The 72,089-nt window shown below is 41.8% G+C and overlaps 1 protein-coding gene across 1 annotated transcript; it reads right to left on the bottom strand.

Annotated features, from left to right (window-relative positions):
• Positions 1 to 36,043: 36,043 nt before the first annotated feature.
• KCNE4 (potassium voltage-gated channel subfamily E regulatory subunit 4) lies at positions 36,044 to 39,311 on the bottom strand. Its single transcript, XM_070385933.1, has 2 exons — positions 39,157 to 39,311; positions 36,044 to 38,620 (listed from the first exon to the last, which is right to left on the bottom strand). The coding sequence occupies exon 2, from the start codon at positions 38,592 to 38,594 to the stop codon at positions 38,088 to 38,090; it is 507 nt and encodes a 168-aa protein (XP_070242034.1). The 5' UTR covers positions 38,595 to 38,620; positions 39,157 to 39,311; the 3' UTR covers positions 36,044 to 38,087.
• Positions 39,312 to 72,089: the final 32,778 nt, after the last annotated feature.

Below are 72,089 nucleotides of genomic sequence, written 5' to 3' on the forward strand. Positions count from 1 at the left end.
AAGGAACAATGTCATGCTTCAGTTCAGTTCAGTCACTCAGTCATGTCCAGTTCTTTGCGACCTCAAGGACTGAAGCACACCAGGCTTCCCTGTCCATCACCAACTCCTGGAGCTTGCTCAAACTCATGTCCAGAGAGTCAGTGAGGCCATCCAACCATCTCATCCTTTGTCGTCCCCTTCTCCCCCTGCCTTCAATCTTTCCCAGCATCAGGGTCTTTTCAAATAAGTCAGTTTTTTCATCAGGTGGCCAAAGTATTAGAGTTTCAGCTTCAGCATCACTCCTTCCAAAGAATATTCAGGACTGATTTCCTTTAGGATTGACTGGTTTGATTTCCTTGCAGTCCAAGGGACTCTCAAGAGCTCCCTCCAACACCACAGTTCAAAAGCATCAATTCTTTTGATACTTTCTTTAAAGTCCAACTCTCACATCCATATATGACTCCTGGAAAAACCATAGCTTTGACTAGATGGACATTTGTTGGCAAAGTAATATCTCTGCTTTTTAATATGCTGCCTAGGTTGGGCATAGCTTTTCTTCAAAGGAGCAAGCGTCCTTAAATTTCATGGCTGCAGTCACCATCTGCAGTGATTTTGAAGCCCCCAAAAATAAAGTCCCTCATTATTTCCATTGTTTTCCCTTCTATTTTCCATTAAGTGATGGAGCCAGATGCCATGATCTTAGTTTTTCCGAATGTTGAATTTTAAGCCAGGTTTTTCACTCTCCTCTTTCACTTTCATCAAGAGGCTCTTTAGTTCTTCTTTGCTTTCTGCCATAAGGGTGGTGTCATCTGCATATCTGAAGTTATTGCTATTTCTCCTGGCAATCTTGATTCCAGCTTGTGCTTCATCCAGCCCTGCATTTTGCATGATGTAGTCCAGATATAAGTTAAATAAGCAGGGTGACAATATACAGCCTTGACATACTCCTTTCCCGATTTGGAACCAGCCTGCTCTTCCATGTCCAGTTCTAACTGTTGCTTCCTGACCTGCACACAGATTTCTTAAGAGGCAGGTAAGGTGGTCTGGTATTCCCATCTCTTGAAGAATTTTCCACAGTTTGCTGTGATCCACACAGTCAAAGTCTTTGGCATAGTCAATAAAGCAGAAGTAGATGTTTTTCTGAAATTCTCTTGCTTTTTCTATGAATGATCCAACAGATGTTGGCAATTCGATCTCTGGTTCTTCTGCCTTTTCTAAATCCAGCTTGAACATCTGGAAGTTCACGGTTCACATACTGTTGCAGCCTGGCTTGGAGAATTTTCATCATTCCTTTGCTAGCACATGAGATGAGTGCAATTGTGCGGTAGTTTGAGCATTCTTTGGCATTGCCTTTCTTTGGGATTGGAAAGAAAACTGACCTTTTCCAGTCCTGTGGCCACTGCTGAGTTTTCCAAATTTGCTGGCATATTGAGTGCAGCACTTTCACAGCATCATCTTTTAGGATTTGAAATAGCTCAACTAGAATTCCATCACCTCCACTAGCTTTGTTCAAAATGATGCTTCCTAAGGCCCACTTGACTTGGCATTCCAGGATGTCTGGCTCTAGGTGACTGATCACTCCATCATGGTTATCTGGGTCGTGAAGATCTTTTTTGTACAGTTCTTCTGTGTATTTTTGCTACTTCTTTTTAATATCTTCTGCTTCTGTTACGTCCATACCATTTCTGCCCTTTATTGAGCCTATCTTTGCATGAAATGTTCCCTTGGAATCTCTAATTTTCCTGAAGAAATCTCTAGTCTTTCCATTCTATCATTTCCTTTATTTCTTTGCACTGATCACTGAGGAAGGCTTTTTTATCTCTCCTTGCTATTCTTTGGAACTCTGCATTCAAATAGGTATATTTTTCCATTCCTCCTTTGCCTTTAGCCCCCACCCTTGTGCCCCCACCATCTAAAACTGATTCTGTGTATGAAATCGTGGTGATAGCAATATGAACTTTGTATGGATCCTCTAAGGATTAAATGAGATAATGTCTAACAAGCACATGCCATTCAATAAATATAAAGAAAGGATGTGGGGAAGAAGAAAAGGAAGGATATCAGTGGAATAAGGAGAAGGGGTTTATAGAGTGAACGTGATTATCTGGGTTTCTGCTCCATCAGTGGTCCTCTGGGAATACACATTGCTCTGTAGTGTGGTTGGGCTTCCCAGGTGACTCAGTGGTAAAGCATCCGTCTGCCAATGTAGAAGACACAAGAGACACAGATTCGATCCCTGGGTTGGGAAGATCCCCTGGAGAAAGAAATGGCAATCCACTCCAGTATTCTTGCCTGGAAAAGCCCATGGACAGAGGAGCCTGGCGGGCTACAGTCCATGGGGTCGCAAAGAGTCAGATGTGACTGAGAACAAGCACAAGAAGTATGGTTAATGATTTGGATGTTGAGCTCATCTGCTAAAGACCACAGAAATCACAGTCTCCTCAAAGGATGGCTGGGCATAGTAGCAGCTCAGAGGATATTACTGGACAGGTGGCAAATGACAGTCCAGACACGCTCAGCGATCCCGGCAGGCCACAGCATCCAACCAGCCATGCTGGACGGTCTCATTTCCTGGGTCCTGGCTGCTGCACACGTTCCTTCTTTCAACCAAGGAGATGGGCTCTGATGAGACTCTCCTACAAATATCAGCTCTGCCTCTTTAAACTTTCCTGGCCTTTTAAAGTCTCTGGATAACTGCCACTTTATCCATGAGAGAACCCAAGTGAAATGTATCCTCCAATAATTTTAGAAGAGGTTGTGAGAGCTTTCTGGATAATTGTAGTGCTCAGTAACTTCTGCTAACGGTGCCTTTCCCGTCAGACCTGCTGTGAGTAGTGGGACATGTCAGGCCTCATTTCATTACCCAGGATGAGGACACCCAAGAGCAGTGCCAAGAGACTGCTTAGTCTCCAGCCAGTTGCCCTTCCCTTCCCAATATCCACTATGCAGGCACAGAGGCAAGGCCTCCAGCTCCTCTAAGCTTGATCTCTCCTGCATGGCAGCTGGGAGAAAATCATGGTCATATAGAGCAGTGGTTAGGGGCATGCGGATGCAGCCTAGAATCAAACAATTAATGTCTGCATTGCTTATGAGTGGAGGGTCTTTGGGCAGTGTTATAGACTGAACTGTGCCCCCTCAAAAATTCTCATACTGAAGCCCTGGTGCTCCAATGTGACTGTATTTGGAAACACGGCTTTCAAAGTGGCAGTTAGGGTTAAATGAGGGCATAAGAACGGGGCACTGATTCAATGTGACTGATGGCCTTACAAGAAGAAGGCAAGACATCAGAGATGAGGGAGCACAGAGAAAAGGCTGAATAAGGACACAGAAGGTGGCTGTCTGCAAACCCAGGAGAAAGGACTCAGCAGAAACCAAACCTGCTACACCTTGATATTTTACTTCCAGCCTCCACAACTGTATGAAACTTAATTTCTATTGTTGAAGACCCTGAGTCTCTGGGGGTTTAGGTGGATTGTTTTGGGGGGTTTGGCGGTGGTTTTGTTCATGGCAGCCTGAGCAGACTAAGACAGGTAGATTTTCAGTCTTGCTGTCACGTTGCCTCTGTAAATGGAGGTAATCTTAGACTCCACCTCAAAGGGCTCATGTGACGATCGCAGGAGACAATGCCCATAAAATTCTGGGGACAGTGCCTGACTCAGAGAAATCGCTGCACACTTGTGAGGTATTGATTTTACCACTTATCCATTTTTAAAATGTATCATATGAGGTCCAGAGAAGTTAAATCACAGCTGCTACTACTGCTGCTAAGTCGCTTCAGTCATGTCCGACTCTGTGCAACCCCAGAGATGGCAGCCCACCAGGCTCCCCTGTCCCTGGGATTCTCCAGGCAAGAACACTGGAGTGGGTTGCCATTTCCTTCTCCATAAATCACAGCTAGCAGTTAGCTATTTGGCAAACCCGATTTGGGAGTCAAGATCCTCAGAGTCAGGATTTACGAGAATGAGATGGATGACCAGGTCATCATTATCAGATGTTCTCTACTTCACCCCTGTCACAGCAGCTGCCCGCATTTCTCATCCCCAATAGCAGTGTAGGGTAGTGGTTAGGAACACAGGATCAAGACCTAAACGGAGTTCTGACCAAAGGCTAGGCACTGTGCCAGGTGCTGGGGATTCGGAGGTGAATGAGGCAGACAAGGTCCCTGCTGCTGCCATGGGGCAAATCTCTGCCAGCAGGAGGCAGATGTTGACTAAGCATTGCAGAAGCAGGATTTCAGAGAAGGACAGCTAAGGTGCTCGGCTGGAGAGTGACTGCCAAAGAGGATGCAGGAAAAAGTCACTGTAGCCGAGACCTGGAAAATTAGAAAGAACCAGACACGATAAGAGCCAGGAGAAGGGAGTTTAGGCTTAAGGAACAGGACGTGGAGTCACTGAAGCAGAATCAAGCTGGGACCCTTTGGGAATAGTAAGAAGCAATTGTGATCATGAGCTTGTCTTTAACACAGCTTATTGATCTTCTTCTTCTATCTAGAAACCTGGTTTGCTGCTGCTGCTAAGTCACTTCAGTCGTGTCCAACTCTGTGCAACCACATAGATGGCAGCCCACCAGGCTCCCCCCCCCTGGGATTCTCCAGGCAAGAACACTGGAGTCGGTTAACCATTTCCTTCTTCAATGTATGAAAGTGAAAAGTGAAAGTGAAGTCTCTAAGTCGTGTCCAACTCTTAGCGACCCCATAGACTGCAGCCCACCAGGCTCCTCCATCCATGGGATTTTACTGACCAATTAATGTCCAATGGATGTTAATTATCATGAGAGAAAAGAAGAATCCATGTATCCTTCTCCAAAACCCAAAACAAGGGCTGATTTCAAAGTGAAAAAAAAATCAAAAGAAAGGGAAGGTGGTGGCAGAAATTGGCCACGTGAGCAGAGACAGAAGCCGTGCAAACACACATCGTGCATCAGAGCTCAGAAGGGTCTTGGAGCTTGTCAGCCTCGTTTTGTTTTGTTTTTTTTTTTTTTTTTTTTTATGTGGACCATTTTTAAAGACTTTATTGAATTTGATACAATATTTTTTTAAATTTTATTTTATTTTTAAACTTTACATAATTGTATTAGTTTTGCCAAATATCAAAATGAATCCGCCACAGGTATACATGTGTTAATATTGCTTCTGTTTTATGCTTTGGTGTTTTGGCCACAAGACATGTGAGGTCTTAGCTCCCTGGTCAGTGATGGAACCTGTACCCCCTGCATTGGAAGACAAAGTCTTAACAACTAAACCACCAGGGAAGTCCCATTTGCCTCATTTTGAAGAGGCCATGAGCATTGAAGGACCTGATTAAAGCACACGTAGGACAGCAGCAGAACCAGGACTGGACATGGGCTTCCCAACTCTTAACCCAAATAAGAGGCCCATTTTCCCCTTTCTGGTCATTATTTCCCTAAGGGTCATTGGGTTGAGGGGGATTCAGTGACTCAAGCCAGTAAGTAATGCCTGCACTTCAGGGTTCTATGACACGACCAAGGTTTAGAGGACCTAAGTAAGCTGCCCAAGGTTGACCAAGTGAAAAAGTCATAGAAAGTGCTTAAAACTATAGTCTGCTCTGCTTTCAACACCGGAATTCTTTATTTTTACTTTTTATTTTGTACTGGAGTATAGCCAATTAACAATGTTGTGATAGTTTCAGGCGAACAGCAAAGGGACTCATCCGTTCTTCCCCTAGCTCCTCTCCCATCCAGCCTGCCGCATAACACTGAGCAGAGGTCCATGCTATACAACAGGTCCTTGTTAGCCATTGTAAATACTGCAGTGTCAACACCTGCCCTCTTAATTATGTGTTGAACAAGCTGGGGTTTGGACACCTGTCAGTCATACCCACAGGCTGGTATCTGATGCTTAGAGGAAGTCACAGCTCTAATTTAAGAATGCAAATGAACAAAGGCAAAATCTCTTGAAATTATAGGCTCTTGGTAAACTAAACCAAAATCCCAAACACCTCAAGAGATTACCAAAATGGAAAGACTTTCCCTCAGCCTTTCAGATACAGGAGCTTCTTTTGATATCTCCTTTTCCACCCCCGACTTTCCCTCAGAAATGATGATGAATTCTCCCACATGCTGCTCTAGCCCCCTGAACCTACCTTCATTTAGAAGTTGGATGAAGGTAGAAATTCACATTACACATTCTTTTTTTTAATGGAGGATAATTGCTTTACAATGTTGTGTTGATTTCTGCTGTACATCATGAATCAGTCTTATATGTATATATATCCCCTCTCTCTTGAGCCTCCTTCTCACCCCACCCACATCCCACCCTTCTGTATTGTCACAGAGCACCAGGCTGGGCTCCCTGTGTTATATATCAGTTTCCCACTAGCTAGCTATTTGACACATGGTCATGTATATATGTTAATGCTACATTCTCAATTCATCCCACCTTTTTCTTCCCTCACTGTGTCCACAAGTCCATTCTCTATGTCTGTGAGAAATTTTTATTCTAGTTTGCTAGAAATTAGAAAATCATTCTGAGTTAGAAATAAAGCAAAACATCTCTTGGGAAAACCAAGACAAACTTCTGACATAAAGCAAAAGCCATTGGAATCCAACATTTTGATAGCTCTCCACCACAGGCTATGACTATGCCCTCTTGTTGCATCTCTTTGCTTTTTAACACTTATAACCCTGAATGTCCATCAGAAGCAAGGTAAAGGGGTACCTAGGAAAAAACATGACTAAAGGGCATTGGTAGCCCTGAGGCCAAAGTCTCTCTGCAGACTCTGATCCAAAAGTCAAACCAATTTTGTTCCCACTGAGAAAGATCCAGATTTAGGCAGCTTTAGATTCATATATTACAATCCTCAAGAACCATGCTCTGTTTCCACGGCTCTATTTTATGTGCTTGTTTTATGAGTCTCTTGATGCAAATCTAAACTTTGAACATTCTTCCACAAACCATTCATCTTTGAAATACAATTCAAGGAAGAGGTTGTAAGGCAATCAAGTGCTAGCATCCAAAATTAATGAAAAACAAAGGAGGCCTTAGGTGTTTAGAAGTGCCTGCAGGCTTTGGCTGTAAGAACAAACTCCTCTCATCACCATGGTAACACATACAGAGGTAGCACAGTCCCATGATTGCATCTTCTCATTTCTCTTCTGAAACTAGGGATCAGTTAAGGTTACCTAGAAAGAAAGAAAAGAGCGATGTCAGGAAGGAAAATTTTAGGGTGTTTATTATTCCCTAGATGTTGACATTCATCATAGAAACTCATACTTCCCTAAGAAAATTTCCATCTTTTTCTCCTGTTTTGTGGATTCTCTCTTGGGTGTAAAGGTCAACAGCTCTTTCCATACTTGCTCAACCTTGGACTTTTTGTGCTAATAACAACTTATCAATATCTATTTTGTCGAGTAAATTGTGCTTACAGAACACTAGGTGGAATTATAAAATATGGAGAAAATACATTGTCCTGGCATCAAAGTGAGAAATTTTAATTTATTAAATTTAGCTTATTTAATTGAGAAATAAAATAAACATTCTTGAAATCATATAAGAATATTCTTGTAGCAGATAATGGATGGTTCCATCATTTGCTTCCCTTTCTCCATGCATGCTGCTCTATTCTTCAAGAAGGGGAGTCCATTTCTCCTCTCTGTCTAACTGGTCAGGCTTTGTGACTTGCTTTTGACCAACATGGCATAAGTGATATTCTGGGACTTCTGAGTCCAGGCTTTAAAAGGAAAGGTAGCTTCTGATCACTCTCTTTAGGGAGCCAGACATCACATAAGTCCCATTTCTCTGAAACCACCATGCTATGGGGAAAACCCAAGTTATCCAAAGGTACGGGGGAGGGCCCTTCAGTTCAGTTCAGTCGCTCAGTCATGTCCGACTCTTTGCAACCCTATGAGTCGCAGCACGCCAGGCTTCCCTGTCCATCACCAACTCCCGGAGTCACTCAGACTCACGTCCATCAAGTCAGTGATGCCATCCAGCCATCTCATCCTCTATCGTCCCCTTCTCCTCCTGTCCCCAATCCCTCCCAACATTAGAGTCTTTTCCAATGAGTCAACTCTTCGCATGAGGTGGCCAAAGTACTGGAGTTTCAGCTTCACCATCATTCCTTCCAAAGAAATATCAGGGCTGATCTCCTTCAGAATGGACTGGTTGGATCTCTTTGCAGTCCAAGGGACTCTCAAGAGTCTTCTCCAATACCACCGCTCAAAAGCATCAATTCTTCGGTGCTCAGCTTTCTTAACAGTCCAACTCTCACATCCATACATGACCACTGGAAAAACCATAGCCTTGACTAGACGGACCTTTGTTGGCAAAGTAATGTCTCTGCTTTTCAATATGCTATCTAGGTTGGTCATAACTTTCCTTCCAAGGAGTAAGCGTCTTTTAATTTCATGGCTGCAGTCACCATCTGCAGTGATTTTGGAGCCCCAAAAAATAAAGTCTGATACTGTTTCCACTGTTTCCCCATCTATTTCCCATGAAGTGATGGGACCAGATGCCATGATCTTCATTTTCTGAATGTTGAGCTTTAGGCCAACTTTTTCACTCTCCACTTTCACTTTCATCAAGAGATTTTTTAGTTCCTCTTCTTTCTGCCATAAGGGTGGTGTCATCTGCATATCTGCATGAACTCCTTATTGCCAAATTCAGACTTAAATTGAAGAAAGTAGGGAAAACCACTAGACCATTCAGGTATGACCTAAATCAAATCCCTTATGATTATACAGTGGAAGTGAGAAATAGATTTAAGGGCCTAGATCTGATCTATAGAGTGCCTGATGATCTATGGACAGAGGTTTGTGACATTGTACAGGAGACAGGTATCAAGACCATCCCCATGGAAAAGAAATACAAAAAAGCAAAATGGCTGTCTGGGGAGGCCTTACAAACAGCTGTGAAAAGAAGAGAAGTGAAAAGCAAAGGAGAAAAGGAAAGATATAAGCATCTAAATTCAGAGTTCCAAAGAATAGCAAGAAGAGATAAGAAAGCCTTCCTCAGTGACCAATGCAAAGGGCCCTTACTAACTCCCAACTGTTTCAGCCAATTCAAGTGATGCACCACATTAAAGAGTAAAGAAGCCATCCCGGATGTTCTAGGGCTAGTAGATCCAGTAGATTAACCACACAGCAGAGCCCAGCCCAGACTGCAGAAACTTGAAAAATAAATAATTGTTACCGTTGCTTTAAGTCACAAGTGTTGAGATTCAAGTGGGATGACTTGTAAAAAAGCAAGAGATAACTGAACCAACTTCAAAGCTACACTGAAATCTAATATTTGGCAATGCATTTAAATGTTACAAAAGGGAACCACTGGGATGAGGTTTATCTGGAGCCTAGGGTCTTAAATGCCATTCCCTGATCTAAAACTTCGGTGTGCTAATTCATTTAAACTTCACAAAGATCTATATGAAGGTCATACTATTATTATTCCCATTTTACAGGCACAGGGAAGTTTCCTGTCCAAGAAGATTCAAATGCAAATAGTTGCAGGCTCCAGATCCATGGATATAAACAATGCCCACTGTAATCACTCATAGTTAAGGAGACCTTGGGGCTGAATTGGCAGATACGGTAGCAAAAAATTGACAAAGATGGGAAAACTGCTCCGGACAAGAGAAATAGCAGAAGTCTTGGATCATAAGACATAGAGACAGAATGAGAGGACTGGTTTAGGAAGACCAGAAAAATCTATATAAAGAAGCATGAGTAAGAGTCTCAACCAACTGGAAACAGTCTGAAAGTCAGGCTAAGGATCTCTAGATGAGATTTTGCCTGTTATGATTGGCCATCTATCCTGAGGCCTGACACTGATGTTCTACCTTTTACTTGGGTGTTTTAGAGCAGGGGCTCTCAAATTTTGCTGCACTTTAGCAGAACCTGGGGAAATTTTAAAGCTGTCAGTGGCCAAGCTTCACTCCAGATCACCTACATCAAAATCCTTAGTAGACATCAGTAATTTTTTAACCTCCAGGATGATTCCACAATGTAGAATATTAGAATGTAAAGCATTAAGAACTAGTCTTAGCTACATCTTTCAACCCCAGGAATAAATAATTCAAATGACAATGATGCTTTGAATTGCTCAGTGGTCTAAGAACATGCTCTCTAATTTGCACCACCTCAGAATGCCCACTGTGGAGACTTTATCTGTGACAGTGAACCCAACCAAGCCTTGAGGTTTTTCAGCTCACCTACAAACAGCATCTGTTACTGGCACAGCGGATGGCTGATTATCCATTTTGATTAGCCTCATTACAAAAGCAACATAATTAATGAAAATCAGGTGCATTTCATTTTTTAAAGCACAGTGACAAAAATTAATCATGCTACAGCAGATTCCCAGCACCCACCCCCTGAACAGCCTAAGCAAGAGAGCACGTTATCCACTATAATCTCATCCTGACTGATTTGACTTGATTTTCAACTACTAGAATCCAGTGAAGGTTAGAAGAAAAGAGGAAATACCTTTCATTTCCTCCAAAACAAAAAAAAAAAAAAAGAAAGGATAAATATAACCCAGGATTTGTGCAATTGAAGGAAGTGTTAAACACACACATTCAACCTGACCCCACCATTCCCCTCTCAAAACCAAACATGTTTAGAAATAAGATGTTGGAGAACTGGATTGTTGATACAGCTAGTCAAATATATGTGTCTTCCTTTCCCCTTGCTCATTTCCCATAAAATGCAGAAAAGATTTTTAATAAAAAGAACATCATAATAATAGTAGGAAACAGTAAAGAATATCATTAGTAATTCAAAAATGTCTAGGACTGTATTAAAGAAAAAAGACAGGTGATATTAGGCTAAGGATTTAAAAGGCCAGAGAAAAGTCAAAGAACTGTGTAAGAGAACACCGCTCTGGATTGGTTCTAGCAATGCTCTAACTTCAGTCAACAGCTCTAAAAGACTAGGAGAAAGCCCAGATATCAATCGGTTATTTAATTGCGTAATGGCATCTAAAAGCTATGAATTACCATCCCTCATCCCATTTCCATGCACATGCAATGAAATTTGTGTTTACAGATTAAAAATATAAATTAAAGCACAGAGAATATTTGTCAGTAATCACAATAAACAAGTAAATTTTCCCTATTAAAAGACAAAATGCATTATATTGAGTTAGATACCTATTTTTCCATTTACAAAAAACACATTCTGGGAAAAATGAAACAAGACTGAAAACTGAAGAATGAAGAAAGAGAATTCTATCAAAGGAGAAGCAAATGTGACAACATTAATGTCAAACAAAATATAAAGTCAAAAAAACACTAAAGGTAAAAATATGGGCTTCATTTTGTTTTTTCTTAAAAGAATATATGCTAAGAAACTATAGTACTATGGTCCTTTATGCAGATAACACAAGAGCTTCAGATACCATGTCTTAGAACTGAAAAGTTTTCTTAGTGAAACCCAGAAAGAACACATATGATTTAATCTATGCTCTTTATTCCCACTGAAGTTAAACAAGATGGTTCTAGGTGACCCCTGAGAACACTGGCTGCCCTGTCTGCGGCTATGAGGGAAAATGTCAACAGAAAGCAGAATATTTTTCCTAGATTGAAATTGTATTTATGTCTGTGCCTGATAAAGTAGTCAAGAGGACTCTTGTTGATTTCACATTATTTGGGGGTCATGTAAAAGCCTGGCAATCCCCAAACATGAGCTTGTTCAATTCTGTATTTGGAGGCGCTTTATACTGGTCTGGCCAGTGGTTGAATAGGCTGCCTTGGAGGGAGTAAGCCCTTCCTTCTTGAGAAATCTGAGCCTGGGCTGGAGATCTCCTTGCAATGATAGTGAATGAAATGGATGCCCAAGATAGATTGCTTCATCCAGGTGTTTTGTTCTAAACCCATAGAACTGTGAATCAGATCAATTGAAATCCAAGTTAGAATCGCCAGTCCAGGTTCAATGCATGATACAGGATGCTCGGGGGCTGGTGCACTGGGATGCCCCAGAGGGATGGGATGGGGAGGGAGGTGGGAGGGAGGTTCAGGATGGGGAACACATTTACACCCATGGCGGATTCATGTCAATGTATGGCAAAACCAATACAATATTGTAGAGTAATTAGCCTCCAATTAAAATAAATAAATTTATATAAAAATAAATAAATAAAAATATAATATAACGTTAAAAAAGAAAGAAATCCAAGTTAGTAAGGAAAACAGAGAAGAGGGAAATATTTTCTTGCAGCTAACATGTAGATTTGAATAATCAGCTTCTGAAGACAAGGAAAATCCAAGGTCTTTCCCCTAATTCAAAACATTAGCAAGACTGGTGAATCTGATTGGAGCAGATTGAATTGTATTTTGCAAATATGCCCCCACCTCATGCCCCACTTCAACAGGAAAGAGTATACATACCAGCTTTGGTCATGTGACTTGCCTTGACCAACAGCAAGTGAGTGGACATACCATATCTAACTTGGAGAAGTTGCTTTAAACATGATTTGTGGTTTGGCTAGACATCTTGTTTCTGTGTCTCCCTGACAAGATGGTTGTCTTAATTTTCCAAGGCTTTCAGAAAACAAAGTATCACAAACTTTTTCAAACACCAGAAATTTATTGTATCAGATTTGTAGGCTGATGTCCAAGATCAAGGTGTCAGCAAGGTTGGTTTATTCTGAGGCTGTGTCTGTTTAAGTGTCTCTCCTGGACTTGTAGATATCCATCTTTTCCCTAGGTGCTTGTCTCCAAGTTTTCCCTTTTTATAGGGACATAAGCCATACTGGATTAAGGCCACCCCCAATGATCTCATTTTAACTTGATGGTCTCTGTAAAGACCATCTCTCCAAATAAGGTCACACACCGAGGGTTAGGACTTCAGCATATGAATTTCATGGGGACACAATTCAACCCGTAACAAAGAGTTTATTCCAGAACGAGACTGCTGGATCAGTCTGGGTCTGGAAGGGAGAGGCCATGAGCAGCAGACCTGCTAGAGACCTGCAACCCTATGTTACATGAGCGAAAAATAAACGTATAAGGAAGCCACTGAGATTTGGAGACTGTTATTGTGGAGCATAATTTGGTGAGATCTGACAAATGTATCAATTTGCAAGCATAACCAAAAACAATTAATTAGCAGATTTCTTGAAAACCACAGTGTCTCACCCTATAAGAAGAAAAACTCTACCAACCATTTCAATGAGCAGTTGCATGGCATTGCTAAATCTGGGCAGCTCAAGGGTACGTAAGACACGGAGATAAGAACACCCAATGGGTAAGTGAAGTGAAAATCGCTCAGTCATGTCCGATTCTTTGCAACCCCATGGACTGTACAGTCCATGGAATTCTCCCAGTCAGAATACTGGAGTGAGTAGCCTCTCCCTTCTCCAGGAGATCTTCCCAACCCAGAGGTTGAACCCAGGTCTCCCGCATTGCAGGCAGATTCATTACCAGTTGAGCCACAAGGAAAGCCCCCTGATGGGTAATGAGAACTGTAAAAAGAATTTCTGGATGAGATAAGAGCTGCTTATCTCACGTAGTCAGCCCTGCCCTTTCTATTTCTTATGTTCAAAGACACAGATTTCCACAGAGCAATTCATTCACATCATCATCACATCCTAAGATGGTCTCATAAGCAAGACAGAAGAATTAGTAAGCCAATGATGTCCAATATTCAGAGCACCCTGGTAAGGAATATCCTACTCTGGGTTATTCAATGTAATAACCCAGATGATGTCAAGAGAAAAAATAAAGTCAGAACTCATGTTAACTTCAATGTCTACATGTTCATTTTCTAAAAAGTTTAAGAAAACTTTCTTACTCAATTTTATATTGTCTTTTGGACAATTTTTCCCTTTCAAATACAACGAGAAAATCTGCCTAAAAATATTTACCCTCTAGACAGGTAATGTGTTATATATATTAAAAAAAAAATGCTTCTCTGAATTCTTGGACACTGGACTTCAAAGAAAACATTTCAAAGCCATTAATGTTTTCCATGCCCCTGATTTTACAGATATATGTGTGTATATATATTATGCATACATATATACACACCCTTCTCTCCACCTTGGATTTGCTTCTTGTTATTCCATTGTAATCCTTGCTACAGCCCTCCAATTATTTCTATTGCTGAGGACTTTTCCCCTAAGTCAAGACAGGTTTTAGAGAATTTGAGTCAGCTAAGAGGGTGAAGTTCAGGTCCAGTTTTGGTGTGCATTAAAGTTTCCTTTTTTGGGCTTCCCAGGTGGTTCAATGGTAACGAATTCACCTTCGATGCAGGAGACACAAGAGATGTGGGTTGAATTCCTGCATTGGGAAGATCCCTGGAGTAAGAAAGAGTAACCCACTCCAGTATTTTTGCCTGGAAAATTCCATGGACAGAAGAGCCAGGCAGGTTACAGTCCATCAAATTGCATAGTCAGACAGGACTGAACACACACTCAAGGCTTCCTTTTTCATCTGCAGGATGTGTGTGACTCATACACAAGGCCATCAGGAAGTCAGATGGACTGGTTAAGAGCATAGTGCTTGAAGTCAGAGTGCTGCTGCTGCTGCTGCTGCTAAGTCGCTTCAGTTGTGTCCGACTCTGTGCAGCCCCATAGACGGCAGCCCACCAGGCTCCCCCGTCCCTGGGATTCTCCAGGCAAGAACAACTGGAGTGGGTTGCCATTTCCTTCTCCAGTGCATGAAAGTGAAAAGTGAAAGTGAAGTCGCTCAGTCGTGTCCGACTCTTAGTGACCCCATGGACTGCAGCCTACCAGGCTCCTCCATCCATGGGATTTTTCCAGGCAAGAGTACTGGAGTGGGGTGCCGTTGCCTTTTCCTGCCTGGGTTTAAACCCCAACTCCAACACTCATCAGCCATGTGCCTCTGTGATTCCTTAACCTCTGTGAGCTAGAGTGTCCTCCTCTGTCAAATAGGGCCAATAATAGTACTTCAATCCTAGGGAAGTTCTCAAGATTAAGTAAGCTAATGTATACAAAGGCCCATGAATATTGTAGGGAAAATTGTAGGGGCTCAATCAATGTTCATTATTATTAAAGATGGCTTCGAAATCTACTCCTGGAGGGAGAGCTAACAGGTTGGTCACCACTGGTAACAACACTTTTGGTTCAGGAGCCCTGGGAGGCTTGGCAGCCTTTTGCCGAAGGCATATCCATTCTGGAACAGCTGTAGGTTTCATTCTTGGCCATGATAAGAAGAAGATGCATGCGTGCTCAGATGCTCAGTTGTGTCTGACTCTTTGCAATCCCACCAGGTGAAACACAGGAGACAAGGGTTCAAACCCTGACACAGAAAGATTACCTGGAGTAAGAAGGTAAAGTTTGCTTTATCTTCAGCACTATCCACCCCCAGAAGAAAACAAGAGAAAACACTCCTATCATCCCTATTCCAATTCTGAGCCCTCAGTAAGTATACCATATTATTAATCTCTTTCAACAAATACTCAGTTCTCACTACGTACCAGGTATAGGACAAGAGCTGGGGGTATAGGAGAGAAAAGAAATACAAATTTCTGCCATTGGAGAGCTTGCATTCTAGCTAGGGGAGACATATAATATATAGAATAAGCAAATAAAAATACAACTCACAGAATTCAGGTCCTAGGACCCTCCCATGACTCTGCCCCAGCCTCTGCCTCAGACTAGATTCATTCTTCTCTTCCACTGAACGCATTTGCTGGCCTGAAATGTGTTGTTACCATTGGTTATCATACATTTTCAGACGTAAGGATGAAATAAGAAGTCATAAATTTCTATTTTAAAGATACTAAATATTTTCTCTAGAATTACCTTATCAAGTAAATGCTTATGGATTTGGAGTCCACAGATGTGGGTCTCATCTTTGCTTACTCAGATCTAGCCCTGTGACTCTGGCCATATTATTAAAATAAAACAATTTAACCTCTCTGGGCTTTGCCTCAGTGAAATAATAGAATTCATTGATCAGCTGTTCTCAAGGTGCATGTGCGCATGCTGAGTCTCTTCAGTTGTGTCCAACTCTTTACCACGGTATAGACTATTGCCAACCAGGCTCCCCTGTCCATGGGAGTCTCCAGGCAAGAATACTGGAGTGGGTTGCCATGCCCTACTCCAGGGGATCTTCCTAACCCAGGGATCAAACCCACATCTCATATTTCTATGCATTGGCAGATGGGTTCTTTACCACTGGTGCCACCTAGGAAGATCCTGTTCTCAACGTGGGGTCCTCTAAGTCAGCAGTATCAGTATTACCTTGGGACTTGTTAGAAATGCAGGTTCTTGGACCTCACTTCAGAAGTACTGAATCATAAACTCTGGAAGTTGGAACTCAGCAATATGAGCTTGAACAAGCCCTTCAGGCTTTTTCCTTTTGGAAAAAAAGTCAATGTCAGTGCAAATCCCCAAAGAAAATTTTTTTTCCTTTCAACCAGGCTTCCTTTTGAACTTCTGTAAGCAATTCTCAATATTCAACACTCAGTTTATAATCTCCCCAAAATGTTCTTTGAATTTGCAGACTTTCCAAGTTTGGAGGTTTAAAAAAATATTTTGTGTTTTTCTCTCCTGCTGCTCTCTTGGTGCTAGATGATAAGCATGCATGATCACACTTTATAAGCTAATTTATGGTTGTAATTTCCAGCCTTTTTTTCCTGTAAATTTCCTCATATCCTGAGTACTTATTTTCCATAGTTAGCTCCACATCAACAGCCTCTGCCTTCATGGAACCTCTCTCCCCTAGGGTTCTCTAGAATTTCATACAATATGAAACAAAAAATGCAAACTCCTTCTCCCATGGGGAAAACAGCTGCCACTATGACAAGACAAGAGCATGACAAGACAGTACAGCCCCCATCACACAAGACTAAGGAGGAAGAACATGAATTACAGGGACTCCTGGCAGATACCATTAGTCAGAATGCTAAGGGGAAACCAAACTGGACATGTGTGCACACTTGCATATCTTCTTTAGCTGTTCCTGAGTATTAGAAGCTGAACTTAAAATCTTCACCTAAAAATTCTATTCCCTTCCCACAGTACCAACACTCAAGTGTTGCCTCACCATCTTTCAGAGCATCACTCCCTCTGTCTAGTTTCAAGCCATCGTAACCTCATGCCTTGCCATTGCTGTGCCCTTCTGAGCTGCCTTCTGTTTTTCCAGTGAAGACTTGATATTGACCATGTTGGTTCAATGGGTGGAGATGTATGCTGTTTTAGGAAGGACATTTTAATACTTCGTAGTTGTTTAGGGTGGTCCATGTGAAGTGAGTGAAAGTCGTTCAGTTGTGTCTGACTTTTTGCGATACCGTGGATGACACAGTCCATGGAATTCTCCAGGCCAGAATACTGGAGTGGGTAGCCTTTCCCTTCTCCAAGGGATCTCCCCAACCCAGGGATCAAACCCAGGTCTACCACATTGCAGGCAGATTCTTTACCATCTGAGCCACAGGGGACGCCCACTCTTCAAAGAACTTTGAAGGGTGGTCTATGAGGAGTTGCCTAATGTGACAGATGAGAGCGGACAGTGCCAAATTCTCTGTGCACTTTCTCTTCTAACTTTTCATTCTCAGAATAGAACTGAGTTTTCCAGGAATAGTCAACTGGGATAACTTGGATGTATGTCTATCCAGCTACCCTGTTTGGAGGCAATCTTTTCCCATCATCTGGGGAAACCCTTGTTTAAGTGGATAAGGTTTCCATGTAAGAATCCATTGGTGGACAGCTGTCTCATGGAAGCTGTAAACGCTTTTTCAGGTATTTGTTTACTTGTCCTTAGAAATAAATTGGCAAGAAAGAAGCTAGCTCACTTAAGGACCTGAAAGTTATTGTGCATAGCACAACAGTTTTATTTGCATAATGCTAATATTCTGCAGAACTCTCCTGACTCCCAAAGCCATAGAAAAAGAAGATGTGTTAACAAAACTAACAAACTAGCAGTAACCAGAATCAGAGGTGGTGAATTTAATTACAAAAAGTGACATCCAAGAAATGAATGCATCAGTGTCTCAGAATACAGTCAACAGCAGGGATATCCAGGCCAACATCATGACCTATGAAACAGATCAACATTCATCAGGAAATTACTTTGCAATCAAAATAATATATGCCTTCATCTAAAAAACTGGACATGGGGCTGGACTGTTTCCTAAGGTTCTTCCAGCCATAATATTCTATTAGTCTAAGATTTCACAACATCTTAGAGGTAGAGCTGATCACCATCCAAATCTCCCTTGTGTATTTGTTGACCTACATGCCAGATGGATTACCAAATTACAACCCAGGGGACCTGTATTAGGTCTGCCTACTCAGTCACGATTTTGCTGCAACTACAGATAATAACAGTCTTATCAGAAGTCCTAAAATCTTTATGAAATAGTCCAGGAAACCACAAGCAATCAACAAGTAATGGAACATGGTAAAAATATAAATTTAGAGAAAAACAGGATCTTTGTTAAAGTACCATTACTTTGCTAGTAAATTCATTCATATGTCTCTCGCTTCCTAGAAGATATATGCTTCCCCAGTGGCTCAGACTATAAAGAATCTGCCTGCAATGCAAGAGACCTGGGTTCAATCCCTGGGTTGGGAAGATCCCTTGGAGAAGGAAATGGCAACCTGGAAAATCCCATGGACAGAGGAGCCTGGTGGGCTACAGTCCATGCGGTCACAAAGAGCAGACATGACTGAGTGACTTTCACTTTCACTTCCTTGAAGATGGTGGAAAAATTTTTACATAAATGGTGAGGAAAAACTTGAAAAGAATGAATTATTGTGTTAGCCCAAAAGTTTGTTCTTCTCATAGGATGTTATGGGAAAATCCTGAACAAACTTTTTGGCCAACCCAATAATTGAAAATGTCCAAGTTCAGGTAAACTCCTTGGAGAAAACCATTTATGTAATGTGATTTATGGACTTCTGGGGGAGGTCAACCATACCAAAAACATTGCCTACCCTAATCAGCCTTCCACAAGCCTCAAATTCTCCTGTGATTCGTTCTTCTTTGGTCTTACTCCTTCGATTAGACACTTACTAAAACTTTGAGATGTTATCAACCATTATCACCTTAAGAAAAATTATGTTTTATCAGATTAGCTACTCATGCATTCATCAGGACTTGGTGAAAGGAGAATACAAACAGGAAAATATTGGAATGTGGGAAGAATTACTCCCTGGCCAGAGCCTCTGAAAGCGGGGCTGGGGAAGGATGGAGTACCATGGTAAGGAATCCTGAGATCCTAAAATAAAGAGAAAGAAACAAAGCACGTGTAGGAGTAGGGAGAAAGAGAAGGAAATCAACAGTTGAGGCAGAGTTACTGTTCACTGGCCATGCTTCTAGAAACTTTACATTGACTCTTTCACTTTATCTTCAGAATAACCTACTACTTAGATATTATTAATCCCATTTTACAGCTGATGAAACTATAAGCTCAAATGAGATAATAACTTGCCCAAGCTGACAGAGCTACCAGATGGTAGAATCTGGATATAAACGGACTGCAGAGCCGGGGCAGATTTCTCTCCATACAAGGCTTCCTCTCTCTAGGTCATGTGCTCCCCACAGTGCCCAGAATACCACTTTGCTACTTACTGTGCAGGCCCTCGAGGGAAAGGGGAATGGAAACACGAAAAGCCAAGTTTACCTTCTCTGCAATTGTGCTTTAAACGAGTGGTTTTCAAATTTTGCATTTAACCATGAAAACTTGTTTTTCAAACAACCTTAAGTGAAACTTAATCCACCCACCATGGTGGCTCAAAGCCTATTCATCAAACCACATGATTGCCATGTAAAAGCTTCAAAACCACTACAGGAAAGATGCAAAGACTCTACAAATAACAGTATATGAATCACCACTAAACACATGAATTGTTGCTCAAAACTACTCATCATCAGAGAAATGAGTATTAAAGCAACAGTGTAAAACCACTACACACCCACCTGAAGAGCTAAAATTTTAAAGACTAGGTTAACAGGATACAGAACAACTAGAACTCTTGAAACATTGCTAGTGGGAATGCAAAATGGCACAGCCATTTTAGAAAACAGTTTGGCAATTTTTTATAGTTATAACAAATCATTATCACCTGCAGGCCAGTAATTTTACTCATAAGTATTTGTTCAAAGAGAAATGAAAATATATGTCTACACCAAGACTTGTATATGAATGTTTATAGCAGCTTGAGTAATAAGCATCCCAAATTGGAAAGAGCCCACATGTCTATGAAAAGGTAAATGGGTAAACAAATGTGGTATTCCATACCATGAAATATTAATGATCAATTAAAAGGAAAAAACTACAGATATACCCAGTAACATGGATGAATCTCAAAAACATGCTGAGTGACAGAAGGCAAACACAAAAGCGTGTACTGTGTGATTCCTCTTTCATGAATTTCTAGAAAAGACAAATCTAATTTGCCGTGAGTGAAAGCAGATTAATGGTTGTCTAAGGCTGAGATGTTGGATGAGGAAAGATGTGAAGTGTTTTGGGAGCTGAATGTGGTACTCTATATCTTAATTATGGGATTGTTTCTTGGGGGCATAAATTTGACAAAATTCAAAGAACTGCAAAATGTATACATTTTGTCTCAATAAAATTGTTTTTTAAAAATGCCACTACAATTACTAAGGATTTGTTAAGGCAGAACTGAACCCAACTATATAATCACTCAAGTGACATTTTAGTCATTTTTCCTTTTTAGATTTTTTTCTGTCTTCCTGTCTCCAACTCAGCTTTGCTCTCCTCTATAGCCCATGAAGGATGGCAACGCCATATGTCCTACAAACTTTCAGCCGACTTCGTTACAAAAATACCCCAGGACCAAAGCCAGGGCTAATGAACATCTTAGACCACTTGGAAGAAAAAAGGCTATGTTTTTGGCTTAGGAGAGTTCAGCTTCACTTCAAATCAGAGTTGAAGCTATTTTCTCTGTACTGAATCCAAATCACTCAAATTCCTGAAATTCGTCCATGGTTATTGTCTACCTGGTGCCAAAATATCCTGATGAAAAGTGCAACATTCAGCCAGTTGTGTGGATTTTTTGTCCTGAAATCTCAAAGCTCAGCTATTTGGCAGGATAGCACAACAGCTGAGCAGTCAACCAATGCTTCTGCTGTGGACAGAGGAGCTGAAGAATTGTGCACATAAGGCCTTATGCAAAAATCAAAATGCAAAAGCTCAATGCCAATGTCCCTTATGGCTGACCAAGGGATCCACAGCATTCGAATCATGGAAGTTTGGATCATAATGAATCCTGTCCAACTGCCTCTGTTTACAGATTGAGAAATTGAGGCAACTCTTATTCATCCTTTAAAACTTTGATCAAATGCCATCTCGTCTAGGGAGTCTTTCTCTACCTCTCCAGGCTGCTTTCTACCCTGGCTCCCACAGTAGATTAATACTGCATTCTAGTACTCATCCCATCATATTCAATTTGCTTAAACATCCATCTCCTCCACTTTAATTGTAAGCTATTTAAATATAAGACTATAAGCGCTATCTGGTGGCTCAGTGGTAAAGAAGATGCCTGCAATGCAGGAGCTGCATTAGACTCGGGTTCAATCCTTGAGTCGGGAAGATTCCCTGGAGGATGGCATGGTAACCCACTTCAGTATTCTTGCCTGGAGAATCCCATGAACAGAGGAGCCTGGAAGGCTACATACAGTCCATAGGGTTGCAAAGAGTTGGACACGACTGAAGCAACTTAGTGTGCATTAGCTCTCTACACCCAAACGCTAGCACAGAGTGAAAGTGAAAGTGTTAGTCCCCCAGTCATGTCCAACTCTTTGTGACCCCATAGACTGTAGGGGGCTCCTCTGTCTGTAGAATTCTCCAGGCAAGAATTCTGGAGTAGGTTGCCATTCCTTTCTCCAGAGAAGGAGCTCAAATTCGTAGGTGAACTTGGGTTAAGAATCTGAACAAACTTGAACTCCAAATACATTCTTTCTCCACGTGGTAATGAAATCGTGGTAGTGAAATTCAGAAATTCTAGTCCGAGGCACTAAATACTGAATATCTTAAGGTTTTATGTTCTTTAGACAAAGAAAACACTAATAAAATGAGTTGCAGTAAGCCACAAAGAGCTTCCCTGATGGCTCAGTCAGTAAAGAATCTGCCTGCAACGTGGGAGACCTGGGTTCAATCCTTAGGTTGGGAAGATCCCCTGGAGAAGGTAATGGCTACCCACTCCAGTATCCTGGCCTGGAGAATTTCATGAGCTGAATAGTCTATGGGGTTGCAAAGAGTCAGACACAACAGAGCAACTTTCACCAATAGTAACTAACATTTGAATGTTTATTATACATGAGGCACTATTCTGAGAATTATATGTGTATATATTAATTCATTTAACATAATTAGAAAACACATATTTTTGGATTTTTTTCTGCTTTTTTATACAATTTGTTTTTTTTATTGTGCTGGGTCTTCCTTGTGGTGGATGGGCTTCTCATTTCGGTGGCTTCTCTTGTTGAGGAGTGCAGGCTCTAGGCACACAGGCTTCAGTAGTTGCAGCACACGGGCTCAGTAGTTGTGCTGCATGGGCTTAGTTGCTCTGCAATATATTGAATCTTTCCAGACCAGAGATTGAACCCATGTCCCAACATTGGCAGACAGACTTCCATCCACTGTATGTACTACCAGGGAAGTCCAAAAAAAATTAGGTATTACACAATTTTTAAAGGTTACTTTCTACTTACAGTTATTGCAAAATATGTACTTTATTTCCCATATTGTACAATACCTCCTTGAGCCTATCTTACACCCAGTAGTCTGTACCTCCCACTCTCCCGTCCTTATGTTGTCCCTCCTCCACCACTAGTAACCACTGTATCTATGAGTCTGCTTCTTTTTTGTTATATTAACTAGATCATTGTACTTTTTTACACTCCACATATAAGTGATGTCAGACAGTATTTGTCTTTCCATGTCGACTTATTTCACTTAACATAACGCACTCCAAGTCCATTCATGTTACTTCAGATGAAAACTTTGTTCTTTTTTATGACGGAGTAGTGTTCCATTGTATATATACACCATGTCTTCTTTATCCATTCATCTGTTAATGGACGTTTAGTTTGCTTCCATATCTTGGAAATTGTAAATAATGCTGCTATGAACATTGAGGAGAGAGCATGTATTTTATGCTTATTACTAAAACTATATGGAACTTGATTTAATTTTTGAGCCTAATCCTTATGTCTCATCTGTATGCATGAATGCTAAGTCACTTCGGTCATGTCCAACTCTTTGTAATCCCATGGACTATTGCCCACCAGGCTCCTCTGTCCATGGGATTCTCCAGGCAAAAATATTGGAGTGGGTTTCCATGCCCTCCTCCAAGGGATCTTCCCAACCCAGAAACTGAACCTGCATCTCTTATGTTTATTGCATTGGCAGGTGGGTTCTTTGCCACTAGTGCCACCTGGAAAGCCCATGTCTCCTCTATGATTAAATGAGAAAGAAAGGTGATGAGCTTTACCTAAATATAACCGTGGTGTATATATACACCACAGTTAACATATACACATATGCTGCTGCTAAGTCGCTTCAGTCGTGTCCGACTCTGCAACCCCATAGACAGCAGCCCACCAGGCTCCCCTGTCCCTGGGATTCTCCAGGCAAGAACACTGGAGTGAGTTGCCATTGCCTTCTCCGATATACACATATATGTGTATATGTGTGTGTGTGTGTGTGTGTGTATGTATGTGTGATATATATAAACATATGCATGATTTGATATATATATCAGATCATCTTAAACTTATATAATGTTATATGTCAATTATATTTCAATAAAATTGGGGAAATAAATGAATAAATGGACTAGCAAGGAAAAAATGTTGAGTTAAAAATAAAGACTAAAAGAAAAAAATTTTAAATGACAGTAGTCAAACATTCCTTAACAATATTTATTTTCAGATTTCATGCCCACAGCCTATCATGACTTTCCATTTTTAAAAAATCATCCTTATTTCAAAAACTGAAATTATTCTTTAGACTCCAAATTGTTCTTCTAGAATGACATTTTGATTAACAGTGTAAGGGGCTAAAAGCATGTGAGTTACATTTCTTTCATTGAAAACATGCACTTTAACATCTAGAAGAACTGTGCTTAAACTAAATTTATATGAGGCAAGTGTTCCCAAACTTTGACCCGAAATATTTCCCTCTCTGTATTGTCTGTCACCATGGAGCTGGGGAAGATTCACTTGATAAGGCAGAATATGAACCTGACAAAATGAAATCCAACCAGGAGGACTGGGCTGGAAGTTTCCATAAAAAATAAAAATGAAAAGCAAAGGTATTGGTTGACTGTCTCCATGAAAGTCTTAAATTCTATTGAATAGGTTCAATAATAAGCCCCTTGGCATAACAAAATTTCTTTTTTATGCAAAAAAAAAAATGTTCCCAAGCATTTTGAAGTTACTATCTAGTAATCATTGTTAGATACTTAATACTTCCAATCCTAAAAAAATATGTCTTGTTTTTCTCTGAATCATTCAGAGCACAGGAACAAAATGATCTTGTACACAAGACTCAAAAATGAATGTTTATTGAGTTAATTAATATATTAATTCAATTGACCCTTCTGTTTTTTCCAGTGACTTTTCTGCATCTACAATAAGTCCTGCAATGACTTTTCTATGCAGATAAACACCTGCTAAATTAACCCAACCAAAGAGCATCTCAGGCTTTCTTCAAGCCACCTCTAGTCTCAGGCAAGCATCTCGGAACCTCCCTTCTCTAGACCTAGATGGCCCTTGACCCCTCAGGGCCCCAGTTGTTCCTTGGACCACGATATTTATTCCCACCAGAGGAAGACCATCCTGGAAACAGCAATCTCAGTTCATGGCTTCATTTTCAACCTATATTATGATAACATTCTCTTTCTCTGTTGAATGATCCCAAGAAGACAGTAGAGACAATTTAGGTGGTTGTTTCAGGATTTTGAACAATTCCTATTTACAAAACAGAAAGAGAGTCACAGATGTAGAAAACAAACTATGGTACTATGGAGGAAGTAGGGTCAGGGGAATAAATAGAGAGATTGGGATTAATGCACACGTACTACTATATATAAAATAGATAACTAATAAGTACCTACTGTATAGCACAAAGAACTCTACTCAATACTCTGTAATGACCTATCTGGGAAAAGAATCTTAAAAAGAATGAATATGTGTACATGTATAAATGATTCACTTTATTGTACACCTGAAACTAACACAACATTGAAAATCAACTATACTTTAACAAAGAGTAATTTAAAATAAATAAAATAAGTAAATAAAATGAAAAGTTTTATAGCTTTCCCAATTGGTTATAAGTTGCCAAATTCATGAAGAATATGAGCTGCAGGTGAAAAGTCGTATAAATGCTCTTAAAACAGAAGAAAAATATTACATAATATTACATTCTGTGGAAAGTGAGAGAAGACTCCATAATGAAGAGTAGTCAAAATACCTGTGTTTGCATCTGTTGGCTGTGAGTTCAAATTCTAACTATGATTCTTATTAGTAATTTGACTTTGGACACTTGAAGCCTCAATCTCTCACATGTACAAGGAATGTCATAGTGACATTTTAAGGACAGAATGAGATTACATATTGAAAGGGCTAAAGACACAAAATGGGCATTCAATAAATATCCATTGGTCTGTGCATGTGTGAATGCTCAATTGCTCAGTCGTTTCTGACTCTTTGTGACTCTACGGCTTGTAGCCCACCAGGCTCCTCTGTCCCTGGGATTCTCCAGGCAAGAATACTGGAGTGGGATGCCATTTTCTACTCCAAGGGATCTTCCTGGCCCAAGGATCGAACCCACGTCTCCTACATCAGCAGGCAGATTCTTTACCACTGAGCCACCTGGGAAGCCCATCCATTGGCCTACCCTACATATAATTTAAGATGCAAAGGAAGTGACCATTGAGACTATAAACCCTAAACTCTTATGACATCTCTGGTTGAGTTTCAGGACATAACTCAAAAAGCAATTTCATTTTTCACCTCAGTCATATATTCTCATGACAACTTTAGTCAAGAGTACAGCTGATATACAGAGCCTCTTACTTGGTGATCATAGAAGGATAGCATAGAAGTGCAATTGCTTTTTGGACAGAAATAACCACAACACAGAGAAAGAACTCCTCTATTTTATAGCAAAGTTCAAGACTGGCACATTTTATTTATGGGAATTTAAGTGTGAGTGAGAGTCCCCCTGTGTTCGTCCCCTATTTAAAGTTGCCCTTAGATTGTGCTACTTAGGGATTGGGAGGTCGTGACCAATGCACTCTGAGAAACCACAGAAGTTTACCTTTTAAGAGTAATTAGGGAGTTTTTAGGGCTTCCCTGGTGGCTCATACAGTAAAGAATCCACCTGCAGTGAAGGAGACGGAGGAGACATGGGTTCAATCCCTGGGTTGGGAAGATCCCCTGGAGGAGGGCATGGCAACCCATTCCAGTATTCTTGCCTGGAGAATTCCATGGACAGAGGAGTCTGGTAGGCTACGGTCCATGGGATCACAAAGAATCGGACATGAATAACGTGACTGAGCACACAGGCATGCACGCAAGGATAAATTTGCCTTACACTCTGATTTTAGAACCTAATCCCTGAAGTAAAATCAGACCCACTTCCTATTAAAAATATGGGTTTCAGAAAAATTACAAAATTTGATACTTATATATCATTTCCAGGTTTTCTCCCTGATTTTTGTCTTTATTTTAATAGTACCACTTGATTTATCTGAAGTGCAAAATTACATTTTATCTTTTTAATTGAAATGCAGTAGTATCTTTTGGGGCTTGCCTTTTGGCTCAGTGGTAAAGAACCCACCTGTCAATGCAGGAGACCTGGTTTCGATCCCTGGGTTGGGAAGATCCCCTGGAGGAGGAAATGGCAACCCACTCCAGTATTCTTGCCTGGAAAATCCCATGGACAGAGGAGCCTGGTAGGCTACAGTCCATGGGGGTCAAAAAATAGTCCAACATGTCTTAGCTACTAAACGACAACAAAAATTATCTCTTTAGGTGATTTTCAGCTGTTGCAATCTATTTGAGCATTATGCCACAAAATAATGCCATTCATTAAATTACAAGGAAAGGGTCAAACTTGACTTCGTCTGTGGTTCTTGGTGCAGCTTTGTCCTTCTGGTCCGTAACATCTACCCGTGGCCGCCTAAAGCCTTTCTCTTTTCCATGTTGAAGATTGCTACCTTGTATGTGTGTGATTTTGCAGGATGATTTATTCCTCTTCAAGGACCAAGAAACACAAGAAATATCTTAAACCAGTTATTTTTAATGTTCGTTTTTATTATGATGGAGGCCCAGGATGGGACCATGAAGTCTGTAGTACTATCCAATCTCAAGCAGGAAAAAAGAATGTTCATTATTCACTCACTTATTTTATGGTAATTTGAATCACAACCAATATAGGTAAAATATGCAGTATCCATTTTCTCAACACTGAGAAACTAATCGTAATAAGTATGATAACATCTTGACTTCATTGTGACATTTTCTATGGAGAAAACCACAATTACATAAAATCATACCCCCAAGCAATTTTCAAGCACCTAGAAAAATTGAGTTCCTGGGCAAAAAATCACTGTGGAGAAATACAAAATTCTGGGCAACAAAAGGTCACCCTAAATATCTTTGGTGCTTCTTTTTATACAACCTGAAGAGAAAATCATGGAAAAGCAGAGATTTGGCAGCAAAATATTTGTGTTCTGCTGTCTGCAGTAGGAAAGAGAAAGCTGTGTTATTTTTCTCCCTTGGATTAACCCTATAACATATTCTCCAGGCAACTTCTCCAGTCTGGCCTAACATGCACCCTGTGTGTCTTTGATGGAGATCCATTATAAACTTGGGAAAATATCAGCCTCTACAGAAACACACATAGAAAGGAATTCCATCAGCCCATACTACCAAAGGGAGTAAAGTAGATTTGCAAGCTAAACTAAATAACAATTAATGGCAAATAAAAAAGAATATGTGCTCTGAGTAGAGCCAGATCCTTGAACTACCCACACTACACTTTGCTTTTCACAGCCAATCTTCTCCAAAGAGTTAGTTTATAAGGAGTAGCTTATTTCTCAATAGGCTTTTTTCCTAATTCGTTTGGAAGATAATTGCTTTACAGTGCTCTTTGACAACCTAGAGGGGTGGAGAGGATGGGAGGTGGGGAGTGGGAGGGAGGTTCAAGAGTGGGGGGACATGTATGCCTATGGCTGATTCATGTTGATGTATGACAGAAACCAACTCAATAGTCTTCTATACCTGTGATAGCTCTACCCTGTGCGTGCATGTTTAATTCACTCAGTCATGTCTGACTCTTTGCAACTTATGGGCTGTAGCCTGCTAGGCTCCTCTGTCCATGGGATTCTACAGGCAAGAACACTGGAGTGGGTTGCCATGCCCTCCTCCAGGGGATCTATCTGACCCAGAGATCAAACCCACATCTCTTATGTCTCCTGCAGTAGCAGGTGGGTTCTTTACCACTAGTGCCACCTGGGAAGCCCGACTACAGATTCCTCATTTTATAGATACTAATCATCTCCTAGTCATATGAAGGAAGTATATTTCCTTCCATTTCTCCATTCTGACCTTCTCTTCTCTCTGGAAAAATCTATGCTTGCTCAGCTCCTGGGCATTCTGCCATCCTGATTTTACTTCTTGGACTGCTCCTGCTCTTTCAGCCTCTCCTTCTCCAACCCCCAAGAAGTAGCTGGTCCCGGAAGGACTGCCCTTTGCCCTCTTCTCTATTCCCACTTATCCTTGGCTATTTCAGCCACGCTCAGGGTTTCGAGCCCATGTATTCATGTGCATGGCTCCCAACTCTGTCTCTAGCTCCAACTTCTCTCAAAAGTTCTCATACTTATTTTCCAAATACTTTCTGGATATCGTGTCAACACCTCCAACTCAAAATGCACAACACGATAGAGCCTTTCCAGGATTTACTGCCCATTTTTATTATTTGCGCTTCCACAGTCTCAACTACGCAGATTCAAAACATTAGAGTCATCTTTCATTCCCACCCTCTCCTTCCATCTCTAACATTCAAGGAGCTGTGAAATCTCATCAATTTCAACTCCTCTTTATTTCTAGCTTCTATTGGGTTGGCCAAAACATTCGAATGGGAAAACACACACGAACATTTTAGCCAACCCAGTATGTCTCCATTTCACCTGCCATTGCCCCAATCCAGGCACTTCTCACCTATCACCAGGAATTCTTCTTTACCTGCTCCCTCTATCTTCTTTGATCTTACAGCATGGGAAGATTCTAAACACCAGGATGACAGAGACTGGGTTTTTTTCACACAGCCACTGGCTAGCACACACAATCTTAAATATTAAACCACTCTTTATGTAAGCGTGGCTCTGTTCATGTCATCTTTTCCTTTTTTTAACATTTTTCTCTGGCCTTTAGTATTTTCCTGATTAGAGAAATACTTTGAGGGGTAAATAATGACCATGTTGATGCAAAGAGGTTTCAGAGAGGGCCTGAGATATAAGGTAAAGGATAAACATTCTACTGATGTTTCTGACACCTGTGAAATGTAAGTTAGGGGACAGATTTACGGGGAAAGATAATGAGTTTGAGTTTTGATGACAGGAATTTGAAGTAATTATGGAACATCTGGTGAATAGAGCCATAGTCACAGGTGTCCACTGGAGGAGTCTAGGCTAGAGCTGAAGGACTGGGACCAGGCCTTAAAGACAGAGAGAAAGCAGGGCAGGCTGTTTGTGGCATCAACCCTGCAACCAGGTTGCTGGGCTCAAATTCCAGTTCTGCTGCTAACTATGAGAACCTGGTTAATGCTCTTAATCTCTCTACGCCTCACTTTCCTCATCTTTAGAACAGGTTTAAAAATTCCTCTGTCTTAACTTATCACGAGAATTAAATATCCTGAGAACAATGTCTGGTGCTTAGCACAAGACAGGTGATTATTTACATATTTTGATTTCACTAATAATTTACATATTAGTTGAAAATTTGAGGGTGAATGGGATCCCCAAGGGGAATATGTATGATATAAAGAAAAGAAAATGATAAGAGAGAGTCCTGAGGAATTCCAGTCCAAACTGGGTATTACCTACAAAAATAATAATATATGATTCCAGCTTTCACAAGGTATATAATCCTATGGGAAAGAGTTTCACTTCTGCTATAATTGAGGGATGAGGATAGTGTAATGGAAATATAAAAAGGAAGAAATTTTGAAAAAGAAACAAAAATCGCTCTACCCAAGCACCATGTTCAATTCTTTGGGAGAAGTTCTAAGTGATAAAAGGGAGATTGAAATGAGAGAGAGATCGTTCTTTGCATATTAGGGCTAAGAACATTAAAATAATGATCAGTGGCATGTCTATTGGTTTCTGCATCCTTTGAAACACTAATCTAGAGTTGGACCTTCAGCATTTTCCTTCAAGGATCATTGCCCGGAACCTAGGGACATCAGTCCTGGGAGCATTCTGCACTGGGTGCCTGGCCGTGACCTGCTCTGGCACTGGAGCTAAGCCCAAGCAGGCAAAAAATAAAACCGAAAGCCGAAATCCAGTAAGCTGTGCACAGGACAATTGCATTCAACCCCGTTTGAATATTTCCCTCCCCCTATTTATAGCTTCTTCCCTTTTATTAAAGTTTCCAGTAATATCACATTGCATTGCTTTGGGGGAATGTGTTTACTTCTGCCTGCTTAGATCCATCCTTCCAAAAGGGCAGTCAATGCCAGGGTTTGACCAGGAAAAAAGAAACTACTTCCCAGCAGGGTTTTTGAAGCCAGTAAATAGACTCAGTGCTGCTCAGAGAAGCTCAAGGTGAGGAGCTCAAAGGAGAAGACCCTCTCTGGCTATTTCGATTTCACTAAGCTAGGGCAGAGACCTCCATGGCATACCTACCATGAGGATTAGAACCAACTATCATCAGGAGACCTGGCCTGTAGCCCCAGTTCTGCTCCTGTCTCCTCCCAAGACTCTGAACACAACACTTAACTGCTGTGAGCCTTAACTTTCCCATCATTAACCAGAGGGGTTGGATTAGATAACCTAGAAGGTGACTTCCAACATTTGGTCTGTATAATATGGTCAAACTATGTATTAAGTCTGATGGGCAAGATTATGCTGCAGTAGCAAGAAACCCCAATGTCTCAATATTTACCAAAACTTAGATTACTATTGCTTCATATAAAGCCAGCTGCAGGTTTGGGCAACTCTCCAGAACAATTGCCTTTTATGCAATAACTCATTCTTCCAGGCTGACACAGGCTTTACCTGGTATTGGTACCATCTGAAACATACAGTCTCATTGAAAACATGCAGGTAAAGAGGGCAACTAGAGGATCACATGTGGGCTTTTCACTGTCTCAGCTCACATGTGACATACATCACTTCCATTCAGTTTACATCAAGCAGAATGAGTCCTATGCCTGTCTGACCCCTGGTGGTAGGGGAGGAGGGGCAAGAAAAGGAGTTGAGAAGTGGAAATTTCCATGTTCTCAGAGGGGAGAAGAACTGGATATTGATGAATGCTATGATGTCTACACACGGCTGCCTATCCAAGATGAACAAATCAGTGTCTCTGTAAGAAAACTCTATTTTCCCAGCTGCTTCCTAAGCTGTTGTGACAATGCTTTGCGGTCAGGAGGGAAGATACCATCATCTCCATTTTACCAATGAGGAAGCGTGCCCAGAAGGCTAAGCAACATATGTAATGCCACAGAGTTGCCTAATGCCTGGGATAGGACTAGATTCTGAGTCTCTCTGCTTCTTGCTGATTTCAAGAACATCAGATTGTATATCCAAGACCAGCACTGGAACCCTGATCATTCACTACATTGACCTGCAACTTCCTTGAACCTCAAGTTTCATATCTACATTAACAGTATCAAAGAACTCGCCCAGAGTTTCCTTGGGATGATAAAGTAAGACCATCAAAGGGAAAGCACCTATCACAGAGTAAAGCAAATATCAGGTAAACAATACATTTTGTCCATTTAATAACACCACTATGCCCTAAAACTATTCAAAGATACAAGCTATGTATTCTGATATCCAAAAGACCCTGCACACAGAAATCCTCAACTAATGTTATAGATTAACCAGAAGCAGAGATGTGGTTTTTTAATTTTATTTTATTGAAGTAGAGTTGCTTTGTAATGTTGTATTATTTTCTGTTGTACAGCAAAGCAAATCAGCTACACACGTACATATATCCCCTTTTGGGGGGATTTCCTTCCCATTTAGGTCACCATAGAGCACTGAATAAATTTCCCTGTGCTATACAGTCAGTTCTCATTAGTTATTTATTTAATACGTAATAGTGTGTATATGCCATCCCAATCTTCCCACTCATCCCACCCTCCTTCCCCCTTGGTGTCCACATGTTTGCTCTCTATGTCTAACAGAGAGCAAACATGTGCTTTGCAAATAGGTTAGTTTGTACCGCCTTTCTAGATTCCATGTATATGCATTAATATACAATATTTGCTTTTCTCTTTTGACTTAATTCACTCTGTATGACAATCTCTAACTCCATCTGCATCTCTGCAAATGGCACGATTTCATTCCTTTTTATGACTAAGTAATATTCCATTGCAAATTCATCTTCATGGAGACTATGGCCTCTCTGAGGTTTGAGTGGCTGTTACTAATACATTTTCCCCAGCACTTAGTGAAGTACCTAGACGAAAGTAGAAGTTTAAAGCATAGGATTGTAACAACCAGGTGAAGTATATGTTTGGCACATCATAAAAGTTTATTACAGGTTGTAGTTACTGGATTTTTTTGCTGTTGTTCTTTTTGTGTAATGGAAAGAAGTGAAGGGGGTAACAGGATGGGAGGTTAGGAGAAGAGATGTTATGGACTGAATATTTATGTCCCCTCAACAGCCATTGGGATTCCCATGTAGCTCAGCTGGTAAAGAATCCACCTGCAATGCAGGAGACCCCGGTTCGCTTCCTGGGTTGGGAAGATCCCCTGGAGAAGGGAAAGGCTACCCACTCCAGTATTCTGGCCTGGAGAATTCCATGGCCATATACAGTCCATGAGGTTGCAAAGAGTCAGACATGATTGAGTGACTTTCACTTTCAACAGTTATATGTTGAATCTGATCCCCAGTGTGATAGAATTTGGAGATGGGGGCTTTGAAGGTCACTAGGCCATGAGGATAGAGCACTCATGAATGAGATTAGCGCTCGTAGAAGGGGCCACGGAGCTAGCTGGCTCTCCTTCAGCCACATGAGGACACAGTGAGAAGTGAGTCACCTGAAAACGGAAAGGGCTCCTCACCAGAGTGCATCCATACTGTCACCTCCAGAACTGTGAGAAATAAATTTCTGCTGTCTCTCAGCCACCCAGAATATGGTGCTTTGTTATAACAGCTGGAATTAACTAAGAAAAGAGAGATGATGTTATTCACCATCTCGGAACAGGGAACGGAAAACCATCAAGGACAGAAAAAAGTAAGTATAGGTATTGATGTGATATTGTGCAATATTCATTGTATAGTGATCTTTGAAGATTTTACAAAGATTCTTTGATAATGTTTCTTAGCAAAAAAAAAAAAAATCAATGTAAGAATATATTATTTACATTATAAGTAATCTTGCCCCATATCGAATGGAGCACAGGAAGTGCAAGGAGAAGAAAGATGGGGTTGTATGGGGTGTTGTGTGCATTTGTGTGTGTGTGTATGTATGTGTATATATGTGTGTGTGCAGTGAGCACATGTGTTCTCCCTGCGCCCTCTCCTCCAAGCTATGAAAGTAGGCTGCTGTGGGCTCAAAGCTCGGTCGTCTGAATCAAGAACCAAATCCTAGCTTTCTAAAGTCTCCGTAATGATTCAGTGCCGTGGGGCCATGGACTCCTTCAAACAAGTGACCTTGGCTGGTTATCTCCATGGTAACAGCTCACATCCCAAACTGTTCCTTCCTGTGGGAGGAAACATTTCAGAAACGGAGAAAGGCAGAACTGAACAGTGGTTTTTCTCTCTTATGACCCTTCTCCTTTGGCAAAATGTGTCCTTTCCCTGAACATTGCCGTCTCCTGAGGAAACCGTGCACAGAAGAGGCATTTTCAGCGACTTCATGTGCAGATGCATGCCCAGGATATATTTTAAAAAGTAGAAGCCTGGAGCTGCTTTCTTTTTTTTTTTTTGGTTTCTTGTAAGCTTCATGCCACGTTCAATTTGTTCAGTAGGATGCTTCACCATTCTTTTCAGTAACAGCTGCCTAAAGAGGAAGGCCTGCGTGCCCTCACTTTGAAATACAGAGCCTCCAGGTCAGAGAGGATGGATACCTTTCCCAGAGCAACAGGGCAGCCTCTTCGGAACCCCTACTTCCATCCTGCGTCCAGTGGTCCAGCCCGTGCCTGAGCAGCTGGTCAATCAGCTGCTGTGTGTCCCTCCAACCTTAGACTCCTGCTCCACAACCCACGATACTGCCTGTGATTTCCTCCAACAAGGTGCCTAGATTCTGGAAGGGATGATTCAGCAAATGTATGCTCTAAACCTAGGGTATTCATTGCATTGTAAGCTCCGTGTTCCGTCCTTTCCACAATGTCTAGGGTCAGAGCAGCGTTTTACAGGATGATAAATGACCGTTTTTCAGCTGAGCCCTGAAAGTGCATGCCTGACCACAAAACCCTCCAATTGCGGTTCTGAAATGTACCATGGGATCGACTTTCCAACCAGAATCACAGGCCAAGAGCACTCACGCCTTGGCCTAGCTTCAGCCTTTCCCGGTAGTTTTGATCCTGTGATTCTGCCCGTGGAAGAAATCTTTTTTTCTCTGCAGCATCCCTGTCTGACTTTGACGTACAAAGGTGTAATTAGAACAGCATGGAACAAGCAAGACGATCCATTTACCTCATCCCTAACATTTAAGTGCTTTAAAATATGGTTCTAATATCCTAGGTGCACGAGGCCAAATTCCCTTCTCCAGTTTCTCACATGCATGAGTAAATCCACACAGACTAAACCCCTTGGGTCTTAGGTTCTGCTTAGAAGTTTTTTTTTTGTTTTTTTTTTTTTGTTTTTTTTTAAAGAAAACAAATATTCCATTAAAACGACACAGTGTACTCTGCATATTTTTAGGACAATTAGAGTTTAGAATTCCCTCTTCTTCCGCCCACGGTAAAAGCTGCTTTCCTTAACTGTTTCCTCCCCAAGAATGACATTAAGCTGGAATAAACTGAAGGGCTTCCTTGTCTTTTAAAATAATCTTCTCTTCTTACATTGTCAAAGTACCTGCAGGTGGACTGAGACACTTGTTGTACCTTGACAAGGATCCAGGCTCCCCTGTACCTTGGCCAGATAAATCCTTTAGGGAGACAGTTATTTGTGAACCCAGGGGAAGCATTTACTTCAAACAGAAAAGCCAAACACCTTGCACGAAACAGAGAAACAGAAATGTGAGGCCATTCTCTACCATCTGCATAATTTAAGACAGGTCACTGGTTTGGGTGATTTTTCTTTAGCGTTTCTTACTAGGTAAATACAAATTTAAGGGAGATAGGCTGGCTGTGCTCAACCTGGACCAGAGCTAAAGCAAGACCCCAGGGGAGGAAACTAGACAATCAGTCTTCATGAGGGCTGGAGGTGGGGGTGGTACTGGGAGAGGAAGGAGGACCGACCCCAACTCATGGCCTGTGTGCTTGGGTATGTTCTTAAGTTTGTGTCTATATAAAAATCTGCCTCCCCATGATGTTTGTGTCCATATGAATGTATACACAACATCTACATATAGCAGCTCCCTGCCCATTTGTCTGTGCTGTTGCGGCCATGTGTGAATATTCGTCCAGCCAATGCGTAAATCAAAGGTTTTCTTGCAACCAAGTTTGGAGCAACATCTTCGCAACAGTCACTATGTCATTCTATGTTCAAGTTCCAAGGCCCCATGACCACCAAATTTAAAAACAGAAGTGGATGTAAGACCCACGTGCAGCCTGCTTCTTATTCACTGCAAAGCATGGAAAAGCTTTCCTTCAAAGGAAGGAAAACCCCAGCCCTGCTCATTCTATGTTTTAGGCAGAAATAAGATATGCTTTCATGTGAGTCAGACTTGAAAGATGACCTGGATTCAGAGATGACTTGGAAAAATGCATCTGGGATGTCTTAGAAACTAGGAGTTATATTAAAGAATCAAAGAGAGAACTCATAACTTCCATAGGGAAAATGTGTTTTTTTATTTAAATTAAAAAAAATATCGTGAAAATTACAAACTGTTAAATACAGAAGACAATTTTATACAACTTAATAGAATAAGAAGGAAGTATATACATCACTTTTTAATAGGCGCAGATAGACTTGCACCAAACTTCAGGATTAAGCAATGGAAAATGTGACAACGCACATGTCCGTCGCAGTAAAGTTTCAGAATTCAAGTGATTCCAGGCAAGGGGCCAAACTCAACTTGGCTTCTTTCACCTTAAACAGCCCCCTTTGGAGTAAATCCACACTCTGAATTTTAAAGTGAACGGAGGGCCCTTTTCCCCCGCCAAACATAAATTTCCTCTAGCACTATGTTAAGGCGAGCTGATAAACCAGTCCCTACGCTGTTAACCCTTCCACGGGAACAGTAGTTACTGCTGTCTCCAGTCCAGGGAGATTGTGTTTGTTTAAAAAAAAAAGTTTTATGTTTTTACTAGAATTAAATTTGACTTTTTGGTGTGTTTCTCTTCCTCCTTGTCTTCGAGGGCTCAAAGAGTCTGCTGCAAAGTGACTGACCACAGGAATACAGGGAGACGTTAGCATGCATTCCTGAGTCTTTTCTCTTAGATGTCTCATTCCCTGAACCGGAGTGTTAACAGTCCACCACCCAGACAACTCGGCGGAGTAAAATATGGGATCTGCCTCTTGGATTCACTGCTGGGAAAGTGACAGCAGGGGATGGTGGGTGAGCCGCCCTGGATCTCCCAGTTACACGTGTTTTCAGTCACCAACTGCTCCTTTAAGTAAGCAGATCCTTTTGCAGACTACTGGCCAGCGAGGAAATAGTCTGTCCAAGCTTCCTCACACCAGGCCATGTAGGATTCATCACAGAGTCTTAAAATCTAAAGACATCCTCCCAGCCCCCTGGGGATCTAGATGATCAGGAGTCTCAGGAAGGCAGTAAGTCTGTGGATGACATGCGCAGGACCACACAGCATATCAGAGTCTGGGCTTGGGATTCACAAACAGAGGACCCCCAACTCTGAACAATCTTGCCAGAGTATGCCCTTCTAAGTCTCAGCTACGTGACCAAATGCCATGTCGTGGAGGCCCACAGTATATCTTTTCCCAGCTCAGAAAACTGGGCTGGGAATAAAAAGCAGCATCAGAGCTAACAGTTTGGCTTGGTTCAACCCCACCATCACCCATTCTGGAAAGATCAGGAATATTCCCTGCACAGCCATTCGGAATGCAGGTTAGATTCTGGGGAAACCCTTCCAAAAAAAAAAAAATGTCATGCCAGCACATGATGCTGGATGGTCCCAGGTCAGAGTTCAAGGTCACAGGTTAGACAAAGGGTCAAGTAGCAGATTATTCTTATCATCTCAGCTCATGTTGACCAGTTTAAAAGTCGCCTGGTTTTCTCCTTACAGTAGGCAAATAGACCAGGTAGAGATCTCCAGCTTCCTCCCATCAAAAGTCCCCCTGCAACAAATATCCCCCTGCTCTATCCAGAAAGACCCCCTAAAAGAAGCTCTGTAACCTGTGGTGAACTAATGCCACAGGTTCACATTAAAGGCTCTTACAGCGAATCAGATCTAGAAGAACAAAGCTCTGGGCAAATTAGCAAACCGAAACTAGTCCCTTGGGACGCCCTAAGCCTTTGGCAGCCCTGGGAGTAGGCAGATGCTGCAGGAGTTCCCCGGGGCATCCCCTGAGAGTACAATCGCAAGGACATCCCACCTGCCGAGTTCCGCACGGGAACCCCGCCCGCCAGGACCCAAGGAAAGGTACACACCGCGCGTCTTCAGGCCTGTTTCAGCTGCAGGTCTACACCTCAGGCGTGCGGCGGACTCCAGGCTGCGGCTGGCCCCGTCTGAGCCTTGACCCCCACTACCACCACCACCACCCCACCCCACCCCCTATTCAGGGGCTTGCCGCGGGTCCCTTGAAGTGGCAGTTGCCCTGCAAAAGTGAAACCCGACACGGAAAGTGTCCTTCCTCGCTCTAAGGGTGCTGGTTCATAGGGTCACCTCCAGAGGGTCCTAGGGGGTGCTAGGAATTTTGATGGATGTTCTCCGAGGACCCTTCGCTGCTTTCGTTGAGGGGGGTCTCAGAAGTCTCCCCCAGCTCATCGTCCGCCCCTTCCTCCTGGATGGTGAGGTGCACATCGGGCGAGGAGGACTCAGAGCTCACGCTGTCACCCTCCATGGAGCAGAGGGTGCAGGATAGGGCAGGAGCCACGCTCTCCTGCAACACATTCAGCATCGTGGGCGCCTGCACCGACCTCAGGCCGGACAGCGTGGCCAGCGGCTTCATGGCCTCCCCCCAGAGCCGCTCCTCGTCCCTGTACAGCAGCAGGAGGCTGGCTTTCTTCTCCCGCCTCTTGGATTTCATGTAGCCCAGCGTGATACCAATCAAGAAAATGCCGTAGAAGGACATGACCACCAGAACGTAGAAGTATTCGTTGCCGTGGCCGCTGCCGGACACGGGGGACTCGAGGGGGGCGCTGGGGGCTGCGGTGCCAGCATCTGTGCTGTTCAGAGGCTCCATCTTCAGCATTGAAGCTCAGCTCACACTGCCAGGAGCTGGGGAGAAAGCTGCAAGTTAGGACTCTCCCACCCGACCGCAGTTACAGAAAAGAGGGCAGCGCCAGGTTTGTGGAACTATAGGGTCAGAAAGGTTTACAGCTGCTGCCTGGAGAAGTAACTCTAAGTCCCTCCTAGCGGTTAACAGGGGCTGGGGTGCGCGGGGAAATGGGCACCGGGAGGTGGGAGGAAATAAAAAGAAGACTTTCATTTTTTTTACATGTCCAACAAATTTTCATTTCATAAAGTGAACATGTGAAAAGCTTTGCTTCAATCAGTTTAAAAGCAAAAAAAAAAAAAAATCCCTTTAAGACAGGGGTGCAGAGAGAAAAGAAATAATGTCTGAATCCCTGGGAAACTTTTTGAGCTGATGGAGCAGAAAAAAAGAAAGTTTACATTTCGATGCCAAGCATCAACCTATTTTTAATTCAAGACGAAACTGCCTTAGAAAAAAGGAAAGGAAGAGAAAACTGCATCTACAAATTGCCGGGAGTAGCCTTTCATGTTTCTGAAGCAAAGTGGCATTGCTGACTTACCAAAAGCTGGCGAATTTGTCCCAAGTCCTGAATTCCTAAATGGTCAGGTCCAAGAGCCTTTTTCTTCCTGCGTGTGGGGCTCCGCGCTCTGACAATTCTGCCGCTGCTCTTGGGATATATAGTCAAGAAATGCATCGTCACGTGTTCTGGGAGGAAAATTTACAACAGAGGTTGGTCGTGGCAGAGTGAACAGTGAACTCACAGCACAGCAGTTCAACTTACTGAACTTTGCAGCTGTGAAAAGAAAAAGATTGGGAAGTGGGAAGAGCGTCCCACCCCCCAGCACCCAGCCAAAGTTTTCAGGTGGCCATGAAAAAGGAGAAAAGAATGTGCCCAGTTGGAACTGTTCCCCCCAGACTCACTCTCATTGAAAATTAGTTCATGCTTCATCTCCCTCTGGGGAAATAACCGTGATATCTATACAGGTTTTCAAAGACAGAAAGTCAAATACCTTAATTTACATAAAAGACAGTTAGAGGCAAGTGCAGGATTTACTATCAAGGAACCAGGGCTTAAGTTTCAGCTCTTCCACTGACTATGCAAATATAATAAATCCTCCCTGAGCCTTTCCGCTCCTCAGATTCCTGAACTGTAAAACTGTTGGACATTGGGGGCTTCAGTAGGTAAAATTATATGAACTACGTGAGTTTTTGAGTCCCTGTCAGCTTGATCACTCTAAGACTTAAGGCTGGAGAGTGTGGGTTTGCACTTTAAAAACACTGAGAGGTTCTGTCTTCTGCATCATAATCTCATAACACTCATAAATCTATTTTTTTAACAATAATGAATATATATCTTCCAGATGCTTTTCAACAGTCTATGTGAAGTGGAAACAGTTTACAGTGCAAGATACTTACTGTGGACAAATTTTTCTCCAGTTCTAGGGCACATAACTGCTCCTCCAGAGCGTCACACAGAGACCATTCACACATCACTTTGCTGTCAAGGGAGGAGCAGGTCAGGGGAGGAGCAGGAATTCTTCTGATGAGCAACTGAGCACAGTTCAAGCTTTTGAAACCTAGCAGACCCTGGGTTAAAATGGTCACAGAGATCAAAATTGCCAAAGGAATTGAAGACTTTGGTGTCTGTCCTTCCTCTCCACAGGATGCTTACTTATTCTAAGAGGCTCTCATCCTAAATTGAAATAAACCCAAAGGGATTCTCTGCACCCTCCCTGCTACCCCCACCCCCATTGTTCTGCAGCCTGCGAATTGCAGCCAGACTATTGTGGGGAATCAACTCTAGAGTAAACATCCCTTGTGGTCTTGCTGTTGTTAAATTGAAGCCGAAGGGAAACATGGTACCTTCCCTCTGCTCCAGCGGGAAGCTGGATATATATATATATATATATATATATATATATATACACACACACACACACACACACACATGTATCCCAGGCACTGGGACTTTCACTGCTGCCACTGGTTTAATGCCTGGCTCTAATTCTATCTGGACACCTGTGGAAAGAGCAGAATGGTGAGCACATGCTCTGTTTTCCCCACTGGTCTACTCACCCTGTGGTTTGATCTGTGCTCACCCATAAGTCTTCAGCTGACTCTCAAGTATCAACAGGCTGACCATTCCAACTCCAAGATCTTCCATACACAGGAACTTGGCTCACATCCATAAGGACATCCTCACAGTTACATCTACTTCAAAAGCTCCACAGCTTCCTTGGCCAAGGCAGACATGGCCTCCTCAACCTGTACTTCAGAAACCTGAAGGCTTTCTCCTTCAACTATGCTTACAGTGGTTTGCCAGGGACATAAGAACAAGAGAGACCCATAAGAGTGTTGCCTGTTGATGCCAGTAATGATGCCAGTAATGATATATGAGATAAGTAATCACCCAGGGATGGCCAAAAACTGCAAACTGGAAGCTTTAAGACACAGAGAGGCGATTGCGGGGAGGGTTACCAGATTTACACAGCAAGGAAGTACGAAGTCTGGTGCCAGCAAGCCAAACAGAGACTGCAGTTTCAAACAAAATAAATCTTCAAAATCAAGCCAACAGTCCCAAAATGGTAAAACCAAGAAAAGACGTGGATGAATCTAGAATGACGTCCAAAGGATAAAGCAATCCAGAGACACAGGAAGGACAAAATCCATTGCAGGTGTCAGGAAGGAACATCCCAGATGAATTTCTCCTGGAGGCCTGCTTGGTGGCCCTGCTTCTTCTGGGACCCTAGGATGACTCCTGCATATGTTTCTCCTACAGTTAAATGATGCAAGCACAGCCCTTAGTGCCATATGCTCAGTCTATGCTTTTTGTTGACATTGTTGAGAGGGTTACCAACAGCTTCAGGTTGCTTCCTAATGGACACATGCTTGTCTCTGTATTTTTCATCATTGCTCTCTTCTCTCCCACCAAGAATGGAATTTAGATGAAGCACTTGCAACCTCATAACACAAGTTTCAGTCTTCTCTCCAGCCCTCACTCATAACAATATTATGAGAATTATGGCTGTGAATAATGACATAAACAGTAAGGGAGGAAGGGAAAGCATATAGAAAGCGCACTCTATCAGGGAGAGGATGGGAGGACACAAGAATTATTGATTACATCTACTTTATACCACAGTATCAAGAAGACAGCAATATTAAAGAAACAAATCCATTTTGCAAATATTTACTCCTAGTCTGTGGCTTCCCATTTTCTTAGCAGCGTCTTTTTGACTAGCAAACATTTCTTAACACGGATGAGTCCACCTTATAAGATTTGTGCTTTTTGTTTTCTAAAAAAAAAAAAAAATTGGTATAACCCAAAGTCACAAAAATTTTCTCCTGTTTTTCTCCTCAAAGTGTAAAGTTTTAGCTCTTACATTTAGGTTTATGATCCGTTTCAAGTTAATTTTTGGAAATGATGCAAGGTATGAATCAAAGTTTATTTTTTTTTTTATATGGATGTCCAATTGCTCCAGCACCACTGGTTGAAAACACCACCCTTTTCCCATTGAATTATATTGGGACTTTTATCAAAAATTAATTAACCATTTAGTTGGTCTACTTCTGAGTTCTTTAGTCTGTTCTTTGGATCTATCCTTGCATCAGTGCTGTACTCCTTTGATAAATCCATTTTGAACTGGGATTTTTCATGAGTCTAAGATACACTGCAGCCCATCCCTAGATGAGTGTCTGTTGTGAACCAGGCATTGGGAGAGACTTTGCTTACTTCAACCCTGTGTAGTAAGTAAGTGTCACTATAATGTTCCATAAATAAGGAAACTGAAGGTCAGAGACACTAAGTAAATTGCTCAAGACCACCTCATTAGTAGTAGAGTCAGGGGGCTTCCCTGGAGGCTCAGTGGTAAAGAATCTGCCTGCCAATGTAGGAGACAAGGGTTCAACCCCTGGTCCAGGAAGATCCCACATGTTGTGGAGCAACAAGGCCCATGTACTACAACTACTGTGCCTGGGCTCTAGAGCCCTTGAGCCACAGCTACTGAAGTCCATGTGCTGTAGAGCCCGTGCTCTGCACCAGGAGAAGCCACAGCAATGGGAGGGCTTCATACCATAAGTAAAAAGTAACCTCCACTTTCCACAATGAGAAAAAAGCCTATGCAGCAATGAAGACCCATCACAGCCAAAACAAATAAATTATATATATATAAAAGTATTAGAATCAGGATTTGAACCCAGATCTCCACAATTATAGAACCCATTCTCTATCTACTCTTCTTTGCTTCACTCGATGGGAACCAAGAGAAGAACTGAGAAAGAGTAGAAAATCAAAGAAAGATATTTTTTCAACTCCTTTTGAATCTTCATAAAACTTTTTTAAAAAGTGAATTCCTCAGATTCAATGCAATCCCTATCAAATTACAAATGGCATTTTTCACAGAACTAGAACAAAAAATTTCACAATTCATGTGGAAACACAAAGGAGTCTGATTGGCCAAAGCAATCTTGAGAAAGAAGAATGGAGCTAGAGGAATCAATCTTCCTAACTTCAGACTATACTATAAAGCTACTGTCATAAAGACAGTATTCCACTGGCACAAAAACAGAAATATAGACCAATGGAACAAGATAGAAAGCCCAGCAATAAACCCATGCACCTACGGGCAACTTACCTTTGACAAAGAAGGCAGAATATACAGTGAGGAAAAGACAATTTCTTCAACAAGTGGCACTGGAAGAACTGGACAGCTACATGTAGAAGAATAAAATTAGAACAGTTCCTAACACCATACACAAAGATAAACCTAAAATGGATTAAAGACCTAAATGTAAGACCAGAAACTATGAAACTCTGAGATGAAAACATGGGCAGAACACTGTATGATATAAATCACAGCAAGATCCTCTATGACCTACCTCCCAGAGTAATGGAAATAAAAACAAAAATAACCAAATGGGACCTAATTAAACCTAAAAGCTTTTGCACAGCAAAGGAAGTTATAAACAAGGTGAAAAGACAACCCTTAGAATGAGAGAAATAACAGCAAATGAAACAACTGACAAAGGATTAATTTCCAAAATATACAAGCAGTTCATAAGCTCAATACCAGGAAAACAAACAACCCAATCAAAAAGTGGGCAAAAGACCTAATCAGACATTTCTCCAAAGAAGACATACAGATGGCTAATAAACACATGAAAAGATGTTTGACATCACTCATTGCTAGAGAAATACAAATCAAAACTACAATGAAACATCACCTCTCACTGATCAGAATGGCCATCATCAAAAAATCCATGAATAGTAAATGCTGGAGAGGGTGTGGATAAAAGGGAACCTTCTTGCACTGTTGGTGGGAATGTAAATTGATATAACCATTATGGAATACAGTATGGAGATTACTTTAAAAACTAGGAATAAAACTATCATATGGCCCAGCAATCCTACTCCTAGGCCTGTACCCTGAGGAAACCATAACTGAAAAAGACACATGTACCCCAGTGTTCATTGCAGCACTGTTTACAATAGCTAGGACAAGGAAGCAACCTAGATGTCCACTGACAAATGAATGGATAAAGAAGCTGTGATACATATATACAATGGAGTATTACTCAGCCATAAAAAGGAATGCATTTGTGTCCATTATAAGGAGGTGGATGAACCTAGAGTCTGTTATATAGAATGAAGTAAGTCAGAAAGAGAAAAACAAATATCACATATTAGCACATATATATGGAATCTAGAAAGATGCCACTGATGAACTTATTTGCAGGGCAGCAACAGAGACATAGACACAGAGAACAGACTCATGGACACAAGCGTTGGGGGAAGGAGAGGCTGGGATGAATGAAGAGAGTAGCATGGAAACATATACACTATCATATGTAAAAGAGATAGTCAGTGGGAATTTGCCATATGACTCAGGGAAGCCAAACTGGGGCTTCTGTAACAACCTAGAGGGGTCGGAAGGGGTGTGAGGTAGGTGTGAGGGTGTGTGAGGAAGGGGTGTGAAGATCAAGAGGAAGGGCCATATGTATACCTATGAATGATTCATGTTGATGTATGGCAGAAGCCAACACAATATTGTAAAGCAATTATCCTTCAATTAGAAACATTTTTTAAGTGAATTCCTAGATGGCCAGATACTCAAAATTAAATGTAAACATGCAATGATAAAATAGTTCCTCCAATTCTTTGAGGCTACACTAACCTTGGCATGTTCTGGAAGTTATCATTGAGCTAACAATACCTTTATCCTATATCCATATTTTCCATAGTGAAATAATTTCCCTTTTGTTTATATATACGGTAATTTCTAGTCTTGTTTTGATTTTTTTTTTCCCAACTCCATCCTCACACACAACTTTCTCCAGAGCTCTGAGTTTTTAAATTTCCTGGTAACGTCATTTTCACCAGATGACCCAGGGGTCCCTGACCACACATCTCTGAAATCATGTTAGCAGCTTCTGTGACTAAACAAACTCCGTGCTGGGATAATAGCCCAGCGGTGGATCTCATCAGATTCAACGTAAGTCTGGAGTCCAGAGATCTGACCCAGTTCAGCCCCACCCATGCTACGTGACTGGCTCAGTTGCATAATTTCTGTGTTTCAGTTTTAGCCCCCTTAGGCATGTCAAGAGTAGGATAATTAATTGTTTTAAGATACTCAAAAATATCCCATAATCCATGTGGCTGTCCCCATCCTGAGTGGACAGTAATGAACAGAGCAGAACAAGATGTGAGATAATAGGGCTGCTGGGCTGGTGGAGTGTTACAGAATGAAACTCTCAGAGCCCACCCTCATTTTGCTTTTCCCAGAAACCCTTTCTGAAAAACTCTGGGAAATCTTGCTATGGTCATTCCTTCTAATGCCCTGAGTCACCCTCCCTAGCCACATATTTTCTAACATTTCTAGCACTTGAAGTAAAACAGGACTGAGTGTCTTCTAGTATTTGAGAAGACCTCCAGAGCTTCCTGGTGACTTGATGGTAAAGAATTTGCTGCTAATGCAAGAGACACAGGTTCGATTCCTGGTCTGGGAAGATCCACATGCCATACGGAGCAACTAAGCCTGTGCACCACAATACTGAGTCTGGGCTCTAGAGCCCGGGAACTGCAACTGCTGAGCCCACGCACCACAATTACTGAAGCCTGAGTGCCCTAGACCCCACAGTCCACAACTAGAGACTAGCCCCCGCCCACCAAAACTAGAGAAAAGCCTGTGCAGCAACAAAGACCCAGCACAGTCATAAATAAATAAAATTATAATACAATGCTTAAAAAAAAAGACCTTCAGACTCTCCTCAAATACCAGCTATGCCTGAGGGTCTTGAGGCTGTAAGCAGTCCTGCTTGGACCTCACCCGAAAGAAATTGAGATGAAAGAACTCAGAACACCTAAAAGTCAAGAGTGTCTGGTAAATTTGCCATTAACGTGCCTTTGCTATTTAGCATTCAGACTTTTTTTCCCACCTGATATTTATTTAACACACACTTGCCCAAAATGTCTGAGAAACTGCTCTAAGGACTTTACAAATTGTGTCTTATTTAATCTTCCTGAAACTTTTAGGCGATGGGCTTTCTCATCATCCCTATTATACAGATCAAGAAACTGAGGCACAGAGTGCATGGAATAGATTGCCCAGCATCACACAGCTGGCACGTGGCAGAACTGACATCAGAACCCAGGGCTGAAATTCTGAACCCAGAGTCTTTGGTTCTAACCATTAGACCATGTGGTCTCTGCTACCTAAGGAGTTTTTGCACTGTGCCCTGGAACTGGAGTCACTGAAAGAAGAGACAGACAGAGAGTAAGTCTAAGTGTTCCCTACAGCCTTCAACCTGCTGGACACAGAGGACCTGGGTCATTTCCACGCCTGGAAAAATCAGAAGGGGACTATGTTTGGCCCATGCTCTGGAGAGAGGCTCCTGAGTTAGGGAAGCCCATGCTTTGGGAGTTCATCGGATTTGGGAATGTTTCCCCAAATAGTGTGCACACAGGAGGGAGCACACAGCCTGGAGATATGGCTAGTGCCTGCCCAAGATGGCAGCCCAAAGGCTAAGGAAGGAGATGTGTTCCCCATATCCAAAGAAGTGCCTGGTATAGGGTCAGAGGTCATAACCCTGTCTACCAATGGCTCCCAGTCTGCCCAAGGCCCAAGGGGTGAGGGGGATCGTTGAAGGGGGAAGGGACATAGCAAAAGAAGCTTCAACTCTAAATGACCTTGAGGAATTTTGACTGTGATGTGGGAATGAACGCTTTAAATTACTGAACTGAGGCTGTTTGGGGAAACTCGAGCAGCTAGGGGATTTTTATTACCTAAGCGTGACCAGAAAAATTGTGGGATCTGGCCCCAGATTTCCATCACAGGGCAAGGGAGAAACTGGTCCTAGAGGAGGAGTCTGAAGAAGCTGTGGGACTCAACATAAAGGCTCGTTTATGATGACATCCTGCAGGTCCTGCTTGTTTATCATAAGATTACGTGTGCAAAACGCTTGGATCTGTGCCTGGAACTAGCATGAGTTCATTTATCATAAATACTAAACAATGTTAGAAAAATACAGACAGATCTTATTTGGGGAGCTCCCTGGCATTATCTATCTTAAATTTCAGTTGAAGAACCATAAGTGGCTGTTCACTGTTTTATTCCCAGCACCTAGACGGGTACTTGGCCCACAGTAGACGTTCCAGAAATATTTGCTGAGTGAATAACTGAAAGAAAGTGCTAAGTACTCTTCACAGACTTTCTTATTTAATTTGCACAAGAACCCAATAGGGCACTATGAGCAGAATTTTATAAATGTGGAGCATGCGACCCAAAAAGGTAAGTAACTGTTCCTGCTCACACGACAGGACATAGCAGAGCAGGGAGGGACCAGCCTGCCTCCTATTGAAATCTCGCCAGGCACGTACTCCTTTCCTGGGACACACACTACTCAGTGCTTGTTGGTCACTTCCTCTGACCCCAGCTAATAAAGAGGTCAGGACAGGCTTCAGAACATGATGGAAAAAGGGTGCTAATAAAGGGCTTTGGGGATTTCAGTTGAGGAGGGCAAAGCTGACATTCTTTAAAAGAAAGGTTCTGAAGCCCTTAAAAGATTTTGCTTTTCTTTAAAAAAAAAAAATGGGGTTTAGTTGTATTACAAAGCTGTGTTAGTTTCTGCTGTACAATGAATTGAATCAGCTATATGTAAACATATATCCCTCCCTTCAAAGACCTCCCTCTCTGACCATCTGTTCTATTCAGATCACCACAGAGCACTGAGCTGAGCTCCCTGTGCTAAACAGCACGTTTCCACCAGCTACTATTACACACAGTAGTATATATATGTCAATCTTAATTTCCCTATTCAGCCCACCCCACCTCTGTGTCCATCCATTGTTCTCTATGTCTGCATTTCTATTCCTGCCCTGCAAGTAGGTTCATCGGTACCATAGATTCCATATATGTATATAAAACAGTAAATATATTTGTTTTTCTCTTTCTGACTTACTTCACTCTGTATCACAGACTCTAGGTCCATCCATGTCTCTGCAAATGACCCATTATCATTCCTTTGGTTGAGTAATATTCCAATGTGTATTCTTACACCTTCCAAATACCAGACTGTCAGAAGATAACAAAGAACCCAATAAAAACTGAGAAGTGGACTCTAGCTAATAAAACAGTATTGTATACTTAAAAGTGGTTGAGAGTAGATCTTAAGCATTTTCACCACACACGCAAAGTTAACTATGTCACTTATGTGAGGTGATAAAAGTGTAAAGTAAAAGTCACTCAGCCAGTGTCCGACTCTTTGTGACCCTTATGGACTACAGCCTCCAAGGCTCCTCTGTTCATGGAATTCTCCAGGCCAGAATGGATAACTGTTCTCATCTTCAGGGGATCTTCCCAATCCAGGGATCCAATCCAGGTCTCTTGCATTGCAGGCAGATTCTTTACCAGCTGAGCTACCAGATGTGTTACTTACCTTGCTCTAATGTGTATATGTATATCAAATTATCACCTTGTACACTTTAAATGTATATAATCACGTGTGTGTGTGTACATGCTCAGGTGTTACTCACTTGTTGTTTCCGACTCTTTGCGATCCTGTGGACTGTAGCCCGCCAGGCTTCTCTGTCCATGGAATTCTTCAGGCAAGAATACTGGAGTGAGTTGCCATCCCCTCCTGCAGGGGATCTTCCTGACCCAGGCATCAAACCCGGGTCTCCCGAATTGCAAGCAGACTCCTTACCGACTGAGCCAGCAGGGAAGCCATGCTCAGTCCTGTCCAACCCTTTGCGACCCATGGTCTGCAGGTTGCCAGGCTCCTCTGTCCATGGAATTTTCCAGGCAAGAATACTGGAGTGTGTTGCCATTTCCTTCTCCAGTATACAATTATATTTGTCAATTATTCCTGAGTAAAGTTTAAAAAATTAAATGAAGAGATGAAACTGGAGTCTAATGCAACAGGCAACCCAAAGCCATGAAGAATATTCTTCATATTCTGCCACAGCCGTGACTATACGAGCAGTTAGGGTCCACTCAGCTCATCAAGGAGAGCTCACCCAGTGATGGCAGGCAGGCAGGCTTTGCCTATTTCGTCACAGCTGGGACCCAAATATACCAAAGCCAGCTTTTCACACACAGTAACAATTGGGAAGAGTTGCACACATCTTTCCACAAGTGACCGAGGAGAAAGAAGGCCCGGACACTAAATGGCTGAGAGAGAAGCCTTCCTTCTAAATTCAACAAATACTTCACTCCTGTGCATAAGCAGGAAGCAACATCTGAAAAGATTATCCATGATGAACAGTGAGCATGAAGAGAGGAGAATGTAGCCCCATCCTGCCAGGGGAGTCCTGAAGAGTGAAGAAATCATGTGATAAGGTGAGTAGACTCAGAGACAGATGTCTCAGCTTAATAGCCCCAGAAATTTCACCCAAACCCATGTCATGGTCCTGGCCCCACACTCCACTGTGCATATCCCAGATTAATGATATATTCATTTGGCCTATATCTGTTCATTTATTTATTCACTGATTCATTTAGTCAAATAAATACATATGTCCTACCACCTCAACCAATATGTATTTCATAAAATTAAATGATCAAAATGACAAGAAAAAAGTGATTGATTGCAAAGATGTAAGTCAAAATGAAGAGTGTTGCACAACAGTGGCTGGCATTGGGCTTTGTCAGGTCCTAGTTTCTTGGCTGAATAATGCTGACTTCCTCTCTGAACAGGACCAAACACTTGTTTACAGTGAAATCACACTCCAGCTCCCAGCATTGCAGACATGGGGCTGGGATCTCAGAGTGCTAGATCGCCATGGCACTCCTCGGGCCTCCAGCTATTGCCTAGCATGAGAGCAGTCAAGTTCAGCTTTGCTATGACAGTATGACCAGCAACACAAGCCCAACCCCCAGAAGGCCAGGCCCTTAATGCAAGTCTCCTGGGAAAGGAACTCCTTTTTATTTTTTTCAATAAGAAAAAATATCTGAGGCTCATTTGAAACTGTACTGTATGCCTTCATTTCTGGTATAAAGAGTTAAGTTTCTCCTTAGGAGTAGGAGGGCAAATTTTACCTCTTGCATCAGTCTTAAGAAAAGATTGGTTAGATTATCCAAGCCACCTAGGCATACAAAGAAAAATAATAGTCACTGTAGCAGCAAGGAATGGGGAGAAGAGCAACATAAAAACACAGTTTCCGGAATGAGATGCTTGCACTTGAGTCCCACTTCCTGCTACTCACCATCTGCATATTTAACCCATCTGTGCCTTGATTAAGGTTGCAGTAAGGAATAAATTATGGGCTTCCCAGGTGGCACTGTTGGTAAAGAATCCACCTACCAATGCAGGAGATGCAAGAGACACGGGTTTGATCCCTGAGTGGGGAAGATCCACTGGAGGAGGAAATGGCAACCCTCTCCAGTATTCTTACCTGGGAAGTCCCATGGACAGAGAAGCCTGGCATGTGACAGTCCATAGGGTCACAAAGAGTCAGAAACCACTGAGCACAAATAAGGACTGAATTAGATCATGTATAAGCACTTTGCACATTGTCTGGCACCTACTAAGCACTCCATAACTTACCTATTATTATTAGTCTCAGCCAGGGCAATGTGCCTTTTTTTTAATTGACATTTCCACCCCATAAAATTCCTTTTAAAGTGTACAGTTTCATGGTTTTTAACTTATTCATAATGTTTTGCAACCATCCTGACTATCTAATTTCAGAACATTTTCATCAAAAACAAACGTCATACCCAATACCAGTCACCCCATTCCTAATCCCCACAACCACCAATCCTCTTTCTTTCTCTGTGAATTCGCCTATTCTGAACATTTCATAGAAATAGAATCTCACAGTGTGTAGTTCTTTGTGACTGACCTTTCACTTAGCTTAACGTCTTCAAGATTTATCCTTGTTGTAACATATATCAGTACTTCTTTCTTTTACAGCTGAATAATATTCCATTGTGCAGATATACCACATGTTGCTTATCCCTTCATCAATAGATGGATACTTGGGTTATTTCCACTTTATGTCTACTATGAATAATGTTACTGTAAGTATTTATGAATAGATTTCTGTTTGAACATATGTTTTCAATTCTTTTCAGTATATACCTAGGAATGGAATTACTGAATCATATAGAAATTCTATGTTTAACTTTCTGAAGAACCGCCAAACTGTTTTCCACTGAAGCTACCCAGCTTTCCATCCCTACCAACAATTTTTAAGGGTTCCAGTTGCTTTACATCCTCATTAATGCTTGTTATGTTTCTGTGTTTGATTATAACAAACCTAGTGGTTGTGAAGTAGTTTTTCACTGGAGTTTTGATATTCATTTCCATAAAGACTAGAGATATTTAGCATATTTTATATGCCTATTGGTCATTTCTTTATCCTCTTTTAGAAATATCTGTTCAAGCTTTTGACCATTTTTAAAAATTATTTATTTTTAGTAGTTAGTTTTGGCTGCTCTGGGTCTTTGTTGCTGCACATGAACTTTCTCTAGCTGTGGTATGAAGGTTCTTATTGAGGTGATTTTTCTTGTCTCAGAGCTTAGGCACTACGAGTGTGAGCTCAAGTAGTTGCAGCTCGAACGAAGGCTTAGTTGCTCTGAGTTATGTAGAACCTTCCCAGACCAGCCCATGTCCCCTGCATTGGCAGGCAGATTCTTAACCACTGAACCACCAGAAAGTTCCTGCTCACTCTTTAAAATTGGGTTCTTTCATCTTTTTATTGTTGGGTAACAACTCTTTATACATTCTGGATGATAAACCCTAATCAGGCATCTGATTTGCATAATTTTCTCCCATTCTGTGAGTTGCTTTTTCATATTCTAGTTAGTGTCTTTCATGCACAAAAATTTTTAATTTTGAAGTCCAGTTAACCTCTTTTCCTTTTGATGCCTGTGGTTTTGGTGTCATATCTAATAAATTGCTGTCTCATCCAAGGCCACAAAAATTTACACCTGTATTTCCTTCCAAAATTTTATAGTTTTAGCTCTTACATTTAGTTCCTTGATTCATTTTTTAACTTTTGTATATGGTGTGAGGTAGATGTTCAAATTCTTTTTTTTTTTTTAATCTAAATATCCACTTGTCCCAACACCACTTGTTGAAAAAACTATTCCTTTCCCCATTGAATGGGCTTGGTGCCCTTGTGGGAAATCAGATGACCATAGATGTATGGGTTTAATTTAGGGTTCTCAATTTCATTCCATTCCATTTGTCTATGTATCTAACCTTATGCCAGGACTATATTGTTTTGAATTCTGTGCCTTTATAGTAAGATTTGAAATCAGGAAGTATAAGTCTTCTAACCATGTTCCTCTTTATTAAGATTGTTTTGAATATTCTGGGTCCCTTGTAATTTCATGTGAATTTTAGGGAATTAATTTGTCTATTTCTGGAAAAAAAAAAAAAAAGAGAGTTGGAATTGTGATAGTGATTGTATTGAATCTGTAGGTTATCTTAATAATATCAAGTCTTCCAATCCATGAACACAAGATGACTTTCCATTTATTTAGCTCTTCTTTGATTTCTTACAACAAGTTCTGTAGTTTTCAGTGAAGAAGATTTTCACTTCATTTGGTAAATTTATTGCTAAGTAATTTATTCTTTTTGCTGCTATGGTAAGTGAAATTGAGTTTTTCATTTTATTTTCAGATCATTCATTGCTAGTGTATAGAAATACAATTAACTTAATATACCATTATTAGTCCTGTAACCATGTTGGATTTTTTTATTAGTCTTAACAAGCTTTTTTTAAATAATATCTTACCTATTTCTATATGTACAATCATATAATCTGAAGCTAGAGATTTCTTTACTTCCTCCTTTTCAATCTGCATGATCTTTGTTTCCTTTCCTTGGCTAAATGTGTGGGGGTTTTTTGTTTACTAAATTCTCTGGAGTAAATCTGTAAATGGCCACTAAAGTCTCTACTCAGCTAATGACTGGGCAGCGATTTATATTCTTAAAGTCCTAGAACCAATAAATTTCCTGCACTTTACCATAGGGTTCTGTCTGCATGTTGGGTCACACATGTAACACTCAGACCAACAATTTACAACTCTGCCTTAGCCTTTCACTTCTTACTTGCATGAAGCCTAAGAGTCAGTCAGAGGTGACAATTTAGGGTCTCTTCAGGTCTTTCCTGAGCTTGCCCCTCCTCCATTCAGTTTCTACATCCCCAGGAATATGTGAGAGCTTTTCAAAGCCCCTATGAACATCTCATTCCTTCTTTTCTTTCATAGCAGAAGTTATTCTTTTATTAAAAAATAGTAAGGGAATAAAATATGGGAAAGCTCTTATTTGCATATTTAATCTCAGAATGAACAGAGCTCTAAAAACTCACAATTGAAGATTATCTTTGTGGAACAAAAAATGATACAGTTTAATTTTTGTTTGCATATCTAACAAGTACACTTAGCAACACTAACAAGCTTTAGGAAGTTTCACATTTTCAATATGGCTAATTGATATTTACTTTATCATTCCTTCTTTTTTCCTCTTTTAACTTTTCCTTTCTGTTGGATTTTTTGTTAAGTTTATTATTTGCCCAACCATTATCACTGCCTTAGGCAGTCACAGAGTTAATCAATCAGTTGCCTGTAATTGTTACAACAAGTACTTCTAGACAAAAGGTTTTCTCACTGGACAAGCCCTAAATCAAGAAACTAACGACAGACTTGAAGACTGTCTCCCACCCAGAAAGGTAAAACAATGCCAATTCTCTAGGAATGATGTTTCACTCAATTGCTCCTTCTGGTGGCTGCCAGACTACTAGAATTCAGTGTGAGTTGATTTTCAAGCTGTTAATTTTTAAAGCTATTGCACTAGTGAAGAAGATGATGGGGGAAAGGCAACTTAAAACACCATCAAACTTGCTGTTCTGCTGCCACTGCTGCTGCTTAGTCACTAAGTTGTTTCTGATTCTTTGAGACCCCACAGACTGCAGCCTGCCAGACTCCTCTGTCTATGGGATTTCCCAGGCAAGAATACTGGAGTGGGTTACCATTTCCTTCTCCAAGGGATCTTTCCTACCCAGGGATTGAACCTATGTCTCCTCCTTGGCAGGCAGATTCTTTACCATCTGAGCTACCTGGGAAGCCCCTTGCTGTTCTAGTGAAAGTGTAAGTCACTCAGTCGTATCCAACTGTTTGCAACCCCATGGACTATATAGTCCCTGGAATTCTCCAGGCCAGAATATTGGAGCGGGTAGCCTTTCCCTTCTCCAGAGGATCTTCCAAACCCAGGGATTTAACCCAGTTCTCCCACATTGCAGGCAGATTCTTTTACCAGCTGAGCCAAATTCAGCCATTTTTTCTTGACATACACTTCCCAGATTGCTGCAAGCCTTTAGCTACTTTTGACATCTGAAACAGTCAATTCTGACCATTTTTGCCAATTTTCTTGTTGCTTTTCATGAGGGAGAGCATTTCAGAGAACTTGACTCTGCCATTTTCACTGATACCACTTCTGCCTAGCATTTTGTGTGCAGTATAAATAACATTGTGGTCAGAGCTTAGGACCTGGCAGCCAGACTGCCTGTGTTCAAATCTCAGTTCTACCACTTGCTAGCTCTGTCACTTTGCTTGGTCAAGTTCCTCAATTTCTTTGTTGAGAATTATCTCAACCTCCTTCTCCAGGAAGTAGAGATATAATAGTAGTATCTATCGCATAGGATTTTTATATGGATTAAGAGTTAATACATGAAGAAAACCTAGGACAGTGCCCAGCATGTAGTAACTACTCAATGAATATTAATATTGTTGACACAGCTATTATTGTTGTTGCTATTTTCTTATCGCTCTCACACTGCTAGACGAAGTGCTATTTTTCTATCCTTTGACAAATGAAGAAAGGGGAGCAGAGAGAGGTTAAGGAACTTGCCAGGAATCAGGTAGCTAGTAGTTCTACCTATGCTATGCACTGTGCTACTACAAACCAAGGCGCATGTGATTCTCAAGTTTATGTCTCATATGCCGCTTTGCCAATAAAGGTCTGTATAGTCAAAGCTATGCTTTTTCCAGTAGTCATATATGGATGTCAGAGTTGGACCGTAAAAAAGGCTGAGCTCCAAAGAATTGATGCTTTTGAACTTCGGTGTTGGAGAAGACTCTTGTGAGTCCCTTGGACAGCAAGGAGATCAAACCAGTCCATCCTAAAGGAAATCAGTCCTGAATATTCATTGGAAGGACTGATGCTAAAACTGAAGCTCCAATACTTTGGCCACCTGATGGGAAGAACTGGCTCATTGGAAAAGACCCTGAAGCTGGGAAAGATTGAAGGCAGGAGGAGAAGGGGATGACAGAGGATGAGATGGTTAGATACCATCACTAACTCAATGGACATGAAACTGAGCAAACTCCAAGAGATAGTGAAGGACAGAGGAGCTGGGTGTGCTATATAAGTCCATGGGGTGACAAAGAGTCCAACATGACTTAGTGACTAAACAACAACAACAAATGCTGCTAGTCAGCCATAAAATGAGTCAGGGCCTGGTGACATATATAACAAAACTGAGCTCCATGCCTGTGAACAATATGATCCCCAAGGACCAAAGACCCCCCTGCATCTTTCTTTTCCCACTACAGAGGGTTTCTATCTTATAGTAGTTCATCTTATAATTTTTCAGCTTTATGATGATATGAAAGCAATATGTATTCAGAAGAAACAGGACTTCAAATTTTGAATTTTGATCTATTTCCCAGGACTAGTGATACTCTCGTCAATGCTGGGCAGCAGCAACAAACCACAGCACCCAGTCAGCCAAGGGACCATGAGAAGTAAAAAAGAATACTTCCTTAGCTCCTCAACCATCAGAGATACAAATGCCTTAGAGCATGGGCAGCTAGAAAACCCAGTGCGAATGGTCCAGGAGTCATGCTGGAGCTGGCAAGGGCTGGGATGTTTCTGATAAAGTAATTCATTGGCCAAGGAGTATGACCCAGACCAGCAAGGAATAGAAGAGAAAAATATAGAATGAGAGTCTATTGCTGTACTCCTGGGAAGAGAACTTTAGTGACTTCAGCCAGGTGGTTCTGTGATAAAGAATCCAACTGCCATTGCTGGCGACACAGGAAACATGGGTTCAGTCCCTGGATTGGGGAGATCCCTTGGAGAAGGAAATGGCAATTCACTCTAATACTCTTTCCTGGGAAATCCCATGGACAGAGGAGCCTGGCAGGCTACAGTCCATGGGGTTGCAGAGAATAGGACATAAGTTAGCAACTGAGTACACACAAAAAGACAAAGGAGGAGCTAGATGTGAATGATTTGATGGGGTTGTACCCCAGGCAGATCAAACTGCACTTTTCCTTGCTTTTCCTCTGAAATCATCCTCAGGGCACCAGCACTCACTTCCTTCCCACCATCTGTTCCGTTTTACCCCCTAAAGTGGGCAAGTGTAGTATGAGCGCATTCCTTTAGGGCATGGAAGGTAAACTCCCCCTAAGATGAGAATGCATCCTGCAGTGTTTAGGCTTAGAGAGGATGGGGACACCTCAGGAAATTGATACCTTAGGAAACTAAGGGACCAGGGTCTGAATGCCTGAACTTCAGGTCACCCTCTCTTCCACCCCGGGGCCATGGGCATCATCTTAGGAGGACCAAGCCCCTTTGAAGAGCATGCTGCCTTATGGATGCTGGCTCGAGGACCTTGAGAGACACGGAGGGTGACGCCTCACCACAGCAACTCAGATGCAGGCTACCTTTTGCTTGAGGTAGAGCACCACTCTCTCTGCTTCCAGACGTCACTGGCACCTTGAAGGCTATTTAGGGAGGGAGTAATTGCCACCTGCTCCTCAAGAACTTTTTTTCTAAATCACTCAGCCAATCAAAAAGGCTTCCACAAATTAGACCCCCACCGACAACCACTGTATACCTGGTATTTGGTGATGTGCAGGAGTGGGAGGAATCATCCCTCAATTCACCTTGAGGCTGGACTGGGGCGCCCTGGGGCATAGCAATAGACATGGAAATATAGGAAGGAGGTAAAAGGAAACAGGAAAGTTTGCTAGCTTGTGTGAAGAAAGAAGTTGGAAGGACAAGCTTATGTGGAAAAGAAATGGTTGTGCTCCCTTTGGGTGCAAATGCCCAAAAGCATACTGATGGAACCTGCCTTACATTGTGCAGAAAGCAGATATTAATAGTAACGGGCTTCTGAGCTGCCATTTCCCTGCTTCCCTAACTGTTCACTCAGACACTGTCTCCACCCCCTCATCATCACCTTCTCTTTACCTTCAAGGGCTAATTCATGTGCCAAGGCCTCGGACCACCCCCTAACCAAGTCTCCTCTTTCTTTAGCCTGAGGAGCCACCTCCATCTCTAGTCTGCAAAGTGCTTTGCTTATGGCTGACTTAACGGCTCTGCAAAGGAGTCTCTACTGGATTGGCCAAGAAGTCTATTCAAGTTTTTCCCTAAGATCATCTGGGAAAGCCCGAACAAACTCTGTGGCCAACCCACTATTTTGCAAAGCAGAAATTGTCTACCAGGCTATAAACTCCTGACTGTGTGGATGGCATATTTTCATTTTTGTTTCCCACATAGAACCCAGCCCATGACCCAACTATATTTATCTTATGTATTTATTGACCTAATCAATTACTCAATATCTGACACCTTTCTAGACAAACAGCTTCCTCATAAAATGTCTGGTTGTCAAAAAGTCCTTATATCAGCCCAGATCGGCATCCCTGGAGCTTCTGACCATTAGTCATTGCGTTCCCCCTTGTGACTGTCTTAGAATACTTTCCTTCATCTTCAGCATCATAGTCAACAAAGATTTAAGTCAACATTCATCCTTGCCCACCCCCACCAAAGCCCTCTTCCTCTTCTTAAACTTCCTCGTTGTCTGAAAGGGGTCATAAACTTGACTCAGTAACTAGATACTAGGAAGAAGAAAAAAAAAAGTTAAAAAGCTGAGTTCAAAGACAATGAATGACTTGGATTGATTTGAGGTTTGGCTGAAATCCAGCTCTCTGATTCCATGATTCATTCTCAGGGAAGAAAGACACAAGTCCCTGGAATGCTAAGGGAAAACAGTGGATTTCTGTCACTCCCTCAAAGAGAACCCAAGGAAGGACAGTTCTATAACTGGACACAGCAGGCAAGTGAGGCTTTCGGCTCCCCAGCGGCTGAGAGGGGTTTTTCTGCAGACCAGTACTACCTTAGTGGAGCCATGGAGACCTAACAGAAGCATGTGAAAAGTGCTAGTTGCTCAGTTATGTCCAGCTCTTTGCAACTCCATGGACTGTAGCTCACCAGGCTCCTCCGTCCATGAATTCTCCAAGCAAGAATACTGAAGTGGATAGCCATTCCGTTTTCCAGGTGATCTTCCCAATGCAGGGATTGAGCAGGTCTCCTACATGGCAGGTGGCTTCTTTACCATCTGAGCCACCAGGGAAGCCCTTTACTAAATAGACAGAAGGGAGAGTTTATCTAATCCAGTCTTTCCCATTTAACAGGCAAGAAAACTGAGGCCCCACCAAAGGAGATGAACTCACACATTTCAGGATATATCTTCAGAAATCTAAATTTCCGGCTTCACTAACTGTGCTCATGTCCAATGCAATTGGACTGCAATTACAATGCCAAGCGAAGAACAAATGGTTCCTCCTTCACCTGCTCCCTGATACTTCATAGCCTCACCAAAGTATAGATGCTCAAAACTAGGGCTAAGAAATACTTTAAATGATGTCTTCAGCTCCAGTGAAGCCTATAGGTGATATAAGTAGTTATGACATTTGAGTTTTAAGGTTGACATATAGCTTTATGATGGAGAAGGGAATGGCAACCCACTCCAGTGTTCTTGCTTGGAGAATTCCATGGACCAAGGAGCCTGGGGGTTACAGTCCATGGGGTCGCCAAGAGTCAGACATGACTGAGTGACAAAACACATAAATTTAAGAATGTTGATTATGTTCTTTTAAATTATAACATATACATACATCATATATGTATACATACATATATATATTTGGCTGCACTGGCTTCTTTAGTTGTGGTACATGGGCTTAATTATCCCTCAACATGTGGGATCTTAGTTCCCTGACCAGGGATTGAACCCAGGTCCCTGGCACTGGAAGGTGGATTCTTCACCACTGGATCACCAGGGAAGTTCCATACAAACATCATGTATTTTAATAGGTATGAAATGGAATATGTTTAAAAGATCATAAAGGAACACCATGTGAGTGACTTCTATCAACATTGTTTCCTCCAAGGAAAGGGGAGAGAAGGAAATAGTAGAACATTTACAAGAGTTTGTCCCAGCACAGAAGGGCATTTTGAGAAGGCTGTTCAAACATTGCTTTTTATTATGATACAATGTGTACAATAGACATTCCAGAACCTACTCCAGGGGTGAATTTATTTTCTGAAATGTTGTTTAGTAGAATGTGTTTTTTTTTAATTTAGTAAAATGTTTTTATACCTGACAGATTAATAATGTTTTTAAACCACATCAAAATATCGTGTATCCATCACAGGGATCAGCACAAAGAGTGTCCTCACAGGCCAGCAATAAAACAAAAATGAATTTTCCTGCTCACTTTTGCCAACACAGCATCTCACTGGGTGGGACATGAGGGGAGAAATTTAAGAGAAGGATAGCTAGAGTAAAGCATGGCAGGCAGAGGCTGGTGAAGGAAAGTCTACCAGACAGGGGAAAAGGGAAAACACGTGGAATACTACAAAGCAATTAAAATGAACACACTCGAGATACACATATCAACACATAAATCTCAGAAATGTATTAGACACAAAAAGCAAATGGTAGATAGATACATACCTTGTATCATTTATTTAAAGTTTAAACGCATGTAAGTTGTTGGTAGATAAGAACAAAATAATAAAAGTATAAGAACTTGCACAGGAGTCAGGTTGGTTTCTTTCTTCTGGGAAGGAGAAAGGAGAGAGGAAAGAAAGGAACATAGATTTTAAAAGAGTATGAAGGTGACTTCAGTTGACCTTGCATGGTTCTGCTTCTTATGCTAGATTGTGAATACATATATATCTGCTAAATTACTGTGGCTTTTTGTATGCCCAAAATATTTCATAACTGAAAAAAAAATGCCAACCTTACTTTAAAAGAACTGGTACAGGGTGGGGGGCATGGTATCAAATACCTGTGACTGTTTCCTGTTCATGTATGGCAGAAACCATCACAATATTGTAAGGTAATTTAAAAAAAAAATAAAATTAAAATAAACTACTCCTTTCTCACTTTCCGTCTCTCTTTATCTATTGATCTATATATTGTATGCATTTTACATAATATATTAATGTTTTATATATATAATAGAGATAGAAAAGGATAAATAGATAGATGATAATAGATGATGATAACAGATAAATGATAGAGAAAATAGAGATAAAAATTAAGAGACAGAAGATAGATAAGGTTGATAGGGTCATCTTGTGCTAAGCTCTAAGCATGTGCTAAGTGTTAAGCATATGGGCTAAGTGCTTTTCATGAACCAACTTATTTAATCCTTGCAATGACCCATCTTGTAGATGAGAAAATTGAGGCATAGAGAACCTTATGTTCACAAAGCTATGGGGTAGCAGACCCCCAAATGCAGCCCAGGTGAATCTGCCCCCCGCACTATGCTGGTGTTCTACTCTATGATGCTACTTGAAATAAAAAGGACCACGGAGCATTCAGAGGTTCTGGGTTTTCCTCTAGAAATGCAGAGAAAGGGCAACTTGAGAAATGTTTAAGAAGTAAATAAAAATAAATGATATAAACAAAACAAGCTGCTCTTCAGGCAGACAGGAAAGCCATCCCCCAGGATCTAGCTATCCAGCATCATCCTGACTTCTGCCCACAGCAGCGTAAGGTCTGGCCTTTGCCCGCACTGTCCCACTCAGACACTCTCTTCACACACACAGCGCGGCAAAGAGCATCTTATTTGCCAACAGTCGTGCATTATAAATCTTCTCTCCTGTTTTAACTCACGTCAACTGACACTTCAACACCAAAAAATAGAGACTTTTCTGCATTTACAAATCCAAAATCTTGTGAACAGTGATGAAGCAAGCCAGGGAGGCCTTTCTTGGGGAAAAACTACTTTCCTGGTACCAGAATGAATGATTAACTGCATTGACCCAAAGGCTCGGGATCAAATCCCCTTAAGGGCAGTGATTCAGTAGAAATCTCACCATCCCAGTACCTTTGCAACTATTTATCTATTTTAAAACCCACAACGTAGTGAGGTAGCTGGAGATAAAATATACTCTTGGAAAAATTTGATCGGAGACTGAAATTCAAAAATTAATTTTCAGAATTTATATTTGTGGAGACTGACTAGGCTTATTCTTATTTGAAAATTGTCTGTGTAGGTTGTTTGGGATTAAAATCTTAAAATACATGTCGTTTAACCATCTGCTTTGTGTTTTCTGTTAGTATTGAAGTTGCGGTTAAATGATACATATTTTACACTTAAATATTTGGAAACATGGCCAAGATTCATTAAGAAAAGCAAACATGGAGCTCCTCATTTCCTCTGACTAATTTTTAGAGCACACTGTCTACGCCTTTCCTGACGAAAAGTCCTTAATCACACCAAAGACAGATACGTTCATTTCAATGATTTCAATAACGGAAGAGATGAAATTCATATTGCCAGACCATAGATATTAGAGATGATCTAATCCAACAATTTCATTCTGCAGAAAACCTCTGAGGCACAGATGAAGGAAGTCATTTATGGACCTCCATGAAAGAATTCAACCTTGGCTTGTACACATTCTCCTGTAAGGCTCACCAAGACAAGTATTTGCTCTCACTAACACCAGATTTGATAGACAGGACATTTCCATGAGGCTCAAATTCTGTCATTCCTTAAGCATTTTTCTCCTTTTTCTTTGACTAAGGTGGGTCATAACATCAACTTGACTATTTATGACCTAAGGAGTCAAAATTGTCTGATTAGTTTGATGACCGTCCAAACCTCCTTAGTTTGTTGTTGCTCTTGTGGTGAAAATAACTGCTGCTGCTGCTAAGTCGCTTCAGTCGTGTCCGACTCTGTGCAACCCCATAGATGGCAGCCCACCAGGTTTCCCTGTCCCTGGGATTCTCCAGGCAAGAACACTGGAGTGGGGTGCCATTGCCTTCTCCGAGTGAAAATAACTAGCAGTCTACCAAAGACCTGTGCTTTCCTTCCACTGTTTAGAGCTTGTCTTGGGAAATGACTACAACTCAGGACGGTATTTCAGTCACTTTTATACCTGGAAGGGTCAGTTCTCATCAATGGAGCATGAACAAAAGTGATGAATATCGTATCTCTACTATGGATAAGAAGCCAATGTGTCTTATCCCCGAGGCAGAAGGGGACTGGATCCCTGGATTCCTGTATGAAGAGCAGGATGCTTCAATCCACTGCGGACTCTCTGTGGGTGAGCAGTAACTTCTCTTGTGGTTAGTCACTAAAGTGTGCAAGTTTAACTTCACAGCAACTTGCATTATTACTAACACGTGGATCAAATGAGAAGCACCTCAAAGACATCAAAATACATCCCAAGCCAGTAAATCACATGGAGGCCCTGTCTACCTGTTCTGCTTCTTAAGTAAATGATGACATTACAGATCCCAAGGCTGGGACATCAGTGCCACCTGCTAAGATTGAGCGATATCCAGTTCTGATCAGCCCCAGGAAACCCTCACAAGAACCACTTTGGATGATTCAAACGTGCTGAGTTGTCCTAGATCGTGTCAGTATAATAGCCCCAAAGTGACTGCTACCTTTTCTTAAGAGGAGTAAAGAATGTAGAGGAAATTAGGATATACAAATCATTCTTCTCTAAATGTCTAGAAGTCCCTCACGCCCTCTGCTTTAATCCAGTAAATAATGAAAGGCTTAGCTAAAAATGCCCTTTATTGAAAGGGTCCAGGTTTTTCCTGTCTGGACTTTTTAATTGGTTCCATCAACTCAGTCAAACAGATCACTATTAACATCAGAAGGAAAACAGTCAAAAAGCCATTGAATTCATTTGGCACATGACCCCCTGAGGAAATGGCTATGTAAATACAGCCCTAGCTTAAAGCCCTCTGTTTGCTCAGCTGTGTTTATTGAAATTAAATATTGGCCCTAACTAGCCCCAGTATTTACTATCCAACCCCCATCCTGCTCACCTGAACTTAGGGTTCTTAGTTAAACAGAAATCAAACCAATGAATTAAATGCCTATGGTGTGTTTATCTGCATCTGAATTCGTTTGAATCCCCAAAAGCTTGTTCCAGGGGTTCCAGAAACATTAGCCTCAGAGACTTGAAGCATCAGCTTGCCTTGCAGGAAAGTCCAGTGCTTTTCTTTCTTTTTTGTTGTTGTTGTTACAGTTATTTTGATATGGCCCATTTTTAAAGTCTTTTACTGAATTTCTTACAACATTGCTTCTGTTTCATATTTTGGTTTTTTGTCCCCGAGGCAGGTAGGATCTTAGCTACCAACCAAATAGCGAACCCACGTCCCCTGCATTGGAAGGCGGCATCTTAACTCCTGGACTGCCAGTGAAGTTCCAAGCCCAGTGCTTTTCAAACCTTTTTTTATAGCATTAGAGCCCAGATTTCTGGGATTCTTCCATGGTGCTAGTAGTAAAGAACCCTCCTGCCACTGAAGGAGACATAAGAAATTTGGGTTCAATCTACGGGTTGAGAAGATCACCTGGAGAAGGAAATGGCAACCCACTCCAGTATTTTTGCCTGGAGAATCCCACAGACGGAGGAGCCTGGCAGGCTACAGTCCATGGGGTCACAAAGAGTCAGACAGGACTGAAGTGACTTAGCACACCCATATTTCTAGGGAGACTTTACACAGAATCCAAATAAATGAAGTAGGCAAATTCCCAGATGCTATAACTGAAGTAGGGCCAGGGGTCCCGGAGCCCACCTTGGGCTGCAAAGATACATCTGATTCAACCCCTTGCTGCTACAAAGAAAGAAACAGCGGCCCGGTGATATACCTATATCCACTCAACAAGTTAGTTGATCTCCAGACTTCCAACCCGATGCTCTTTCCAGACAATGCACTGTTACGAATGCTGCTGCTTCTCTAGATGTGTTCACACAATCTCTGGGTCTGTGAATTTTCTGCTTAAATTGGGAGCTTCCCACAGATGCCTGTCTTCTGGCCCTGAGGTCAATTCGTGCAGCCACCTCTGATGTAAACAATCAGGGTCCTGATGGAAAGAAGGTATTAAGCAGGTGATTGACATGGGAGCCCGCCACATGATGTGATAGACAGTGGTGCCTGCACACTCAGCTGTCCAGCCCCTGCCATACCTTTTTCCAGTGACTGTGGTTCATACAAGCCCTTGAGAGCTCTCACACTGCCCCCTACAAGCAAAGAAAGACCACCTCTTGGAAATGGATGATCTTGGAGATCATCTAGATTCTTCACCAACTGTCTCATTTTACAAAGGAGAAAATTTATGTCTTGGTATTTTATAAACTAGACAGTCCTTTAGAGACCTAAACAGCCATGTCTGCCGGACTACATGCAATAGAAAGAGGCTTCTGAAGGTGATGGGAAGGCATGGACCATCTATTGGAATTACTAGGGTTGCTTAGTAAAATGTAGATTCATCAATGGAGCATGAATCTGCACTTTTACCATCCGTTTTGCATGAATCATCTCCAAGTGCCACCGGTATAGTGGAGTAAGCATAATCATTCATTCATGGCAAGTAAACTTGTATTCAAGTCTACTTGTTCAAAACAGCTCTTCGGTCATCTAAGTGGTTCAGTTCAGTTCAGTCGCTCAGTCATGTCTGACTTTTTAGGACCCCATGGACTGCAGCATGCCAGGCTTCCCTGTTCTTCAGCAACTCCTAAACCATGGTCAAATTCATGTCCATTGAGTCGGTGATGCCATCCAACCATCCATCCTCTGTCATCCCCTTCTCCTCCTGCCTTCAATCTTTCCCAGCATCAGAGTCTTTTCCGAAGAGTCTGTTCTTCGCATGAGGTGGCCAAAGTATTGGAGCTTCAGTTTCAGCATCAGTCCTTCCAATGAATATTCAGGACTGATTTCCTTCAGGATTGACTGGTTGCATCTCCTTGCAGTCCAAAGGATTCTCAGGAGTCTTCTGCAACACCACAGTTCAAAAGCAACAATGCTTTGGTGTTCAGCTTTCTTTATAGTCCAATTCTCACATCTATGCATGACTACTGGAAAAACCACAGCTTGGACTAGAAGGACTGTTGTTGGCAAAGTAATGTCTCTGCTTTTTAGTATGCTGTTTAGGTTGGCGGCAGCAGCAGCAGGTTGGTCATAGCTTTTCTTCCAAGGAGCAAGTGTCTTAATTTCATGGCTGCAGTCACCATCTGCAGTGATTTAGGAGCCCAAAAAATAAAGTCTGTCAATCTTTCCATTGTTCCCTGATCTATTTGCCATGAAGTGATGGGACCAGATGCCGTGATCTTAGTTTTCTGAATGTTGAGCTTTAAGCCAACTTTTTCACTCTTCTCTTTCACTTTCATCAAGAGGCTCTTTAGTTCCTCTTCACCTTCTGCCATAAGGGTGGTGTCATCAGCATATCTGAGGTCATTGATATATCTCCCGTCAATCTTGATTCCAGCTTGTGCTTCATCCAGCCCAGCATTTCACATGATGTACTCTGCATATAGGTTAAATAAACAGGGTGACAATATATAGCCTTGACATACTCCTTTCCCTATTTGGAACAAGTCTGTTGTTCCATGTCTAGTTCTAACTGTTGCTTCTTGACCTGGATACAGATTTCTCAAGAGGCAGGTAAGGTGGTCTGGTATTCCCATCTCTTTCAGAATTTTCCACAGTTTGTAGTGATCCACACAGTCAAAGCCTTTGGCATAATCAATAAAGCAGAAGTAGGTGGTTTTCTGGAACTCTCTTGCTTCTTCAGTGATCCAAAGGATGTTGGCAATTTGATCTCTGTTTCCTCTGCCTTTTCTAAAACCAGCTTGAACATCTGGAAGTTCATGGTTCACATATTGCTGAAGCCTGGCTTGGAGAATTTTGAGCATTACTTTACTAGCGTGTGAGATGGGTGCAATTGTGTGGTAGTTTGAGTATTCTTTGGCATTGCCTTTCTTTGGGATTGGAATGAAAACTGACCTTTTCCAGGCCTGTGGCCACTGCTGAGTTTTCCAAATTTGCTGGCATATTGAGTGCAGCACTTTCACAGCATCATCTTTTAGGACTTGAAATAGCTCAACTGGAATTCCATCACCTCCACTAGCTTTGTTCAAAATGATGCTTCCTAAGGCCCACTTGAGTTCACATTCCAGGATGTCTGGCTCTAGGTGAGTGATCACACAATCATGGCTATCTGGTTCATGAAGATCATTTTTGTACAGTTCTTCTGTGTATTCTTGCCACCTCTTCTTAATATCTTCTACTTCTGTTCGGCCCATACCATTTCTGTCCTTTATCGAGCCCATCTTTGCATGAAATATTCCCTTGGTATCTCTGATTTTCTTGAAGAGATCTCTAGTCTTTCCCATTCTATTGTTTTCCTCTATTTCTTTGCACTGATCACTGAAGAAGGCTTTCTTATCTCTTCTTGCTATTCTTTGGAACTCTGCATTCAAATAGGTATACCTTTCCTTTTCTCCTTTGCCTTTAGCTTCTCTTCTTTTCTCAAGCTATTTGTAAGGCCTCCTTGGACAATCTTTTTGCATTTCTTTTTCTTGGGGATGGTCTTGATCACTGCCTCCTGTACAATATCACGAATCTCCATCCATAGTTCTTCAGGCACTCTGTCACTTGAATCTATTTGTCACTTCTACTGTATAGTCATAAGGGATTTGATTTAGGTCATAGCTGAATGGTCTAGTGGTTTTCCCTACTTTCTTCAATTTAAGTCTGAATTTGGCAATAAGTAGTTTGTGATCTGAGCCAAAGTCAGCTCCCAGTCTTGTTTTTGCTGACTGTATAGAGCTTCCCCATCTTTGGCTGCAAAGAATATAATCAATCTGATTTTGGTATTGACCATCTAGTGATGTCCATGTGTAGAGTCTTCTCTTGTGTTTTTGGAAGAGGGTGTTTGCTATGACTAATGTGTCCTTCTTGGCAAAACTCTGTTAGCCTTTGACTTGCTTCATTCTGTACTCCAAGGCCAAATTTGCCTGTTACTCCAGGTATCTCTTGACTTACTACTTTTGCATTCCAGTCCCCTATAATGAAAAGGACATCTTTTGGGGGGTGTTAGTTTTGGAGGTCTTGTAGGTCTTCATAGAACTGTTGAACTTCAGCTTCTTCAGCATTACTGGTTGGGGCATAGACTTGGATTACTGTTATATTGAATGGTTTGCCTTGGAAATAAACAGAGATCATTCTGTCATTTTTTAGATTGCATCCAAGTACTGCATTTCAGACTCTTTTGTTGACTATGAGGGCTACTCCTTTTCTTCTCAGGGATTCTTGCCCACAGTAGTAGATATAATGGTCATCTGAGTTAAATTCACCCATTCCAGTCCATTTGAGTTCACTGATTCCTAAAATGTCAATGTTCACTCTTGACATCTCCTGTTTGACCACTTCCAATTTACCTTGATTCATGGAGCTAACGTTCCAGTTTCCTACGCAGTATTGTTCTTTACAGCATTGGACTTTACTTCCACCACGAGTCACATCCAAAATTTTGGACCAAACCACTTAACCTTCCATGTCTCCCCTGACATGGCTGTACTATTTTGGGTAAAGTTGTGGACAAAGCTCTAACAAAAAAGCTAACCTTGAAGAAGAAATTTCCAAACCTGTTCTCTGGCCCCTTTTCTTTTCTTTTTCACCCCAACCTATTTTTTTCTTTTGCAACATAAAGTAATGGGAATAAATTAACTGTCACTTCCTTCAACTCCCTGGCCTACCCCCTCTTTTAACAACATTTTACAAAAAATATCAATATGCGATGGGTATGGATTCACAGCACAAACATCTTCTGCATAGGCCAGTGCAGAGACACATCAATAGAGTTCCAGAAAAATAGTGAGCAAAGAAAAATGAACTCTGTGTCTAAAGCACAAGAGTTAAGAACTTTGGTTTTAGAGATCTGAGTGTGATTCCTGACTCAATCATAAACTGACTCTGTGACAGTTATGGCCCCTTTTCAAAGAACTTGAATCAGTTGGTTCAGGTCTCTGGGACAACTCCTTGCTATAGCAGAGCAGAGCCCTTTGGTGCCACTGACCTGTCTCCCCATCAATCACATACCGGCTTCCTCCTAAGTAGGCATGGTATCTGGGCTCTGATGCCTGGAATCAGCTTCATCAACTTGAGGCTGACAAAATGAATCTCTTCTCTGCCATCCACTTTACTCTCTTCTCTGCTATCCACTTTACTCTCTTCTTTCTCCTCATTCCTACCTTTTTTTTTTAAACAATACACATGCTTATAGATAGGGAACTGCTGCTGCTGCTACTAAGTTGCTTCAGTCGTGTCTGACTCTTAGAGACCCCATGGACTGCAGTCTACCAGGCTCCTCCGTCCATGGGATTTTCCAGGCAAGGGTACTGGAGTGGGTTGCCATTGCCTTCTCCAAGGGAACTGCTAGACAAATATAAACTACTATTATTACTATCAGGCCTGAAAGAGATATAAAGAGCCAGCTGACAACTCAGCTAGAGAGAAATGATCCACACTCACGAGAGAGTTTAAGATGGAAGCTGGTATAAGTTCATGTTGAAAGTGGTTGAGACAGAGACTTGCCCAAAGATACTGTAGGTACACATGTAAGACTTGAAGATATAAAGCTCATGGAAGCAAGCATAGGCAGAACACCCTTGGACATAAGTCATAGCAATATTTTTTTTTGGATCCATCTCCTAAGGTAAGGGCTTCCCATGGCTCAGACATTTAAAGATTTTGCCTGCATTGCAGGAGACCCAGGTTTGATTCCTGGGTCAGGAAGAACTCCTGGAGAAGGAAGGGCTACCCACTCCAGTATTCTTTCCTGGGAAATCCCATGGACAGAGGAGCCTGGAGGGCTACAGTCCATGGGATCACAAAGAGTCGGACATGACTAAAGCAACTGAGCATGCACGCAGTCCCATCACGAAGGCTCCACCCTCATGACCTACCCACCTCCCAAGTGCTTCACCTCCTTTTATCATCACACTGAGAGTTAGGATTTTAACATGTGAATTGTGGGGAGACACAATATTCAGTCTATAAACGTTCAGAACTATCATGCTAGAGGCTGAAGAATCTCACTGTAAGTCACATAGATCTTCACCTGTGAATCCTTCCAGGTGACACTTTGCCCTGCACTCTTGTCCAGTGGAAGCAGATACCCAAGGAGTTAAGGATCACTCATGGGATCCTAGTTTTCACTTATTGCAGGACAAAAGTTGGAGGACGCGGAGAGGTCACTTGAGCCTAGTACCTCTTTTTAACAGATGAGGAAACAGAAATCTAGAAAGTGACTTGCCCAAGCTCACCCTAGCTATTAATTAGTAGAGCTTGGAAGGGTCCACCTCCTGGGCTTCACCAACCACCTTGCCCCTCCCCCACCACCTCACCCCACCCAGCACGGTCCCTCTCCAATAACTGAGATCATCCAGGTAAAAACCAAATTTATCTCTACTAAGATGCAATTGAGGTAACTTGGCCATACACCTCAGTTCTATGGGATGACTTCAGTTTACATGTAATTATTACCAGTATTCTCTTTCATTACCAAAAGGGTCCCAGCTTGAACACCACACTACAGGGTCACCCAAAAGCTTAGGGATCTGCTTACAACTCTCCCAATTATCCCCCAGTGATAAAAATTCACCTATTTTTGAATGCTAGTCTTCACAAAATTTTATAATCCTATTGCACAAAAGCCTGCAAACTATCCACCAGGCCAGATACTGCTCAGAAATGTATTTGGGGACAGTTTGAAAATTCTCTTAAATGGTTGAGTTGTTTGACATTTTTAATTTAAGAAATGTCACTTGAAACCTGGATCGGGCAGCTTCTCTTGAAAAATTAGGTCTGCCTCGCGGCAGCCACATTTCCTCCTGACAGTGATTGTCTGGCCCAGGGCTCGCTTCCCACACATCCCCCACCCCCGCTGGACTGTGTGTTTGTACCTTAACTTCCTGCCATGCTGGCTTTCAAGTCTGTGTTCCCTACATTTATACAAATTGAAACACAATATGGGTTCCTTTGTATAGCCCCAGAATTCATATGTTGAAGTCTTGACTCCAGAATCTCAGAATAACCTTACTTGGAAATAAGATTGCTGCAAATAAAACCAGTTAAGATGAGGTCTTTGAGTTGGGCCCTTTGGCTGGTGTCCTTTTAAAAGGGGGAATTTTGGACAGAGCCTCATGCACATAAAAGAACATCATGTGAAGATGAAGGCAGAGATCACGGTGATGGGTCACAAACCAAGAAAGACCAAGAATGACCAGCAAACTACCAAAAGCTAAGGGAGAGACCTGGGACATATCCTCTCCCAGCTTCCAGAAGAAACCAGCCCTGCCCACATGTGGATCTCACACTTGTGGCCTCCAGAGCTATGAGATAATAAACATCTGGTAAGTCACCCAACTGTGGTACTTTGTTTGGCAGTCCTAGTAAACTCATATATTTATATAAACTTTCATAAATCTGTGATTCTCGGTAAGGGGCAATTTTGTACCCAGAGAATTTGGCAATGTCTGGAGAAATTTGTCGACCTCATGACCTAAGGGTAAGTGTCCTGTGTGCTCAGTTGCTCAGTCATGTCCAACTTTGTGTGACCCTCGTGGACTGTGGCCCACCAGGTTCCTCTGTCCATGGGATTTTTCCAGCAACAATACTGAGGTAGGTTGCCATTTCCTTCTCCAGGGAATCATCCCAACCCAGGAATCAAACCTGTGTCTCTTGAGTCTCCTGCACTGGCAAGTGGGTTCTTTACCACTAGCTCCAGCTACTAGTTTAAGTGTCCCACTCCTCTCATCTACTGGATAGAGTCTGGGAATGCTGCTAGACATTCTACCAGGCTCAGGCAAGTCCCCAACAACAGAGAACTATCCAGACCCAAATGTCAACAGTGCCAAGATGGAAAAACCCCAAATGTAGTGGACTTTGATCCCCTTCTTTGATTCTGGCATAGGCAGGGCCAGATTTATGCTCAGCTCACAGGTAAAGAGACAGAAGCAGGCAAGGGAGGCATACTCTGATTAAAACACATAGCAGGGCACGACTTCACTGGTGGTACAGTGGTTAGGAATCTGCCCTGCAATGCAGGGGACGAGGGTTTGATCCCTGGTTGGGGAACTAAGCCCGAGCACCTCAACTCCTAAAGTCTGGGCACTGCAACAAAAGATCCCACGTGCCGCAACTAAGACCTGATGCAGCCAAAGAAATATTAACCAAAAAACCACTGAGCAATTGGGAATTTATCAAGTGTTTTCCTTATTGTGCCAGCCCGTTTCTTGCAATCCCTTATTTACAAATTTTCATTAGGCATCTATTTGCCAAGTCCTGTCTGTGTGCCAGGTTTGGTGCTAAGGAGATGCAGCAGAACATCAGAGAGGAGCAACCTGGTGCCCCTGGGGCAGGCATTTAAAAAAAGAAGAAATTTTTTTTGCTTGTAGTCACTAATTTAATCCTCCGCAAGTTGTCAACCTACTCCAGTATTCTCGCCTATAAAATTCCATGGACAGAGGAGCCTTGAAGGCTATGATCCATGGGGTCACAAAGAGTCAGACATGACTGAGCAACTGAGCAGAGAGAGAGGTCCTATAGGGTATAATACCATTATCTGCAATCTGGAAACTGGGGTCAACTAATGTACCATCATTTCAACCCTGGGCTTCCCTGGCAGCTCAGATGGCAAAGCATCTGCCTGCAATGCAGGAGACCCAGGTTTGATCCCTGGGTCAGGAAGACCCCTTGGAAAAGGGAATGGCAACCCACACCAGTATTCTTGCCTCGAGAATTCCACAGACAGAGGAGCCTGGCCGGCTACAGTCTATGGGGTCGCAAACAGTTGGACAAGACTGAACGACTTAAGACTTTGAACCCTGGTATTTCATCTCAGAGCCTTTGTCTCACAAAACTGACATCCA

This window comes from Bos mutus, chromosome 2 (genome assembly GCF_027580195.1).
Source record: "Bos mutus isolate GX-2022 chromosome 2, NWIPB_WYAK_1.1, whole genome shotgun sequence".
Taxonomy (NCBI): Eukaryota; Metazoa; Chordata; class Mammalia; order Artiodactyla; family Bovidae; genus Bos; species Bos mutus.

What these genes read in the sequence shown, in the direction of transcription:
- KCNE4 (XM_070385933.1), bottom strand. Translation starts at nt 38,594, where the DNA reads ATGCTGAAGATGGAGCCTCTGAACAGCACAGATGCTGGCACCGCAGCC.